The following is a 72,089-nucleotide window of genomic DNA, read 5'->3' as shown; positions in this document are numbered from 1 at the left end:
ATTCCACTCCTGGAAATTTACACTAAAGAACTAATAACTTACTTGTACAAATATTTGACTCTAAGGATGTTGTTTGCCAAATTATCTTTGCACAACATTTGAAACAATCTAGACCCTCCAAAATAGTGGATTGGGTAAATAAATCCTAGTAAATGTATTTGGAGAAATAATAAGCAACCATGAAAATGGTTTATAGAAAATAGGTATTAACACGGAAATAAAAATACAATGTATATTAAATGAGAAAGGCGGGGGGGGGGGCGCCTGGGTGGCTCAGTCGTTGGGCGTCTGCCTTCGGCTCGGGTCGTGATTCCGGGGTCCTGGGATCGAGCCCCGCATCACGCTCCCTGCTCTGCGGGAAGCCTGCTTCTCCCTCTCCCATTCCCCTTGCTTGTGTTCCCTCTCTCGCTGTGTCTCTCTCTCTGTCAAATAAATAAAAATCTTTAAAAAAAAAAAAAAAGAAAGGCGGGGTTGTAAAATAGTACATATGACATTATTTTTATAATCTTTCTCAGAAAAAATAAGTAGAAAAGTTTTATTAATAATTATTTTTAGGTTATAAAATTAAGAATGATTTTTATTGCCTTTTTGGCTTATTTTTTTAGTTTTTTTTCCCCCAGTTACTTATATATTCTCTGTCTATTAAGGAAAAGTTAGCATAAAAAAATAGAGCTTTCACCGGAAAAGGTGGGCAACATCATTAGTCATTAGGAAAATGCAAATCGAAACCACAGTGAAATACCACTTTACACCAGCTAGGATGGCTATTATCAAAAAGGTGGATCCTGTGAGGATGTGGAGAAATTGGAAGCCCTATACATTGCTGGTGCAGCCACTTTGGCACAAATGTTCACAGCAGCATTATTCATAATGGCCAAAAAGCAGAAACCACCCAAGTGTCCACCACCTGATGAATGGATCAACAAATGTGGTCTATCCATACGATGGGATGTTAGTAAGCCATAAAAAGGAATACTGACACACACTACAACATGGATGAATCTTGAAAACATGCTAAGTGAAAGAAATCAGATACAGAGGCCATATGTTATATGATTTCATTTATATAAAAGGTCCAGAATAGGCAAATCCATAGAGATAGAAAGTAGATTAGTGGTCGCCAGGGGCTGGGGGGAGTGACTGGTAATGGGGTACAGTGTTTCTTTTGGGTGGTGATGAAAATATTTTTGAATTAGATAGGGGTGATGGTTAGACAAATTGTGAATATACTAAAAGCTATTGAATTGTATTCTTACAAAAAAATAAACAAACCAAAAAAGTAGGGCTCACGGCCACTGCCCTGCCATTAACCCTTTTGTACAATGAAGAGTCACTGTCAAGGTCCCCCCAACATACATAAGACCAACACTCCTCGAGCCTTTCCTCTGTGTTTCAAAACAACAGGAAGTACAGCTTTGGCATTCATGCATTAACGATGACTTTTTATTTTTTTAATTTTTTTTTGTATTTTGATGCTTTGACATCTTGGAGCCTTGCTGACCCAGGAGGGATCATCCCTCCAGGACTAGCCAGTTCCTAGAGATGATAAACAACTTGCCTCTGAGTGCGCCTTCCATATTCAAACCAAACAATATAGAGCCCATACCCTGAACCGTGGTCTTTTTTGGGCTTTCACACTCAGGACCACTATTTCCCTGCCATAATCACCCCAGCGTCAGGTGCCAACCAAATAGGGACAGCCACTATACCATGGAGCTTAGCAAAATTATCTAAACCAGACAATCCTAAACATGCTTGCTCTGCCTAGCCTGTTCCTCCCTGAGGAAACTGTGATGAAGGCTCTTGCCCACATTTTCCCCTTGCTCATGCTTCCTGACTGACCCTCTTGCCCTTTCCTCAGCTGTGGCCAGGGGTGTGTGGGACTTGCCTCAGGTCAGGCTGCAGTGGAGGTGGGTAGATAGATGAGGTCCTGGCCCAGGAGTGGAGGACAGCAGCCGTTAGGTCTCCTCATGGTTCTGCTTGAGGTGGATTAGCTGAAAGGTATGAAGTTTAAGCCTTTTTCTGTTCCTGTTCTAAATAAACACTTTTGAACAAAAAAAAAAAAAAAAAGGGCGCCTGGGTGGCTCAGTCGTTAAGCGTCTGCCTTCAGCTCAGGTCACGATCCCAGGGTCCAGGTTTCCCATGTGGCCCCCTGCAGGCTATGTCATACTTCCCATTCCTAGAGATCTGGGAGTAAAAAAACCTTCTCCCTCCACGATGGTCATTGGCACGTCTGTGCCTTACCAGACCTGATTAAAGCAGATCCTGGGTACCCTTAAAACAATATACATCCGGACAACTGTCAAACCCTGGCCCGACATATTGGCAGAAATCACAGGATGAACAAAGAAATCAGTGCTTCTATGAGGTAACCAGCAGAAGAGACAATATTGCTATTGTCAGAATCTCTCTCCAGGACTCCTGAATGTCTCTCCTGGACTGATTTTTCCAAAACCACTTTTCCCACACAGAGCCAACACCCATTTCTACCCTATTATGGGTTACCCGTGGGTACCCAGGTCTTAACATCCCCAGGGTCTCACCTGCCGTATAAACACATGTGATGTGGGTGTGTGTTTGTATGTGAGTGTTTGTAATTGCATTTTTGGCCCATCAGTCATGGAACTGATGGGTAGTAGGAACTGAGTGACTAGGGTTTGCTCTTCATTACAATGCCTAACTGACAACAATTAAGGTAATCTATTTTTTATCCCCCTCCTTCTCGAAGTCTGACTGGCCATCTCAGACGTAAAATGGGACCAACTTTTAGGGAATTAGAGACAATCCCATGATTTAGGTGTTAGTTACCACACATAGAACTAATCTCCCCTTCCCGCAGACAGCAAAAGGATTTGCATTTTTATTGAATACTGTTATGTAAATAAAAACCAAACGACTGAATTTGTGGAGCACAGAAGAGGTAGAAGTGCCCCCAGGGTCTTGAATAAGTAGGTGCAGGATTGTGCATCCCCAGGAGAGACAGGAGAGGAGACAATAGGCTCTGAGGGAGATGGCAGGACAAACTGGGGCTGAGAGAAAGCTATTTCAGGCTGTTTGTTGTCTGACTTCAGCTGACCACACTTGAGTAGCTTCGCATCTTGCCCATTTTCCCATTGTCTTTAGAGAATCATCCTGGCTTGACCAGACCCACCCAACAGGAATCTAACCCAACTAAACCAGATGCAACACCAAATTTGAACAAGTCTTTATTGCCTTTGACTGAGATCTTTCGTCTCAGACTCACCAAATGGCTCAGAATTGATGGAACCAGAAACAGTAATTACAAGTCTCAAAGAATACTTGGCTTTAGGTCACTGTCTACCTTTGGAGAATGAGATTCTTTATCTGTAAAATAGCTGTCATAAAATATAACAATAACTATTGTCATTGCCCTTATTTTATGATGTGAATATTAACAAGATAATGCATACAAAAACTTGACATGTACTGAAGGAAGGAAAGATAATGTCCCAGGCTCATGAGACCTTGTTAGGAATTTGAGATTCTATTTCATTTATTTTCCTTTAAAAGAAATGAAGAAGAAGGTACGATCTATTTCAAAGGATTAGTCTAGTCATATCACTTTCCTTCTAAATAACATTTCTCCTTCTGGTTGTATTTTGTTTCCACTGCTAATGCGCATTAGCTTCCAATTTCCCTTCAGCCACTCTCCAGAAGTGCAATATGGGTTCTTTGTCTTAGGGATATTTCATTTCCTCAATCATGTTAAATCAAACAAACCTCCCATACCAGCAAACAGAAAGGAGCAGCTCTGGGCCTCTGAACTAATTTGCGCTGGCAAAACTGATCGGGCCTCCTCCAGTGTCTTAATTAGGAGCCTTAATCCCTTTGATTTAAAACCAGAAGAAATACAGGACATGGTAGGAAACTCTGAGTATATTTATTTAATACAGACAAATAGGGTTTAGAAAGTTCACTTAATATACAGTGTCAAAAGAAATGTATGGCCCTTTCTTCCTAATAATTCTTCCAGGATAAAGTATGGCTCATGCTCAGATTGGAGCAATCAGTTTTCATGATCTTTTTCATTTAAAGAGACAGTTATTCCCAACCCATTCTATGTTTCCGGGGACTTTTGACTGGTTTGCTTTAATTTCTCCTGTGACATAAGGAAAGAGTGACTCAGAGAATATATGCAATATTGTTCACGTTGAATTTTTAAAAAATGTGATGAATGGGTGGTGGTAGAAGGAGGTTGAACATGGGAAAATGAAAACAGAATATCGATGATTATGAACAATCTCTGCAGACTTGCTGAACAGATGCTAGAATGCTTTGGGGATTCGGTATCAGGCGGGTTCTTCTTGAACCTTATCCAAGGTGGTTCTGTTCTTGAGGAGACAAAAGGACAATGTCAAGAGGCACTGGTGTGGCACTTAACAAGGGACGCAGATCAGCACCGGGTGGCGTCACCCATTGGTATGATCGGTGTGGGCTGCTCAGCAGCTTGCCTTTGACAGGACCACAGCATGTAGGTATTGATTAAAAACTAGGTAACTGTGTTGATGACTGATGTGAACCCCAGACACCTCCGAAAGGATCAGAAAGAGATCATGTGGCTGAGTGGGCCCAATGCCCCGTGGAGTCTTCAGGCATTCTCCTACGGAACAATGACTAGGTCCTCAGAAACTTTCAGCCTCTCAAGAGGAGCACTCATGATTTTGGATGCTTCTCAGCACTGATTCCAGGGGGCAGTTATTTACAACATCATGCATCGGATGCTCGAGAGAGGTCTCAACACCTTCAGTCTATTGTGGTGTCTTAGAATTCGTAAATAATGATCAGTGTAATTGGTGTGAGTTACCTGGGTTTGGGTTCACACAGGAAACAGTGATGTTATGTTCCCTTTCATGTAAAAAGACAAACTTTGTAGATCTAATTTTTCAAAAATTGGAATAGAACCAAATTTAGTCTGTGTTGAGTCTTAAAAAATTAGTTTGATCACTTTCAAGAGCACAGAATAAGTCTAAGTAGGCAAAATGTGAAAAAAAGTAACCACAGGTGTTTAAAATACTTTCTTTAATGTGTAAAACAATTAATTGACCTAGTATTTTTTATACTTAAAAGTCACTGTTATCTCTTTTATTTCATTTGTTTTTATAGTACCCCTGTGAAGTTGAAAAGTCATATTCCTATTTTACAGAAAAATAAAACAATACAAAGCCAGCTAAGAAAGAAAGCTAAGAAACCTGTCTAGAGAAATACAGAGGCAGGATTGGAGTATGATGTCTCTACTGTTAGACCCTAGAAGGATCTGGAATGAATAAATTGGCTGATGGTATGTGACCGGGCACTGATAAAGACTGACAGGCGATGCTGAAAAAAGTTCATCCCCTGAAATATCTTCAACGTCCCCCCGCCCCGAAATATTATTTACAACATCTAGTTGCACTATCCTCTAGGAAGAGATCTTCTTGAGAAATAATCCACATCCCACCCAAATTATCAGTAATTCCAAAATTAGTGAAATCTAAGCGATTTCAAATCAATAAGATTTGATTGTTACTTTTCCTCAGCACATAACCATCATCCACAATCTAAAGCCTGATACCGCATGATTATCCTATAAAGTGGGCGTTTCTTCTGGTGTCCCCAAAGTGCTGCTTGGCTGCCTCGGGTGGGTATAAATAGGAAAATAAAAAGCCCCATCTAACTGTGGCTAATGTCTCCCCTGGAGGGATGGGGAAGCCTTAGAGGGTTTAGATGCAGGTAAGTCCATTCCCCAGTCTCCCCAAAGATGCTATCGATTAATGTGTGGCAGCCCCCAATCGTGGGAAGAGATAAGCCGCATAAGCATATGAAACAATTACACATCAGCACACCGAGCCATCAGCAGAAAAACCGCAAGCGCAGCTGAATAATTATGGCTTGGGCTATTGATTGGGATCATGGAAGAGTTTCCAAATGCTTTTAATTTGCCAAACAGAGGGAAGTGAGCTGCAGTGAGGTTGCTTCCAGTAACAGCATTTCTCCCTCTGCTAATTAAGGGGAGAGCTTAACAAGGTGGAGAGGATTGTTTTAAAATCCTGCCAAGTAAAATCTATGGCCATTTGAAAGGTGGTGAATGGCAGATGAAGGGCTCTTTGTAAGAAATGCTTAACACAATTGGCCTGGGATGGGCTTGGGTTCCGTAGGAGACCCCAGTCTGGTCTGGGACCCACGACTTCCACCGGCCAGAGGGTTCATGCCATGATCCTCTGAGAGAAGCTGGTCTACGGCTGAGGCGGCAGCTAGAGGCCAAGCAGGGCTGAGGTCTGCTCTTTGGGGGTCATGCACACTTGCCACCCTCCTGTGGCCTCAGTACATATCTTTACTTCCACCCTTGGGTTTGCAGAAGCAGGCCTCCTGACGAGGAGGGAGCCCAATGCAGGGCTCGATCCCAGCATCCTGGGATCATGACCCAAGCCGAAGGCAGACGCCCAATGACTGAGCCACCCAGGCGCCCCACATTCAACCACTTTTTAATCACACCACAATAAAATTCATATTGACAATATGTGTCTTCACTCTTGTTTTAAGTGCATGTCATGTGACCCTATGGGCTTAAATTGACCAGTTATTTTTAGACCCCCAGTACTAATGAAGTCTTAAGATTTGTACAAACTCATCTCAGAGGTTATAACATACTAAGCCCCCAAGACAACTCCACCCATTTGTACCCACCAAGAATAGTTCTTGATCTTCAAAACTGTCAGATATTTTGTAAGATGAAGTGCTCATCATAAAAAGAATAAAAAATGAGTTGGAGTTGTTTAGCCTAGAGAAAAAAAAAAGACTATGGATGACTTCATTACAATCTTCTAGGATTGTGGGAGAGTGAAGAGTCACTCAGACTTGGGTCACAAACAAGTTGTGTGGCCATGGGCAAGTTACTTGATCTCTCTGTGCTTCAGTTTCCTCTCTGTAAAATGAATAAAATAATGCTTTTCTGGCAGAGCCATGGTACGCTTACACAGAGATACTGTATGTCATGTGCTTAGCACAGTTCCTGGCACAGACTGGTTATTCAACAAAGTTTAGTTTCTGTCTCACCTGCTACATGATCTACATATAAAAAGAAAACCACTTCTTATTTTTAGAGTCTTTGCGGCTTAGAACCAAACCATCTTTGTCCTCGTCCCTCAAATGCTAAATAAAAAAAATGGATTTTAATTCAAGTAATACTGATTTTGTTTGAAGAAAGCTCATTTTTGGCCGTGGAGATAATAAAACTCAGAACAAGTTATCTGGGGGCACTGTGAACTCCGTCCTTTGGGAGCTTCAGAGCAGAGTGGGCAGCATGGGACAGACAGCCTTGACCTCACCACCCACCCCCCACCAGCCATCAAGTCTTGGCTGATGCGAGCAACACGCTGCAGTTCTGGGAGGCGTGGGAGGCGTTGGACTCCCTGTTTATCCTCGGAACACTCTAATCCCACCTCCTGTCTTTGGGAATATTCCCAAGTTCTGCCTCCAGAAGTCAGTTTCCTGGAGCTAAACTTCGTGGGTGGAAGTAAGTCTTAGGGTAAAACCCAATGGGCAAGAAATGTATTATTTCTGTATACTTAAAAAAATCAATTTAAACCCACTTCTGAACTTCTCAGTGGGCCTCATGAGAAACTTAGTTTCAGTCATTTAGGGGCCGCTCTCCAGGGTTGTGCCAGAGCTCTGGGGTCTCAACCTGGCACAAAAGCCTGGGAAAACTCTGGTCCTGCTGGGACCTCCAGGTGCATTAGGGACCCCTGTGCTTAACAATCCCGGCCCTGACCTCCTACAGTGCCTTTGACCCACAGGTGTCTGTCACCCCTTCTAAAGAATCAGCAGCCTGAGGACAGGACCTATGTCCTTATCACCGTCTCTCTGGAACTGGCACATTTTCCAGTATGAGCAGAGGCATGATGAACACGTGTTAATGAAAAAACAAATGTTTCCTTGATATCATGAAGTCCATTGGATGATATTTTTTCTCCCCCACGACTGATGAGGGAAAGGATGGCAATTTTGCCTCTACTTCCTCATTGCTTACAGGCCCTAATAAATGTTCCTTGAGTAAACGATTGAATGGTGCTGCTTTCATTGTGCATGCATTGTGCGGGTTTGTCTGTCTTGGCGCCATGTGGTCTCCGAGGGCAGGGTTCAGAATCGGTCATTGTGGCAGAGGCTGCCAATTTTCCGCGCATCTGTTTTCTCCTTCATAGAGCCTCCGAGTTCTAGCTGGGCACATGGCTGCCTGAATAATAATGTTTTCCCCCTTTCCTGACAGGCGACTGTGTTCCGGCTGCAGAGACACCAGCTCCGAGCCTGGCCCAGCTCTGCCCTTCCCGTTCCTTCCTCCCCCCGGGCTGGAGTGCAGACGGGACGGCAAGCCGTCTTCACTCAGAGAGTGAGGGGAACACCCTAGGAGCAGTGGAACCACAGGAGGGAGGAGGCTGGGACCCCAACACTGGCCCCAGACTGCTGGGGGTGAGAGAAGTAACTTCTGTTTTGTTCAAGCCACTGTACTTTGTGAGAGCAGTTGAACCTTTATCCCCACGAATACCCTCAGCTTGGTACCCTCGCTGGCTGTGGCCCAGTGGCTGGCAGGAGCAGGCCACCCTCCGAGGGAGGGCCTTCCGGTGCTTTTGGTCTCTGGGTTTTCATCCCGCCCCGTGCAGCTCCCAGGGGAGGTCACCCAAAGGCCAGGAGGCAGGACTCCTTCGCTCCTTCTTTGCAGCCCAGCCTGAGTCAGCAGATGTTTTCAGTTTAATGAGATGAGTCTAACGACAGTGCCTCCCTGCGAGGAGTGGACCTGTCCTCCCTGGAGAAGTATGGAAGGTCCTGGCACTTCCATCCTTGCTGAGCTTAGAGGTCAAGGCTAACAGAAGTCTCAGAAAGGGGCAGGGAGGTGATGGACCTACAGAACATGCATTTGCCGCTCCAGAACCAAGTCTGAACTTCAGTGAAAGGGGAGAAAACACCACCTGGGTTGGCTTCACGCTGGCAGGTGCCGCCAAAAATGCCCCCTTTACATCCACTGGGTTTGCCCGGTCAAGCCTCCCAGGAGCCCTAGAAAGTGCTGGGTGCTTAACCTCTATGATTCTCACCAGCTCTCTCAGGTATGGAATGGTCCATGGGCCCACTGCAGCCCAGGTTTGTCAGGTGGCATGAACTGTGGCTCATTCTGTCGCTTCTCCCACTGTGGGTTCCTTTGGGAAGCTGGGGACTCTACTCCTTGGACCCTTGTCCCATAGACCCCTGCCCTCTAGATGCCTGCTCCTCAGCCTCTGCCCAATCATTGTGAATGTCTGCTCCTCAAACCCCTGCTCCATGGACCCCTGCCCATTCCTTAGCCACATTGCATTAACTCAGTCCATGATTCTCCCTGGGGTTCTGGGTCCTTCTGAACTCGGGTGTCTAGGACCGAGAAAGCACCATTACTCTAAACATTTTTATTTTGTATTTTGGGGGATATGGGTGGTAAGCATCCATTTCTCATTCATGACAGTCAGTAGGGTCTTGGAGGTTGAATTTCTTAGTTTGTCTAACATTTGTTGAGTGCTTACTATGGGTCAGGTACTTTGCTAAGCACTTATATGTAGATTCACTTACAGGGAATTCTCTCTGCAATCTTATGACGCTGGTGCTATTATGAGCCCCGTGTTACAAATGAAGAAGCCAGGGCTTAGGGAGGCTCAGTAACTCACTGTGGTAATCCGGCTCACAACAGATAAATCCCAGAGCCAGGAGTCACACCCAGGGAAGCGGGCCCAGACACCTGCTCTTCCAGCTAGTTCAGCTGTGTTCCCGGTATTCTAAAGCATATGGTCTGGAACACAAATGCAAATTACCTTTAATGAGGGGAGAAAAAGGGCAAGACCTGATGAGCAGTATCAAGGGTCAGACACCCTGGTCGAGAGTAAAGCCGGATACATAGAGAGCACGAGGGTCAGAGGTCATGTTCTGAGATGACCAAGAACAGGCGAGACTGGGGGGGCACGAAGTGGGTGGGGCAGGCTGGTGCAGGGTGTAGGCTGAGATTGAGACCGAAGGCCGGGAGCTCCCTGCTACTGGCTGTTGGCCACTTGGGTCAGGGAGACGCCACCTGGCTTGCAGGTGCTGGTAGGGGCTTGGGATGGGGAGCAGTAAGTCTGGTGTTAGCAGCTCTCCCTTACAGTGAAGTTAGCTGCTTCCCACAGCTCCTGTCCTTGCAAACCTGTCCTGTAGGCTCTGGAAAGAAGCAGGAGAAGGTCCTGGAATATATATATATATGTATATCCCTGACCCAGGTGGTCCACAGCCAGTAGCAGTGTGTGTCCACACACACACACACACACACACACACACACACACACACACACACACACGCATCTCCCGCAGCAAGGAGGGAGGAGACCCAAGGGGTGGGCCATAACTTCTCTGACATAAAGCTTTCCCTCTCCAGCCTTGTCTTTCTACAGCTCCCTCCCGGCTGCACGGCTGAACAGTGAGGAGCAGTCCTTGCCAAACCAGCCATCCTCTGCCACGAACCTCCTCCATTTATTTTCAGATTTTATGTGCTTTAAAATAGCCTTGCTGGTAGGTGCCCAAACTCAGCTGACCCGAAAAATGCTTACCAGGCTGAAAAACCTGAAGGACACCGGCTTCTCTGACCAGACTCAGTGCTGCCCTCCGGCCTCTCCCAAAATACATCTCTAGGTGCACAGACCCCCAAAACTTTCCCCAATAACCCCAATTCCAGTGAACACGCCACAGAAAGCTGGTAGGAAGGAAGAGTCCTAATGGCCTGGCAGGAAAGAAAACTCCACTTTCATCCTCCAGATGCTGACATGGACCAGGTGCTCCTGGGTCGGATTCACAATGAATTTGGATTCACACTGCAATTCGGAGACAGTACGAGATGAGAATCAGGAGGGAGGCAGGAGGGCAGCCTGGCGTCCATTTTCGTGGCCTCTCTGCTCCGTTCCTTTTCCCCACTGGGCCCTCGGAAGCTTCAAGGGCCCAGGGGAGGCTGGGTCAGGGTGTTTACCCCAGCGGAGGTGTCGCTGCCCGTGCCACCACCTGGGCTGGCTACTTTAACAGTGCATGTGACCAACAAGCTGTACAGGGGTTTCAGACACTGTGCTGTGTGCCTCGCTAAATAAAACATGGTCTCCACCTTCAAGGAGAGGCAAGAAAACACAAGGTGCCCTGGGTGCACACAGTAGGGGAACCAAAAACCTTTGGAGGTTGGGGAAGGCTCTCTGGAGAAAGTGGCCTTGAGGCTGGGGCTGGGAGGAAGACCAGGGGCTAGGAGTCAAGTAGCAGCACGATGAGTCAGGGAAGGATGTTCCATGCAGAGGGAAGGGCACGTGCAGAGTTCCCAGAGGTGAGCCAGAGCCAGCTGTGAGTGTGAGACCACAGTCCCTTCAGCATGAGCAGAGTGGAAAATGCCAGGGCGCGGCGGGCGCCCACAGGCCGGGAAGCGCGGTGGGCCTGGATGCTGGCGAGCCTCTGTGCGGGGCTTACAGAGTTTGGGTGTCATGGGGGCAAGGTTTGTTTGGGTTACTGCTGTATCCCCTGCAGCTAGATGGGTGACCAGCACAGAGTAGATGCTCATCTGCATTTGTGGCTGAGTAAGTGGTGAGCATGGAGAGATTTAAGCAGGGACAAGATCTGACGAGTTCTGCATTTTGGAATCACCACCAGGCTGCAGGGTGGAGAAAGGATTCCAGGGCAGTGCGGCTGAGGCGGGCGGTGGGGAAATGACAAGGGCCCTCATTACACATGGCAGTGGCGGTGGAGGCGAGGGGATGGTAAAATCCATAGGACTTGATGATAGGGCCGTGGGCAGGGGTGGGAAGAAGGAGCCCAGATGAAGGCATCAGTTGCAACATCCTCAGAGATGAGCCCTGGGCAAGGTACGGACCACAGCCCCGAGGTAGGGCAGCCCCCTCGGGCCATGGGAGTCTGGGCTTCATTGTGATGTTCGGTCCTCTCAGCTGCAAAATGGAGATACCGCTCAACGCCTTGCAGGGAGAGAGATCTGAGATATGCAAAGCACAGAGCACAGTGCCTGACATGCAGTGGAGCTCAGTGTAAAGCCTCTGGCTCACTTGAGCTGACTTTGAAGGACCATGGGAGATGGGGTCAGGGGAGGACATCCAGGTGGTGGGACGGGAGAGCACAAGATGTCTGTAGGAAAGCACGAGAAGCCGTGAGTCATTCAGCTTGACTGAAGTTTGGGCAAGTGTGCGAGAGCCGGAGGTTGCAATGGCAGGGAGTGAACAAGGAGGGTCTGAGATGCCCTCCGCTTCTCCCCACGCGCGGTGCTTCCCTGGTGCAGCCTCCTCTGTGTCGCCCATCCCCCGCCTCCTGCCTTTTGCCTTGCAGTCCAGTCTCCACACCGCCGTGGGGGTTTGCGCACAGCGCGGACCTCACTCAGCAGCAACGGAAGGTTTGGGGCAGGGGAATGACCAGGAGGGCACTGTGCGTTAGGTGCGTGGCCCATACAGATATGGGGTGAGGGTCGCACTGCAGCCTAAGCAGTGTATCCACCTCGTCTAGGCAGGCCACCCGGACTCTCCACCACCCACAAAGACAGCCCAAGCTCACGTGCATGTTTCGTGAGGCTCACATCCGCTGCTGCCCCCCCCCCCCCCGTCTGCCCCCGGTCGGCCTCACACCAACCTCCAAGCCCCACAGTGTGTGGACACCAAGCTTCCCCTCCTTTCCTCCAGAGTACCCCGAATGACAGAGGCAAAGACATGAAAACCCCAGGATCCATGTCTGTAGCAGAAGACCAGCTCCCACACGCATACTATTTCCTTGAGGGCTAATGCTTCATTTAAAAAATTCACACCAATTTTGCCTTCTATTGCATAACTTTCATGCTTATTTTAATTTTAAAAATGCCTTTAATCTCTATTTAGTAGCTTATCTTACCCAAATACTCAAGCAAAATGAACACCCTTGGAAGATACACCATATATATTCTGCGGCTTTGAGCGCGCCTTGACCCACAGCAGTGGGCTCCTGAGCATGGGGGTATCACGTTTGGGAGGCACTGCCTTATACTTCAGCTGTATCCTTGTGCTCACGCTTTTTTCCTACTTGGGGTGCCTCCCCTTTTAGTAGAACAAACATAGCCTTCATTTGCATTTCCATATACTTTGTGATATCTCCATCATCGTGTGAATCTCCTCATGTTAGGAAGTAGTTCTAGTATATGTGCTGCCAAAGCGAGCGCGTAGGAAGTAGTTCTGACGGTCGGTTTGCCTGCCCTACCAGCGCTGTGACTGCAAAAGCCAAAAAGGAAGTTGGTCCCGTTCTTGTAGTCCCCTTTGAGGCTAGTGCACTGACTGGCCACAGGGGGCGCTCTGTTCAACAAGGACGGAGCAGCCCTGCAGGCCTGTGAATGGCGGGTGAAGCCGGATGCCAAGGGCGGCGGGATTCCCTGGGACCACTGCGGGCCTTCTGCAGGGTCACAGGATGGCTTGAGGGACGCGCCCCCGTCCGCTTTCACCGCGCCCCGCCGAGTGTGTTTACACAAGGCAGCTGGGTCTTCCTATAATCCTAGTTAAACGTGCCTTTGCTGCCAGATAGCCGCCCAAAGCCGGACGCTCCGAACGAGGAGGCATCTTTAAAGGGCCTTAGAGCAGTACGTGATTGAGATGTTGTCCCCATTGCGGAGGCCACCTGGGGCTTTCTGGCAATTTCACAGCCTCCAGACCACCCCAGTCAGTCCGCACCCCTCCATGATCAGCCCAGGGACCCCCCACCCCCCCCACCCCAGGTCTGGCCTCCTTTGCCCTTTCTCACAGGAGTTTCCCAAATCTGGGATCTCAAGGCCTCCGGAGAGCCCCCTCCCGGCCCCTCAAACCGAGGAAGCCTGTGGCAGGCAGTGGCAGATAAAGATTCTGCCACGTCGTCAAGGTCTGGGTTTTGACCTTGATGGGATTTATTGACTCGGCTAACCAAACATGGATTTCTAGACTAAAGGATTTTTCTGAGGGGCAGTGCAATCCAAACCCTCTACCTCCTGCCCCTGACTGTTTATAAAGCACCAGCTCCAGTTTCTGACGGCTCCCACCCGGGCGCTGGGCTTGGCGGTCCTTTCTGTTCCTTCTGTCCCTTCTAGTCACCTGTCTGGGCAGCTGCAGGAGACAACGAGCAGACTCCCTGCCTACAAGCAGGCCCCGGCGACTCAGGAGTACAGAAGAGCTGTTGTAGCCAGAGCCAATAAATTCTAGGAATTCTTGTGCGGAAAAGAAGAACTTCATCAATGTTTGCTTTAAGGAATAAAGACCAAACTTCTCCGGAAAAACAAAATGTGATTTTCAAATGATCAAAGCTGGCTTTAGTAATCACAGAAGGAACTAAATGCCCTGAAGCTGTTCACTGGGTGCCTACTGGTCTCTTTGCTGGCTTCAGTCCCAGGTCACGTTCATTACCGATGCCTGCATTCTCCTCCTTCCAGGCTGACCCCAGAGACTTGCCTCTGTCCCCATCTCCAACCTTTCCCGTTGCATCCGCCACTGTATTATCATCCATCTATGGTAAGGTGGGGAGAATCGCAGCAAACAATGAAGCCTCCTTCCAAGACATATGCCATATCTTGCTCCAACCATTAAAATAGGCTTCTAGCCCACCTCCCTGGCGCTAATTTTGTTCCCTCTTCATCCTCCACACAGCTGCTTCTCCCAATGTCTAAAATGTAAAATTGACACTGCCCGATGCTGGCTGCTCCAAGTGTCCTTGTCCCATGCAAGGTCTCCAGGACACAGCCCTGCCTCTTCCTGCTGCAGTTAAATCCACCACCAAAAAGTACGGCATGACCAGCTCTTCCTCCAGAAACCCAGGTTCCTAACACCATGCCTGTCTCAATGCTTCCCTCCGACTGGGTCTTCCAGAAGAGCTAAGATCTGAGTCAAAAGTAAATAAAGGAGAAGAGAAAGGAGAAAATCTACTAAGAAGGGATGTGCAATGAGACGTAATGGAAGGCGAGAAAAATTTTCTTTCCCTTCTCGACTTCCCAAGCTGCCCCGTGTTGGATGGCGCCAGCAGAGGCAGCAGAATTAGGAATGCTGGTGAAATGGGCTGCTGCTTCTTTTTTTGGCTTGAAAATGTTTTTATGGAAGTATAAAATACCTTCAGAAACATGCATAAATCACAAGTGTACAGCTCAAAAGGATGCTCATAAGCTGAACACACTTAGCAAGCAGCCCCTGGATGAAGAGACAGAACTTGACCAGTCCCCCGGACTGTTCCTCATAGTCAGCACACTTGCAAGGGTCACCATATTGGCTTCTGTCTCCCGACAGTAGTTTTGCCCATTTTTGAACTTTAATGTAAACCTACATTTTGTGTTCAGCTTCTTCTGCTAAACATTAGGCTGATAAGACTTAACCATGTCCTGATATTTATTCATTCTCATGCTGTATAACATTCAATTATGTGAATATACTTTTTTTTCAAGATTTATTTATTTTAGAGAGAGAACACAAGCAGGGGAGAAGCAGAGAGAGAGAGAGAAAGAGAGAGAGAGAGAGAGAGAAATCCTCAAGCAGACTCCTTGTTGAGTGGGGAGCCCAAGGTGGGGCTTGATCCCAGGACCCTGAAATAATGACCTGAGCTGTAACCAAGAGTCGGACACTTAACCAACCAACTGAGCCACCCAGGCGACCCAGCAAATATACTTCTTTATCTAGTCTACTTTTGATGGGCATTTGGGTCATTTCCAGTTTGGGGCTATTATAAAATGCTGTTATGAGAATTCTAGTTCATGTCTTTTGGTGAACACAGGAATGCATTTATGGTGGGTATATACCCCCAAGTGATGATGCTGGGCCATGGGAATTGGATATGCCCAACTTTGGCAGGAGCTATCAAGTGGTTTTCCAGTGTGTATGATTTGAACCGGTTAATAGAGCGTGAGACTTCTGGGAGCTCCACATCGCCTGGTGTGGTCAGTCACCCTCATTTTGACCATTCTAATAGGTGGGTGGCATCTCAAGTGGTTTTAGCCAGCATTTCCTTGAAACTACTGATGTTGAGTGCCTATTCATATGCTTTTTGGTCATTTAGATATTCTGTTTTGTGAAGCGACTGTTCAGGCATTCTGCCTGTTTTTCCATGAGTTGTCTGTCTGTTTCTTATGGATTTAAAGAAACTGTGTCTTTTTAAGTAATCACATATTCACCACCTTCTCCCTCTTAAATCCATTTGGAGTAATTTAGTTTAGCGAGCCTTAATTGCGTGCAGTTGGCGTGACTGAATTAGGTGCATGGGATCAAAGAGGAGTGATGTCCAAAGCTCACTCTTTGTCCTCAAGTTTGAGGCCTTGGCTTCTTCCTCTCACTCCCCTTGACTGCCCCATCCACACCGAAGCTTGGCCTGGTTGGGTGGGAGTTAGGCTGAATTTCTGAAGTTGAGTAGTTAACTTTTCTGCACATTTCCATAAAAGAAACAGGAGGAGAGGATCAAGTAATTTGAGGCAGATGAGGGATTAATGACTGCACCCGACTTCGCAGATCTGCTAGGAGCCACACTGCAGAGGGGTCTGGCTGTGGCCCCCCGTGCGAGGAGTGGACAGAATAGTCAGGGGCAACACATTGATATTGATGCTGCCTTACTTCGTGCCTTCCAGTAATTGCCAGTACTTCGTTTGGTTTGAAAAATGTGACCTTTCCGCATGACACCTGCTTCAGAACTCCATTGCCATGTCTTAACCCATGGCTTCCATTTCTATAGACTCCTAGAAAACACAGATATGTAACAGCCATAGCATCTCTAACTGCTGGGCAGAAAGTCTTTAATACTTTATGGATTCACTCAGGCCTTGTGTTGATCTCGTTTTGTGACCTGATACCGTTCTGGACGATGATGTGCTGTGTTCAGCAGGCCTGGGTTCTGACCAGCACCTGACCTAGTTGCTGTGTGACCTTAGGTAAGTTGCTTGATATCTCTGAGACTTTTTCTCCCTCTGTTCATCTGCCAAATGGGGATCCTATTCTCTGCCATGCCTACCTTGCCAGGTTTCTGAAAAATTAACATAAGGTGATATATATGAGAAAGCATTTTGAAAAATTTTAAGTTCTGTATAAAGGTTAAGTACTACCTACCACACACCAGATTGTGTTCCCACAGAGCAATCCATGTCTCGGGTCTTTTTCTAATCACCAATTTCCGTTTTGCTTGTTTTAGCTGGTCCTCAGACCTGTGAGTCACCCTTGGTTTGGAGTTCTTCTATGTAAAGGGTACCTCTTTGGTCTAGATAAACTCTTGTACTTTGGCATTTCACCACATGGCTACTTCCTCCGTGAACTTTTCCTTCCTTTGTTTCTTTCCAGGGTCTAGCAGACCTTTTGTCACCTGAACAGGATAGGATCCATGCAGGCCGGCTCCAAGCCACATCAAGGGATTTTAATTTCCTCATGGCTTTGTTAGCATTTCACATTGTTACAGGTCAAAACACAAGGTTATTTACTAGGAAAGAGAAATGTCACTAATATTAATTATGGGAGCCCCATGATTTCCCTCCAGGTATTCAGAACAACACATAGCACCCATCATCCTGGTGAGCATAGCATGGGTCCTGACCTCCCTGGGCTCCTGAGTGCAGTGGGTTTGACTGAGGTCTTTCGGGAGGACAACCATTCCAGGCTTGGAAATGCCAACACATGTTAGGTTTGTTCAAGGAGCCTCTTCCTACTGGTTGCCATTTTGTTCAAGGAAATTCTGAAAGGTTCAAAATCTATTTCCTAACCAATAAGGGAGGGGAATGAAGATATGTATTCATTCATTTGAAAGTCACCCATGTGTCTTCGTACTCCTTTGACGGTGAGCTCCTGCTGTGCAAATACTAATGGGAGAGAATGTATGTAGTGGTTTATGTTTTATCTTCCCATCTGCTTCCTCTTTCTATCACCATAAATATAACAAAGAGCTGGGGTAGAGGAGGCCATGATAAGGGAGGGAACCACAGTTCTAAAGGGAAAAAGATGCTTTTGGTAATTGTCAGAAATAGGACTTTTTGAAATCTCCCTTCTTCCAGCTTCTGTGGCACCTTGTATTCCTCCTTTTCTGTCTCCTCTTCTTCTGAGCATTGGCGTGCCTCTTGGATCTGTCCCAGGCCCCTTCCTCTTTTCACCAAGAAGGTCTCAGCTATTCCCGAAGCTACAAATGCCTCCTATGGGCCACCCCTTCCATGGCCAGCCCGGACCTCTCTTCTGAGCTACAGGCGAGTGTATCCACCCACACACTTGATATGTCCACTTGGAAGAATCAAAGCGTCTCCCACTTTGCCAACGGTGGAGATGTCTACTTTCATTCCATGCCTGCATCTCCTCCACATTTCCTCACCTGGGCAAAACGGGAAACCCAGGATGCTGTCTTGGCGCTCCCCTCCCGCTTGCCCCCACTACCTCCACCCCTTGCCCTCCCGTCTCCAAGCCCTGCAGGTCTCACCCTCTTTCCAGAGCCCTGATGGGGCCTCCTCACGGACCTTCCCCTCTCTGCCTCCTGCCCCACCACTCCACAGGAAGAAACGGCCAGTGGGAGCTTTTAAACAGGAGAATTAGCCCATGCTCCCTCCCCGTCTGAAAGCCTGTGGGCCTCCCCAAGGCGCTCTAAATGAACGCAAGCTGCTCACAGGCCTCACAAAGCAAAGCCTGGCCTCCCCCCCGCCCCCCCCACCACCCCCGCCACTCTCCATCTTCCATGCGCCCTCACTCCACCTCAGCCCCTCTGGCCTCTCTCAGGTGCCCACACAGGGTCCTTACTCAGGCACTTCCCTCAGCCTGGAATCTGCTTCCTTCCTATCTCAGACCAAATGTCACTTCCCCAACGTGCTTTACTTTGCCTCCCCATTTCTTCATTTCCCTTGTTATTCTTATCTTACCAATTTATAATTATTAATTTATTATATGTGAATTGCTATAATGTCTGCCCCCTCTATAAGCCCCACGAAGACAGGGAGCATGCCCCCCAATTTTTATGCCTGTAGCAGGAATTTGATAAACAAACATTTGTTTAATTAATGTCCAAACTACACAAAATCAGCTATTTGAAGTGCAAAACATACACATTATATCTGTTCTTTGAGCGCGTAAAGATTGTCATTGAAGAAACCAGGACTGCCCTTAGACCTGGGATAGCAGTGCATAGGGCCTGCGCTTTAGGGGCTCCGCTCTGGCCTCCCTCCAGCTGTGGCCCTTCCTGGGGGGTAAGGAGTCCACAGGGTCAATGGGACAGTCCCAGGCAGAGCTCCTGCCTCAGCCAGCATGGCCAGATTTAACAAATAAAAATACATGATGCACAGTTAAATTTGAATTTCAAATAAACAACCACTTATTATTTTTTTTTTTAGTGTAAGTATGTCCCTTGCAATATTTGAGACATACTTACACTAAAAAAAAAAAAAAAAAAAAAAAAAAAATCACTGTTTATCTGGAATTCAAGTTTGGCTAGATGTCCTGTATTTTACTGGCAACCCTTGCCCTAGCTTCTAGACTAAGTGTCCATAAACTATGGCCTGTGGACCAAATCCAGCTTGCTGCCAATTTTTGTAAATTAAGTTTTGTTGGAGTACAACTACCCCATTCATTTGTGAATTGCCTATGACTGCTTTCGATATAGAGTGGCAAAATGGAATAGTTTTGACAGAGACCATATTGCTCATAAATGGCTCAAATGTTTACTCTTTAACCCTTTAAAGAAAAGTAAATTGACCTCTGTTCTAGACCATGCTTTGGGTACCTAGTACCGCGCAAGTGCCTACCCAACACTCCTGAGCCTACTTCCAGAGCAAACAGAGGTCTGGCCTCCGAGGGTGAGGGACACAGGGTGTGGATGGAGTGTGCAGGATGGAGCCGACCCTCCACGGAGGGAGGCTGGATGCTGACCTTCCCCGAAACTCACTATTCCTGCCCAGAACTCTGAGGATCTCAGAATTCTAAATTTGCACCTGGCCTTCCGTTTCATTAGGAAGATATGTTTTTCAAGATAGGTAGCATATTTTATTTACTTTGTGTATTACATTGATTTAACTTTTAAACAATTAAACATGTGGCACGCAGACCTCCCTTTGTGCCCTTGATCTGGGCTCCTCAAATGTCAAGTCTTGTTTTAAACAATCAAGGCACAGAAATGTCATCAATACTGCCATCTTGTGGCGAGATCTACTATTACCATTTCCAAGCTGCCCAAACTCCCTAAACACTGTGGTCATCCACAGGTTCATAAGCCTAGCAGCTCTGCCTATGACAACAAGCACAGTTCAAAATCATACCACTGAACCACTGGGAGGTTCTAAAATGCTTTATGAGACATTAAAGAGATACTAAATTATATTCAGCATCGTTTTCTTCAAAATTAGTAATTTTGGGTGGCCCACAATAATTTCTCATACTTGTATAGTGCTTTACAGTTTATAAAGCATGTTCACACACGGCTTCATAGCTGAACCTCACAGCCACGCTTTGGGTCCCATTGAAAATGGAAACTCTTAATGTCCGTGACTTGCCCCAGCCTGTCCAGCCAGTCAAGGGCTGGTCTCATCATATTAGAGACATCTCGTTCTTTTTTTTTTTAATGGGGGTTAGGCAGAAAATCAATTTCCTTAACCATGAAAAGAACAGAGAGGTTCCATTTCAGCAAACTGGAACCTTGGGGACGACTTTTTCTTAATGCTCCTAGGCCTAGATAAGGGAGAAGTGGTTTCTGAAAATGTATTCTAATCCTTCAATAGCGGAGATTTGTGACAAAATTTTTTTATTATTATTCACAACAAAGTCTATTTAGCAAGAGTTGACTCTCCGATATTTCTATTATTTCTCAAACACTTCCTTTTCTGCTCTGTAAGCAGCAGGCCATAGGAGATGCCACAAAGATGTGGCCTTGATTCTGGGCCTGAGGGGTTAACCTTCACGGATGCCTTCGCGGGGTGGGGGTGGGGGGAGTCTGAGCTGCTTGGAGGACTTTTAATTCCAATCTGTCAGAGATTAACATCTTGTCCAGAGATAGCTGTGAAGACAGTTTTCTCCCAACAACCCAGTGGTGAACTAGGGATTTTACCATGATTGGGTCTGACACACACAGTTGAATTTCACATTACAGCTGGAAAGACATGGAGGAAATTCAGGCAACAAGACAAGGAGCTGGAAGCAGCACTTTTGTTAAATTATACTTTTCTCAGAGATCAATAGATGCTTCAAAGCATTCCACTGAGGGGGGTGTTTGTGTGTCTTTGACAAAACAGTTGTGCTTCTCGCCTCTGGGAGAGCCAATCTGAACCACCCAAGAGATGCTTTTCCAACTTTTTGATCATGCGTGATATGATTTGTGGGAAAAATAGTTTACTTTGCCTTTCATCATGAACTTCTGGGTTATGCAATGAGCTGGGGGACCACGTTTATCAGTTCCAGCCTTGCCTACAGAGCCCCAGATTTATTCATTTATTCATGCATACATTCAACAAATGTTTATTGAATCCCATGTATGCTGTGGACATTCCACTGGCTATCAAATTAGTAAGACTTGACCATGGATGGTCACATGGCATTCACAGGTTCGTGTTGCTGGGGATTCATGTTGTAGGGGGCCCAGGAAAGGCTTTCCAGGGGAGATGCTTGAGTCAGGTTTTGAAGGACCAGGGCCAGTTAGCCAGACAGCTGGGGACGAAGGAAGGGAACCCAGGCTGGCTGACACCAAAGCCCATACTCCAAGCTGCAGGCTTGGGCCCAGGGCCCCCTGGGAACTATTCTGACAGACAACATCTCAAGAAGGGACTTCACCAAGAGAAGCTCTGTCCTGAGAGCCGCCACCCCTCGGACAGTACTAAGACTGTCGCTTATACAAGTGGCAGAGGGAGGTGTCTGGGGCGGGAAAACGGAAAGGGACTTGGGAAACCCAAGGGACCCCAGGAGAGTCTGGCATGTCCTGCTGGTCCTGACCAGCAGGGGGCAGTGCACAGCTCTTTGAGGAGGTAGACTACACCCTTTGGGAAGGGCCTAAAGGTAAAGTGAGCCAAACTCCCTCCCCAGGAAGGAAGGTTACACTCCCTGTTATTGTCTTCACAGTGCTTATTACTTTCTGAAATGTTACTGCTCATTTGTTTACATATTCATTATTAGATTTCTCTCCCTTTCCAGGACGTCAGCTTCACGAGCGAAGGCCTTGCCTGTCTTGTTCTCATGTATTGCAAGTGCCTACCTTAATGCCTGGTATGTGTAGATTTCTCAATAAATATTTTAAAAATAAGTTAATGAGCATGGGAATCTCTGTGGCATTGAGAAATGGGCACTGTGGGAAAGTGAAGACCTATACGTTGCCTTTTGCTCCTGAGAGAGTATCTTGATGTGTGGTCTGTTCCAGTTTTGCAAGATGTGCCGCTAGGAGCATAGGGGACCACAGGAGAGCTTCCTTGTTGACAAAATAGACACCCTTTGTGTACTCTGGGCTGAGTGTTGCCGGGATCAAGGTAAGCTGTCAATGCCTGGCCAGGAGGCCAAGGTTAAGGACCAGTGGGTGGGGAAGAGTGGACTGGGTAGTGAGCCTGCATCTGCAGCAACAGAGAGATTGGAAGGCACGGTGGTAGCATGAGATGCCTAGCCCACGAAGGCCATGCTGACCCCACCGGGCAGTCTGAGGTCCAAAACAGAGCAGAATGACGAACAAGAAGGTATGGAAGTCAGAGCGGGGATGTGGGAAGTGTGGAGCCACTTCCTGGGGATGTGGTCTGGGCCTGAGAAACATTTGAAGGTCAAGCTCTCCCTTGCAGGCTTGTCCGTGTCTGACTCCAGAGGTAGTGTTCTGATTCTGACTCTTACTGTTACTCTGGGACTTGCTTCAAGCTTTAACCTAATGGTCTCTCTCACTTAGGGGCACCCCTCTTGTTAGCTAGATTTTTTAATAAAAATCTAAGAAAAGAATGAAAAAACTAGTTAGATTGCCATTAAAAAGAATACTGGTCTAGCCAGTCAGTGATCTATATTGGCCACTCAATATATACTTGGAGTGTGCTGGAAACTTGAGGTGTTGAGAACAAAATGCTGATAGCTTTTTAAAGGGGCTTCAGAGAAGTAGGAAGGGGACACAGACCACAGGTGCTGCCCTTTGAGAGTTGAGCGGTTTGGGTCACATCTGTGGCTTGCTGTGGGAAATGCTTCCAGTGACCAGGGCCACAGAGGCCAAGTGGCAATTTTTATTTTTTTATTATTTTTTTAAAATTTTATTTTATTTAAATTCAACTAATTAACATATAGTGTATTATTAGTTTCAGAGATAGAGTTCAGTGATTCATCAGTTGCATATAACACCCAGTGCTCATTACATCACATGCCCTCCTTAATGTCCATCACCCAGTTACCCCATCCCCCCACCCACCTCCCCTCCAGCCACCCGCAGTTTGTTTCCTGTGGTTAAGAGACTCCTATAGTTTGTCTCCCTCTCTGGTTTCTTCTTACTTTATTTTTCCCTCCCTTCCCCTATGATCCACTGTTTTGTGTCTTCAAGTCCACATATGAGTGAAATCATATGATAATTGTCTTTCTCTGATTGACTTATTTCACTTAGCATAATATCCTTTAGTTCCATCCATGTCGTTGCAAATGGCAAGATTTTGTTTTTTGATGGCTGCATAATATTCCATTGTAGGCATACACCACATCTTCTTTATCCATTCATCTGTCAATGGACATCTGAGCTCTTTCCATAGTTTGGCTGTTGTGGACATTGCTGCTATAAACATTGGGGTGCAGGTAAAGTGGCAATTTTTAAATTTTAAATGTACTCACCTCAAAGTGATATTAGAGTATGTGTCAGGATCTTCTCCACCTACTCTACATAATTAAAGGCCCTATTCTGTCTACGGAGGGTGACTGACCATCCCGGTTGGCCCAGGAAATGATGGTGTTCCCAGAATGTGAGATCTTTAGTTTTAAAACTGGGGAAGTCCCAAGCAAACCAGGCCAAGTTGGTCACCCTGTTACCTGCACGGCCAGGGACAGTTTATCTTTCCTTCTCTCTCAGCAATATTACTGATCTTTGTTCCCCAACCCTTCGGTCTCCTTTTTCCTTCACTCGCATTCAGACCTTTGTCTCTACTTCCCGGGCCTGCCTGATCTTTCCAGGCGTCTCAGGCACCACGGTTTGACACTGTCCAGGATGGCTGATGGTGAATGAAATGCGCCTGCCAGGGGCTTCCTTGCGGCTGAGGACCTTGCCCCTACAGTAGTTTGGGAACTGTCAAAACCACTGCCAGCTCAGATGAGGCAAGAAAAGGCTGTTATATGAGGTGAGGCAGGAGCAGGGAATGGAGTCTCTAAGTGTGCAATGCTTAAGTCCAAACCATCGCTCACAGTGTCAGGGTTCTGGTAAAGCAGGTTGTTAACTGAGGCATGAGCGGGGCCAGGCAAATGGAATCCCCACAGAGGATGCTCGGGTTCGCAGATGTAACTGATGGGCCAGGGCTACCCATCTGCTGACTAAGCACACGAATGAAATGGCAGCACACATGTCTGTCCAGATAAATCTTCTCATTAAGATAAGCAAGTATTTAGGAAAGACATTCAAGGTGCCAGTTGCCAGAGAACATTACTAGCCTGTGCCACGGATGCCATACCCTGGAGGGGATGAGATCTGTTTTACCTTCCCCATCCCGGATGACAGAATCTCTTCCAGTAAAGCCTTTGACCTTGCCGAAGGGTTGGGGAATAATGGCTTTCCCCTTCTTACACATTAGAAATAAGAGAGAGGGAGGTGTGTCAAGAAGATGTTGGGCAGATCCGGCTGCCACTGTGGGTTTGTTCTGGCCAGCCTGGGTTGAAAGTGGTACTTCTGTTGATGAATCTGCTATCACCCCTTAATGAGACTGGTAAAGCTGCAAAATGGAATTCAGCCGGGTTGGGGTGGGTTTTGAAATCTACTTTACGGCTTCATTTAACAAATTACTCATGTTCAGAATACCCGCATAGTTCTAAAAGTACCTGAATGCCACAGGTCAGCTTGTCCTGCCATCTAAGAGTCCCTTCCCCTAAATTTCTGACTATGTGAATGAAAAGGAGTTGGAGGTTTTCATAAATTATAGTCTTGCTATAAATCCTGGCTGAATACACACACACACACACACACACACACACACGCATTCCTACCTTTAAGGTACTTCTAATTTAATGCCTCCTAGATCAAAGCCATCATGTTTGGTTGATCAAGTTTCTGTAGGTGAAAACTGTACTTTAAAATTATATAGGTTCTCTTCTCTAATAACAGAAACATTGCTTTGTTTATGGAAAATTACATAAAAAGAGAAATAATGAAGGGGACATCTGTTCTTTGCATCTGTCCTGTCTCTCCATAACATTCTAGAAAGCCTTTGCATCAATCACATGGGCCTGCCTGCTCTGCCTCAGGAGTGCCCTGAATCTCCCACCGCTTCAGACAGTGATTGGTCCAGGGCTGAGCACCTGATCCAAGCAGAGTCTATCAGAGCCCAGTTTTGGGTGCTGGGAGTAGGTGGAGTTCTCCCTTTCTCTGGGATTCCTGAGGTTTCCTCCAGTTATATTGCTGCTACTTGGGAGCCTGCATGAAGATGAAGAAAACAAGCAAATACGGCCAAGGGATTGTACCGATTGAATGGTGATACCCAAAAATGCATGTCCACCTGGAAGAACCTTATTTGGAAATAGACTCATTGCAGATGTAGTTCATTAAGATGAGGTCACACTGGATTAGAGTGGGCCTCAGTGACTGGTGTCCTTTCTAAAAGAAAAAAAAAGATGCAGAGACAAACACACAGGGAGTGTGCCATGTGCCATTAGAAGCAGGGTTGGAGTGATGCATCTGTGAGGCCAAGGACTCCTGGCAGGAACCAGCAGCTGGAAGAGACAAGGAAGCATCCTCCTCTAGAGCCTTCAGAGAGAGCATGGTTCTGCTGGCACCTTGATTTTAGACTGCTAGCCTCTAAAACTGTGAGAGAAAACATTTCCGGGGTTTTGTGTGTTTTCGTGTGTTTTTGATTGTGGTAAAATATACATAATGCAAATCTTGCCATTCTGTTCTTAAGTGACAGTATGAATATTCACAATGTTGTACGAAATGTCTGTTGTTTTAAGCCACCACGTTTGTGGAGCTTTATTAGAGCCTCCACAGGAAACAAATACAGCGATATAGAGAGAAAAAGAGTCCTGATGATATTGTTTGAATCCCTGGATCCAGCCATGCCTGAATTCCCCTGGACTCACTGATCTGAGGCTGTAAATGTCATTTATCTGCTTCAGTTATTTTTTTGATTGGATTTTGTCACTTCAATTAAAGGAATCCTGACAAATACAAATGGAGTAGGTTAGTGGCAAATGTTTTTATCATTCCACAAATGAAGGTCCTGACACTTCAAGAGAAACTGCCTCATTGAGTTATTCTAGACCTTTTACTCGTCCACTTAGCTCAGGATTCCAGTTCTCTTGTTATGTTAGTATCCATATCCACTTGGGTATTAGCAAATAATAAAATATTTCAGAATACGAGCCAACTCCAAAGACAAAAATTAAGGAACAGCTTGCAAAATTACAGCCAGATTAGAAACCTCATTAAAATGCCAGGTAAGGGCAGGTAGAAGTGAGATGAGAATCAAAGAGTAAGGGAAGAGAGTGTGGTGTGTCTCAGAGAACTACCCAGAAAACTTCTCCATGCATACAGCTGTTCCAAGGCAGCTCTAGGTCTTACTTCTCAGGGATGAAATTGATGATGCATAGTAAACAATTAATTTCTGTTTAATACCAGCTAGTTAATAAAAAATATTTTCACATCCAGGACAATCCCAAGAAGAATGTACTTATAAATGGCACTGATATTTAGCCAACCAACCATGTCCACTGCAACATTTGAATTTAATGGGACTGGTTGCTTTATATTAATTAACTGCAGATTGATTGCTACCTGTATTTGTTGAGATTTCACACAGGTGATTATTGAATAATCGGAGAGCGGTTAAAACTTGTGCCATGATTTCTCTAAGAGCTAGATGATATTACACAGGAAATGAACAGCTATGCTAAAGAACAGTAAAATGGAGTAAAGAAAATGGGGTTTGGCTATATGGGGAGGCCTGGTGAAATCACTACCTGGAGCTAAGTCACAGCACTGGTGAATGGAGAGTGGCCAAAATGGGTTATATCTTGTCTTCATGGACACTGTGGGCTCTGAGGTCTGGGTGGAACAGGTGAGATCAGAAATAGGGTACTGACCAACTATTAGGCCACCACCCAACAAGACTGTCATTCATCCTGTGAGCCAAGAGTAGTGAATTGTCCAGCTTCCCACCTAGATTTGATGGAACATGGTGTGAATACAGCCAAGGTCACAGACTCAAGATGGGATATGGAGGAAGGAGTAGGTCCAAGACCAGGCTCCACAAATGAAAAGCCGAGTGACATTGGGGCCATCTCTCATCTTCATTATTCCCCAGATATAAAATGCGGACGAATAATGGGTTCTCATAAGGCCAAGATATTACAGTGTATGCGATATGCTTTGTGGATCCTAAAGCCCTAAGCCCCAGAAGACTGTTCAGCTTGTTCTTAATGGCCAGGTGGGATGGCTCCAAGCCACAGACACAGACTGCCTGTCTAGGCCTGGCCTGCCTCCTGCACGTTCAGTGCCTTCAAGATGCCTCTAGAGGGAAAGCTTCTGTAGCAGGGTCAACAGCAAATTGAGATTTGTCAAAACTGTTCCGTTCTGAAGTTTCCTGTGTGATTTGACCCCTTTTCATCACCAGCTTGGCTTCGCCCACAAGGTTTGGTTCTGTCCTCCCCTGACTCTAAGCTGGGCCCTTCTGGTTTCTGATCCACCTTGCCCCTGATTTCAGGTTTCTGGCTCTCTCCTCAGAATGGATGACACAGCCCTAATTCAGTTCTGCTCCTTGGATGAGGACCAAGTCCAACACTCAGTCCCCCACTGATAACCCAGAAGGGCCCTGGGTTCTGTTTCTGCCAAGTCCCATCCCAAAGTTTGGACAGACCAGAACACATGGAAGGCTCAACCTGAACTCCTCCCTATTGCTGGAGAGGGAGCTCCATGTTGGTCCCCTTGCTGAGAGTGATCCCAAAAGACTCCGGAAGAACAGGTGGTGGTGGGGAAGGGGATCGCAACATGGCGGGAGGTGGGGTGTAAGTGGGAGGCTCCCCAGGTCCTGCAGAGCCGCATGACTGCCCACACCTCCAGATATGAGTAACCTGCAGGACTGCAAATGTGGGAGGGTAACCCACATTTCCTGACCCAGATTCTGTAACCAAGAGTATCTGTTCACATGGCCAATTAAAGGCTCAGAAAATGACATCCATCCTCACACAGTGGTGGGTGTCTGCCTGAGCCCCTCACCCAAGGTCTCAGCTTTCTGAATCAGGTCACGTTGCCTGCGTCCTCATCTCCTCCCGATCCCTGGGACTCTGTTCCTCCACCCCTGGGGAAATGTGAATTTTCATCAGACAGGAAGGCTTGAGTCGTCAACTGTGAAATTGCTCCCTAAACACCTCCAATGCCTAGTCATATGCAGTATTTAATTTACTTTTAATATTACGGATTTTTTTTTTAAGTGCCACAAAGCTAAAACTCAGCTAAAGAAGAGTTTATGTCAATGCTCATTTGGAGTGCATTTTTTTAAAAATTACCTTGAGAATCTGAGCCATTCCTTTCCAGACAGCTGCGGGCTCCCCAGTTTGATGCTGAGTGGTTTGCTATAAATTAAAACAACATTATACTCTGCTTTTAGGTGATTCTCTAGGTATTTGATGTTTGTATTCACTTGTGGATTTTAAGATCCTTACAAGGAAGGGGAAGAGAACTCATTTTAGGAACACGTATGAGCTGGCTGCCGCCCTTTGTTAATCCTGATCACAACCCGCAGAGGGGCTTTTATTGTCCCCATTTCCAGATAAGTGAGGTTCATAAAGCCAAAGAAATTTCCCCTGGTGAGAGGGGGGACCCAGACTCAACCCAGTGCTGTTTGACTCTTGCCTTTATTTCTTTGGCTTGAGACTTCGTGCTTAAAACACATTATTCTTACTAAATGTTGGTGAAATGAGTAACCGCAAGATTTTCCCATTCTTTGGCAGTTCTGTGCAGCACCCTATAAACATCCCCATTCACAGAGATTTGAGCAGCAAGATTCTGTAGGTGGGGCAGGTTTGCCTGGGCTCTTAATGGGGACTCTGGGGTACAGCAGGATCCCAAAGCTTGGTAAATCCTCAAGGAAAGAGTCCACGATTTTCAATTCAACTTGCCATCTTCGAAATCTCTAGTGATTATGGATCCTGTGTAGTAACTGGGGAATTCTCTTCTAACTGAATTAAAAAGAGGAAAAAGCACCCTGTGATCATGAGTTATGTTTGATAATTGAACTTGACCGTTGTCTGTTTCTTACTTGGAAGTTTCACAGGAGCTGTTACTTGGGTAGAGGGGAGCCAGAGGCCTCATCTGAATCTTGAAGAAATTAACAAGCCCCACAACTGGGCAGCGAGATTGAATCAGGGCCAAGGGGAGGCTGAGGACCCAGCCCAGTCTATACTCTGGGCCATGCTTTCCTGTCACGGATCTGTTAAGGCTAGAATTGCTACTACTGTGTAGTTTTAATTCATGTTTGTGTTTGTACAACATGTCAGCAGTGAACAAAATGTTCACTTGACCCGGATCCTCCCCCTCCAAAGTATATATTATAAGCAAAATATATGGATTAATCAGTCCATCTGAATTCATACATCTTCATTGGTTTAGACATGGGGCATTGTGCTAGAGGCCGAGTGGGAGAGCAGGAAAGAGAAGTGTAGCAGGCAGGGTTCGCCCGCAGGTGGCCCAGAGTACCAGTGGGAGATAAGAAGTGGTCTCCACGAACAAACGCCAGACCTGCAAATGTCCATATCTGCACACCAACACCGACCCTCAGCATCACTGGACCCTACAGCCCACTGGGCATATTTTTGGAGAATATGGGAGCAGGAAGTGGAAGAAAATTTAGTTGAGACACATGGAAAAAGCTTAGGGAAGCTGGGACTGGGCAACCTTCACTATTTCTCACCGGGCTATGTCTCAGCCCTGGGGCTGCTGCCCCATCCTCCACCCATGTCTCTGGCTGCACCTGGACTGGAGTCATCTCAGTCTTTCTCTGCCCAAAGGCCCCCACCATCTATAGAATAAAGTCCGAGGCCCATAGTGTGCCTTGAAGGCTCTCTGTGATTGTCCCTCACCCACGGCAGCTTATCTCAGCTCTCCCAGTCTCTTCGGCACCTCCCTTCCCCGTCATTCAGACTGTGCAGGCAGCAGAGCCGACCTCGCTCTCTCTCACGCGCCCGCCCGCTGCTGCTGGAACTCCTCCCCTTCTGATCTTACCCCCAGGGTGAGTGCTAAATCACTCTCCCCATAAAGCCTTCCTGTCCACCACCAGAGGGAGAACTCTCTCCTCTGCACCCGCTACTTGCCATACTGTGCTATCATCATCAAGCTGCCTTCTTGGCAGGGTAAGCTTCTTGAAGAGAGGGCCTGGCCATTGTCTTATTTCCAGTGCTTATTCCAGAGCCCAGCCCATAGCAAGTGCTCAGTAAGTGCTTGCTGAGTTGAATATGATGGTTTAAAAATAGGATTTGTAGGCTAGCTTAGGCAATGACAGCATTAATAACTTTTTCCCTATGAAAAGAGAATATTCCAGTGAACTTTCAGAACTCATTTAAAAGTTGTAAGAATGAAAAAAATACATGACTAGGATGGATGGCCACCCTAAAACTTCAGAGAAAAGATAAATTACCATGACCGAAGGTTATCAGAAAGGGCTTTGTAAGGCAGTGGGAATTCACTTACCATTTATTGAGTGCCTATTGTGTACCAGAGTTTATGCCAGGTGTTTTGTTTAAAATATGAATTAAAAAAATGGTTCCTGAAGAAGACTCCACAGTCTGGTGGACCAAAGAGATAGTGCGGAGACAGGTCATTAAGTGCAATGTGATAAGTACTCCAACAGTCGCTATTTAAGTTTGGGGAGTTGACATAAAACATGGAAAAGCCATTGGAATTGAGGAGTTGTACTTCTGGTTTGGGACAAATTCAAACTACTCTGGTTAAAATTTCTTTCCTTTGGTTCCTTGGGATTAGCGATCATTTCAAGCCCTGGATGATATTCATTAACTGGGGCCACCGTTATCGCTCATAACTAATATGTAAGATCTGTGTAATTTTGATATTCATCTGATCTGTGTGTGCTGACATGAAGGAGAATCCACCCAGCCTCTATGCAGGAATATCTAATACAGCTCAGGTTCCTCTAGGCTCTCAAGGGCAGGTGCACAAGCTCAGAAGATGCCAAGAGCGCACCCAGAGAAGACAGAACAAGAAAGGTCCTTGAGCCCATCTGTTTCCATTTGGTATTGTTTCTTCCCCACTCACTCCCTGCAACAAACTCATGCAATGAATACACTCTCCCACCCCAAACTTCCTTATCTATTTGCCAAATCTGGGCTAAAGAATTCAAACTTAACCCTGTCGGTGTGGAAAGTCCCAGAAAGTCTTTGAGCAAGGATCTGACATGATAAAAGTGGTCTTCTGGGAAGACTATTGGTGCGTAGTTGGGAAACTCTCCTAGGAGTCTAGTCCGTCACAGTGGTGAGAAGCTAGACTCAAGTAATGGTAGCCGGGTAGAGATGGTATTCATTCTTGGTTTGTATTACATCCTTGACTAGTAACCCACGGGCTGCCTTTTGGACTTTATAAATTAGACTGGGCTCTCTTTAAGTTAATTACCTCTCCTCCTATTATAATTGCTCATTTATTTGTCTCTGTCACGTCAAGCACTGGTCTTTCTTGTTTATTACTGGCTCCCGAGATCCTACGATTCATACCAAAGATGTTCAGTACCTATTTGTTGGTAGATCCCTGACTATATAGGATTGTGAAGAGAGTCCTGGAAAATGTCCCTTTTGGAAATCACAACTAAACTGAAAGAGAGACCTAAATTTACAGATGCTCAAAGCCCATCATGCCCCCATTTTCATCAGCAAGCTTTAAGCTAGGCTCTCATTAAACCAAAAAGCAAAGGACAAGTCAGGCAAATTTGGCTTTTGCTGTTTTAATTTTCTCTTCAGTAATTTTAGCCTCATGGCCATTTGTACATCACAAAGTTTGACAACTCGTCTCCCTGCCTGTTTTGGATGTTAATTATATCTTTGTTTCTAATGACTTCACAGTTCCCATGAGGGCATTTGGCAGGGTTCTGGCAAGGGGTCCAAGGAACAGGCTGGCAATCAGTGTGATCACCATACTTCATTTCCTGCTTGGACTCTCAAACAGTTCACCAGTTCCCCAAATATATGAAGTCTCCTTGCCAGAAAAAAATGAAAGAAAAGAAAAAGAAAAAAGAAAACCCTTGACCCACGTTGGCGTTATAACCAAGTCCCTTGAGTGATCTAAGAAAGCAGCCATTTTTTAAATACTAGCCTGATCAATTAATTTTTCTTAAGACACGACTTCAAGACTTGCCACCCCAAGGCTGTGGAAGCGGACGTTGGAGGAATCACGTGCTGCCTGATAGTAACAGTCAACAGTTACTGGTTCCTTGCTCTGCGCCTGCTGATTTGCAAGCCTTCTACCCACTCAATCGTGAAAAAAAAAAAACACTTGGAATTAGGTACTATTATTACCCTCCTTTCACAATTGAGAAAACAGAGCCTTGAAAAGATTAAATAATTTGTCTAGAAGTGTCCTAGCTTATAAGAGGTGGCTCTGGTGTTTGAATGTAAGTAGTTGACTCGAAGAAACCCCTCCCTCTTACATATTTGGGAGTCGCCCCAGGGCCACATATTTAATTGGTCAAAATGTGCAAACTTCCCTGGCTGAGGTTCATTTTTACTTAATTAACTGCTGGAAACACCCACCGTCAGAAATAGTCTCATTTATTCAAACATAGGCAGATAAGGACTCTTTCATGCATCTCCTGGCTGGGCTGCTTGGGCACCCTCTAAATGAGCCTGGTGGGGGAGCAGAAGCATGACCTCCTCCACAGTAGCAATTGCCCCAGAGGGTAAGCTCCTGGGCGTGGGCCTCAATCCAAGCACCGATTACCTGGCCCCTGGGTTTCAGAAACTAAAATTTTAGCTGTGAAGGTCCACCTTTAATCTGTTAGACACTCTCTGCTTTATCCCATGGATCGGACAGGTCACTGCCCTGCAAAAAGCCTTCAGTGGCTCCCTGCTGCTCATTAAAATGCCCATATCCTTTTTTTTTTCTTTTTTTTTTTGGAATGCCATATAACACATGCTAGAAATTTCCTGAGACATACATGCCCAGGTTATAAAATAATTACAAAGCAACCATCCATGTCAATCTGTGCCATGAAGCAATAGAACATTGTGTCTAGGAGACAACTATTAACAGCTGCTGACATCACAGAAAGAGATCATCAGACTTTATGACCCTCCGGATGGAAGTGCCCAACCACACCGAAAAAGGAGTCTTCCCATAAACACGGAACCCAAATGTGAGCAAGCTCTATATTGAATTGTCAATTTATACAAAATACAGGGGGCAGAGGAACAAGAAATGTTCTAGAGAGACAGTCAGCAAAATCCCGACTTAGGGAAACTCTGGAGGACAAATGGTGTAGTTTCTTCAACACCAAAGTACAAGGAAAAAAAGAGAGGAGGAGAGTACTTACAGGACCTGTCAACCTTGTTTGTGTCCTGGTTTGAACAAAACAGCCATAAAAAACTTTGAGACAATGGAGGACTGATTGCATACTTAATGACATGAAGGAAATTGTTTTAAGTATAATTGTATTGTGCTTATATTAAACTAGAGTCTTTATTTATTGGAGTGCATTCCTATAAAATGTTATGCTTTCTGGGGTTTGAGTGGAAGTGATCCCATGGGGGTTATAGTGGGAAATGGGTAGGGTTTTCTGTGAGACCGTGTGTGGAGGTTTGAGGCGGGGTGACATGCACAGGGTGGTCTATTATACTATTCTCTCTACTTTTGTATGTTTGAAAACATCTATAATAAAAAGGAAGTTCTTGAAGGGGCACTTCAAATGCCTCACAAACCAACGGTAATCTTTCTCCTCTCCGTTCATTCCCAGACTCTTTGTTCTGGAAGCACAGCAAGGCATCTCCACATTTGTTTCTCAGTGCCCTTGCATCTCCTCCTTCCCCACTGCTTGTCAGTACCTTGGGACAAAATCTTTGTGTTCCCTCCTGGTGCCCAGCAAAGTGCCTGGCCGGCAGGTGTTCAATAAACATTTACTGAATTAAATGGAAAAAGACTCCAGAATGCATCAAAAATATCCCTAACAAAACCACCAGCTGCCCACACCTCCAACCAGCCATAGAGGGGGAACCTCTGAGTCAGGGATGATCTCAGTAACGCGCTTGCCCCCCACCCCCTCTTAGGCAGCCACTAGGTCCGGATTCCCTTCCGGGGGGGGGGCTCCCCGCCGCAGACAGCAGCACCCTCAGTAAGGTTTCCTTCCACCTTTGTCCTCTCTGGCTTTTCTCTCTGCCTGCCGGAAACCAGTGAGAAAGTTCTACGTGTTTGAGTAAGATCAGGATGTGTTAATGCCTAGCAGTAAGCATTAATGCCCCAGGAGACTGGAGATAATTGTGACCAAATTGTCCTAGAACAATGCTGAGTGCTGGCAATTGCCTGGGACCAACTTTTGCTTCCCATGCCTGGAGTACCCCCCTCCACTCCCCCCAGCAGAAGGGATGCTCTGCAGGCATCAGTGCATTCCAGGAATCCCACTCCCTGTCACCATCGCTAGCTCACCATCATTTCTTTCTCCTTTCATTAGGATTATCAGTTACCATCACGGGCCACTCTTTCTCAGTGTCATTATATGCCATTATATTTATAACAACTGAGTATCATACAATTAAAATAGGCATTTCTGGGGGGGAGAAAACCATCTGAGAATCACAGTGAAACAGCCACTGACTTAAGTTTGAAGTTGGTGTTTTTAATTTTTTTTAAAAGACTTATTTATTGGGGCGCCGGGTGGCTCAGTCATTAAGCTTCTGCCTTTGGCTTGGGTCATGATGCCAGGGTCCTGGGATCAAGCCCCGCATCAGGCTCCCTGCTCAGCGGGAAGCCTGCTTCTCCCTCTCCCACTCCCCCTGCTTGTGTTCCCTCTCTCGCTGCTGTGTTTAAAAAAAAAGATTTATTTGAGAGAGAGGGAGAGAGCAAGCGAGCAGGGGGGAGGGGCAAAAGGAGAGAGAGAGAGAGAGAGAATCCCAAGCAGACGCCCCCCTTCTGAGCATGGAGCCCAATGCGGGGCTCGATCCCACAACCCTGAGATCAAAACCCGAGCCGAAATCAGGAGTCAGAAGGTCAACCAACTGAGCCACCCAGGTGCCCCAGAAGTTGGTGTTTTTTAGAAGCCAACCTGCAATTTGGGGACAGGGTCACAGAAAACACGCCTCTGTCTATTGGAGGGGGTTACTACATTTCATCACTATATTTGAAAAGAGGGTACAACAATTGAAAATGGTACTGAAAAGAGACATGGAAAATAGGGGACTGGCTTCTCACCCTAGGATTCCAAGGGTAGTTTGTGCTGGAGAAAGACGAGACCCAATTAGGAAGGCTGATTTCTAACCATGGTCTGTGCTTCACCATCAACTCAGAAGATTAAAGAAAAAGAAGAAATAGGCCTCATCAAGAGAGATTTCAATTAGAATAAAACTGTGCCCATGATCACAAGCCAGAACAGGCTTTCAAAAGAGGTAATTGAGTCCATTGGCTCATATCTTTAGAAACAGAACGATTCCGTTTCTCCTACATGATCTAAGAACAGGTGCACTCAGGGACATTTGGTGAAACTGGGAGCCTTCCGACTCTGACTCCCACCTTCCTGAATGCTGTCTCTTGCCTAGAGTTCTACATCAGGCAATGGGGCGCTTTTGGACTCCCCCTATTGCCCCACCGCAGGAAGGCTCGTGGACTTACTCGCACAGGAGCGGGTGTGATTTAGCAGCACTTGCCGGGTTCACAGATACCGGCCCAAACCTGAGCCTTGTGACTGCCAGATCCGGCCGAGAGACAGAGCAATGGGCTCACGGCGTCTGGAGCTCACGGCTTTAGTCTTTCACTGTCGAAGGGGTCATGGGCCATTTCAACTTTTCACATTCCGGGTGCCATTGAACTCAGGGTTACCCAAGGCAGGTCCACAGCCTCTCTCCCCACCTGGTTTATGTAAAGAATTTGGGGTTGAAAATGGCCTTATAAATGACCCTTTTATTTTGCAGATAAACACATGGGCTTGGAGAATTGACCTGCGCGAGGCCACGTGCTGGCCGACTCCTTCCACTGCCCAAGATCCTCTCTCTCCTCTGTCACCGTAGACATGGGAGGGAAGATCCACTCTTAGGAAGAGCAGCGCTCAGCTCAGTTCCAGCCACAGGCAAAAGATGGATGAGTTTTGCAAGATGCGAGGTTATTCTTTTTTTCCATCCCCTGAGCTTAAAAGAGTGAAAGGGGTAGACTGGCACTACTGGGACGAGGGACAGAGATCTGCACTTCTGGGAAAGCCCCATGGCAAGTTTCTCCTTGCCCATCGATCCTTCCATTTAACATTTTGCCTATAAGGACCCACTACGTGATGAACGCTATCCTCAGAGGTGCGATAGACAAAGATATTAACCAGATCTCTGGTTTCAGGTAGCTCACAAACAGGAGGGTCATAGGGTCATGTGATACAAACATGTAGACACCTAGGCCCTCAAACAGACCTGACTCTGTGCCTGGGACTACTGGCAAGTCAGAGCCTGAAACCAACCACCTGGGCACAGCTCCCAGCCAAGTGCAACCATTCTGGACCATGAATGATGCATCTATTCCTACCTCTTTCATTAGCTCTTTTTCTCCTTCTCAGAATATTAAGACTGGAATGAACATTGGAGATCATCAAGCCCAATAACTATCTTAGTTACACAGATGAGTAAACCAAGAGAGGATAGCAGAGGTGCTAAATGAATGCCCCTGGGGAGCAGTCCAGCCTCCCTAGGCATGGCCCATGAGCTGAGCAGTTCCTTTCCCACTTCTTCTGTTTCAACATCCGGAGCCAAGCCCCAGTGCAAAGCTGGTTTTCAGGCAGAAACCTGCTAAATGTGGACACACTGAATTATTCATATTTGGGCTCATAAATAATGTACTGGGTGTTAATATCAAATGTATAAATGTATCCATAACCCAAGGGGTGATTAGTCACTGTTTTATCTTGCCCAGAGGTAACAGATTACCTGGCCTGGTGTCGCTGACTAGCTTCTGTCCTTGGGGATGGCTCCCCTGCAGAGCACTATGCCCTTCCCATCTCTATTAGTCTGATGAGAAATAGCAGATGTCTATGCCAGGACACAGTACTACAGAGCCCCGGTGTACTTTCAGCCCCTAGCTCTTGACCCTGGCTGCTTTGGTTAGCATCCAGTGGAGGTGTGTGAGGCCTCCCATGCACCAAGGCAGAAAGCAACTACTTGACACTAAGACTCAGTGTCTTGTAATAATAACACACCCTAAATCCTCAGGCCTCCTTCCCTCTGCCTCACAGTGGTAGAGAATCTACCTAGATGGCTTCATTTTAGGTGGACAATTTATAGCAAATGCATTCTCCTCAGCCATCTTTTGGTTCACATTTTACTACTGTGTAAAGATAATCAGGAAAGTGTAGGTCCTTATTTGAAGGTTAGGCACTGAATTGCATTAGGGGTGATTTGGGGAAATGGTAGTCTCTAAAAGATTGTTCCAGGACTAACTTCCTTCAAAGGAAAGAACCAGAATGGAAGATACTGGTCCAAGAGATGGCAAAAGTAACCTAGGTTTCAACTTTGGTCCAAGCCAGGAGAAGAGAAGAAGGGACAAAGGGGGAAAGAAGGAGGGAAGAAGAAGTTACTATCTCTGAGGTAAAAAGAGAGAGAGAGAGAGAGACAGGAAGAGGAATCACACCAGCCTTGAGGTCTTTAAGACTAGACCTTTGTGTCACACTAATGAACACCTCACTGGTCACCAAAGCTCTTGCAGGTCCCTGTAGCCCAGGCCAAACACAGTACAAGGGTCTTGTTTCTCACTTTTGTCTCTGAGGCTCAAAGTCAGATCTCAATCCTCAAAATTTTATCCCTAGAGGCAAGAAGCAACAGTGCCCTTCTCCACTGGAAATGGAGTGAGGGAGCCCTTGAGCTCCTCCTAGGGGCCAGAATGAGCCTTAAGCCTGTGGAGGAGACTGGGGTGTTCACCAGGGTTCTGCCCACCACCGGCATTTTGTCCCTGGTGCTTGGTCCTGGGGACAGGAGCACCCACACTGATCAGGAGGTCCCCTGCTGGTCCCTGGTCCCTGGAGAGGGCCACTGGGGGGCAGAAGGGCCTCTCCACCGGGCATCCTGCTAAGCGTTGGCTCTGGGCCTCAGCGGGGCTCAGCGGGCAAACTGGTGCACGTGCGTGGCAGCCTCAGCGGCACCCACTCTTAACGGCGGTGTGAAAACAATAGCATTGTGTCATTATTACAGGGGGCACTGACAGGTTGATGCAAAAGCTCATTTCCGACAAGACTGAGAATGAAAATGGCTCAGAAGGGAATGGGGAAGTGTCCAGGGAGTCATAACTGTTATGCTATCAAAGAGCTTCGACAGTGGATAACTGCTGTGATTTCATCAGCCCAAGCCCAATTAACCCCTGCAGAGCTGTCTACTGACGACGCTCGGTGTGGGATATGCTCATGAATGTGAGAAATGCTCATGAACGTGCATGTCATGGGGCCACACAATCTGATAGGTGAGGCCCCTGTCGTCATCTGGTACCCACCAGAGACCCCCTCCCAAGGACCAGGGTGGGGGAGGAGTCAGCCAGACTGTCTGGTGTCACCCAGTCTGGGTAAGAGGCGATGAAGGAAGAGGGCTTTGGACGGACGGAGCCCAGGACACCTTCCTGGGAAACTGCACCTTCCATGGCCCCTGCTGCTTAGGAGTCTGCCTTCTACCAAGTGGCTCTGTTCCCTTCCTCTTAGGAAGAAATCAGCAGGCCCAGAAGAAGCCACCAACCTAAGCGCAGCCTCTACCCAGGCTGCTCAGACTGAGGCCCAGCAGGTAAAAAGGCCCAGAGCCCATCAGATTCCCTCCTCGTGTTACCTCAAACGAAAAGATGTCAGAGCCTGGGCTGTAGGCGGATGGAGCCAAGGTCATGAGGTTGGAAAAGGCCATGATGGGCCAACGCAGGGCAGAGGGGAGAAGGAGCAGAAACCACGCGCTCACAGAGGGGGCAGCTAGAGAGAAGAAAAAAACAAAACCAAACAACGGAGCAGAGAGACGCTGGGAAGAGATGGGCAGCCGTGGGGGGAGAGGAGAGCGCCGCTGCTCCCCACATCTCACCTGCCTTGGATCCCATCACTTCTCACAGGTACACATCCAGCGTCTCTCCAGGTGAAACTGTGCAGTGACCACGTCCACCTCCCCTTTGCTCCAGATGATATGAACGAACCTCTGTCTCTGGCAACCAAAAATGCTTCCGTGGAAGAAAGTGGCCTAGGGAGGAAAGAGCCACCTTTCAAATAAAGCCATAAAAAACCACATTCAGACAACAAGATGTCGCCCCTGGTCATGAGCTGGAGAAGCTGAAGTTGACCAGAGCAGGGTCCAGAAGAGGCAAGGGGCGCCCAGGACAAAACATTCCAAACAATGTGTGCTGATTGCCCACTTTTTCCCCCTTTCCAATCCATTACAAACTGATTTTCCAATTCGTAAAATGCAGTGACAATGTGGTGGCAATGTCAGATTGCTGTAAAAACTAGCGCCTTCACTCAGGGACCTCGCACCGCTGGTCACACATGCGCAGAACCAGGTAATCCTGGTCTGAGAGATTGTCGCAGTAGAGCCGAGGGGTCTAAGGCTTCTCGTTACGGGCTGTCAGCTACAGCTGGTGGCCGAATAGAGTTGGCGCCAAGAGGTGGCTCTCACTGGGGGTGGTGTTGCTCCCTGCCCCTGCCAGAGGTGCGCAAAAAGGGATTGTCCTGCCCTAATGCCAGAAGCATCCCCGTTGACAAACATTGGTTTGTGCTTCCAGATCAGGACGAATGCCATCCTCTGTCAGAGATGCCGCGGCAACCCCCCCGTCCCCCGACAGACGGCCTGTTCGCCAGCATCTCTGCCCAAGAGCACTAGGGATCCTGGGCCCAGGACAGGGCTGACGGGAGGGTGTTGGAGGGGGTGGAGCAGAGCTCTGCGCTCAGAGCCGAGTGGAGACAGAAGCACCCAGGGACAGATAACGTAACCTTTCACAAACTGCAGTGGCTTAAGAATTGTCAGTTCAGACAGAACTGCCTACATCCGTTTAATTAGATTTTAATTTCTCTTTACACGTTTGGTTTTCAAAGATTCTAAGAAGTAATTATTTCCAGTATCAATTGACGAGGAGGAACAATCCCCAACTTAGAATAAGCAGCTCATGGAGGACTCTGTCATCCCTGTGCAAACACCAGTGACTTCCAAAAGCTGCAGAGCTGCCTCACAGAGGCCCCGGGGCCCCAGGGCTGGGGGTTGGGGGAGGCAGACACCTGCTTGGGAGAGGGCATGATGGGGCCATGTGGGAGGAGGGGGAGAACTCTCCTGCCTCTGTCGCTTCAGAGTCTGAGGATAATGAAAGAGGGGACAGAAAGTCCAGCGGTCCCAGGCATGATGGGCCAGTGAGCGTAGAGATAGAAGCAGCAGGACCTTATTGTTTGGTGTTTGGTGTTTGGTGAAAAACTGTCTATGCCTGGATGAAAGTGAGATCCTCTCCGCTCTGAATTGTCTTACGGAAAAGACTTCATTACCTTCTAATGGAACCCTTACAAAGTGCCTCACATTAGAGGATACGTCCTTCGGATACCGTATTTGGAACCCCAAACACGGAAGAAACCACCCCAACCAATATCAGTGAGTCACCTCTGGTGGACTCAGTGGAGAAACAGGAGACAAAGAAATGTAACGGAGGGGTGCCCGGGTGGCTCAGATGGTTAAGCATCTGCCTTCGGCTCAGGTCATGATCCCAGGGTCCTGGGATCGAGCCCCGAATGGGGCTCCCTGCTCAGCGGGGAGCCTGCTTCCCCCCTTTCCTCTGCTCTCCCTCTGCTCATATTCTCTCTCTCTGTATCTCTGTGTCTCGAATGAATAAATAAAAAAATCTTTAAAAAAATTAAAAAAAAGAAATGTAATGGAGCTTAAGCTCCATTAAATTGCTGAGTGGATAATCTCACAATTTCAGCTCCATTATTATTTAGCTGTTATTTATTAGTCCTAGCTCCATTTATTATTGCTGAGTGGGTAACCTTAAAATTCCAAGTGTGGTCATCATTGTAAATAAGCTTTTTTTGAGCCTCACTTTAAGGGACAATGTGGCAAGGGGCTGGTAGGTTATAAATAACAAGAATATGCTCACAGGCAGGAATAATATTTGCAATATCTAAAAACTGCTCAGAACAAAGTGTAGATCAATCAGAATGAAGCAAAGGGTAAGCCTCGCCTACCAGCAGACGGCCGGCCCTGCCCACAACACACAAAGACGACCAACTGCCTTGATGTTATGCAAATGTATTTTTTGTGGCATGGGATAAAATTTCCAGCAACCACATGATACCAGCATTGAAAAACCAGTGTATTTAGATCAGTGAAGAGCCGTGCAGGTGATATGGGCCAGGGACCTGGGCAAATGGCCCCGAATGAGGCTTCGGGGATGTGAAGACAAGAATGTGCTGGATGCGTGTGAGAAGTCAAACTGAGAAGTCTTGTGGAAGATGAGAATGGAAAAAGCAATGTTTCTAAACTAATTTGCTACTCTGCATAATGCATGATTTTAAATGTATATGTGTGACTAAAGAATTAAATATGAGTAGTTGTTTTGATTATATTATTTATATTTCTAAAAGCTCCTATATCCAAGTTGGTCAAAACTCAGTGGGATTCCTTTCAGCTGTGTATTTGGGCCTTTTCTTATATGTTGGCACATACGGTGTTTGACGACTGGATGGCCAAGACAGAGTGAATGCATTTTATGTGGATGCCCAAACCACCCTAAATCTAAAGCATTAGAATCCACGGGGGGAGCTACTTTATCTATAGACACTTACAGGTTCCACTCTGGAACAAGGAAATCGGAAGTTCTGGAGGTGGTGCTCAGCTTCTGGTACTTTGGAAAGCTTGAACACTGATTCTAACGTACTCTAAAAGGTTACTTCACATATCCGCGACAGCATCCTTTTGGAGGGGGGCATTCAGTGAAGGTTAGTGGTTAAAAGCAAGGGATATGGATGAATTCAAATCCTGGCTTTTTCACTAACTAGCTGTATGACCTGATAAAATTACCATACTTTTCTGTGCCTCAGGTTTCTCATATGTAAAATGAAAATTAAAAAAAGAAGACCATCGGCGAGCAGTTTTTATGAAGATTAATGAGTTAATATAGAAATAGTGCATAGAACCATGCCTGGCACAAAATAGGAGCTCAACCCATGCTAGCCTATAGGACCCCCAAGGTCGAGTAGAGCAGATGGGTCTCCTACTGCCCACCTGCCCTCCCAGCCATGGCATCTGTACACTCTGCCCTACCACAGTTCATCATTTAGCATGGCACTTTTTAAGTAGAAGAGACAATGAATGGGAAACTGGAGTGGATGTGGAGAACTGGGGGTATGGCTTCAACACAATGCCACATAGCTATCCTCACACCCCTGGGCAGTGACTGGAATGGGGAAGGCCAGATGGCATCTGGGGGAAAGAGAGCAGCCAAGACAGCCACTTTAACCTCAACACACAGTGAGGCTCGTTTCTTCAGAGCATCTAAGCCCCGCACCCTTCACTACTTCCTGAGTGGCCATTCCTGCTGTCATCCATTCTCTGGTCAGGGATTGTGGCACCATTTCTATGTTTAGAGAGGCTTATGCAGCAGCCCCATGCTTGAGGGGTGACCTTTCAAGGCTCTTGCTGTGAAACATGGCTCCTTTGAGACTCCAGGGACACTGGTTTACGTGTAGGGGTGGCTTATTAGACGGAATCATGCATGTCAAAAGATGGGTGTGTCCTGGGGGCTCTGCTCACTATAGCACAGTGAGAGGCAGGCTAGATAGCACTGTGGTTGGGAGCAGGCATTGGGAAGCCAATCTGCTTGGATTCAGTTCCATTACTAACTAACTGTGATCTTGGGCAAGATGCTTAACCGTTTTGTGCTCAGTTTCCCCATCAGAAAAAGGGGTTTTGTGAGGACTAAATGAATTAACAAATATGGAACATTTAGAACAATGTCTGGCACATAGTAAATGATATATGAATATTGATTGCTGTTTTTATAATTTTATGCTGTGAAGATGTCAGTCTCTTATTGGACACACATTTTGTTTTTAATTTCATTTTCCTTTCCTTTCAGATCCCACTAAATCTCAAAGAACAGGTCACTGTGGCATCTCTAATCCATGTCAAGTTCTTCTTCTGTGTTTTAATGAAGAGCTTTTAGAAATATCATTGTATGCCAGGGAGTTGTCACTCCTAGCACATTACCAAGTCAATAAAGTTGGAATGAAACGCACACCATCCATTTCTGGCACATTCTTCATATATCCGGGGATTTAATCTGCCATAATAGGTAGGACATAGTCCAGCTGTGGGGACAAGACAAAGATACAAATGGTACAAATACGATCAAGAGAGGTACAAACCATGTAATGGGAGACCAAAGAGAGAAAGGATCCCACCTGGTGGAAGGGCCATGTGAAGGGGGTAATGTTCAAGATAGCCCTTCGAGAATGATGGGTAAGATTTTATCAGGTGGGGTTGGAAGAGTGGGAAAGAAAGCAATCCAGACTTATTAGGTAGCGAGAATAACATATGCAGAAGTCTGAAGATGGAGAAGTACCAGAAGTCAACTCAATTTGATTGATGTGTAAGGTGCAATGGGGAGGAGTTGGAAGATAAGGTAGATCAGGGCTTTGTCATAAAAGACCTTTGATGTAGGGGTGAGTAATTTATACTTAATTTGTCAGTCAGTGGGGAGACAGTGAGAGTTTGGTTAAAAAAATGTTTAATCACAGCTGTGCTTGAGAAAAAGGAATTATTCTCATAAGATGACTCAGAAGGGAGAGAGGCGAGAGGTAGAGAGACTGGAGAGGAGGTTGCCAGACTATTTCAGATGAGAATTAATGTGGGTTTAAACAAGTGTGGTTGTGAAGGAACAAGATAATGGAAGCATCCAAAGGACATGATAATGGATTGATCCTTAGGGGAAAAGGAACAATCAAAGAGAAGCCGAGGTCACCAGCCTGGGAAAATAGAAGACTGATGGAGTGATTAACCAAAATAGTAAACCAAGTGGAGGAACAGTCTGGGGAGGCTGGTGAATTAGGGTTGAGGTGCCGGATAGAGAGGTAGGTAAATGGAGCTGGAGGACAGGAAATTAAGACCCAGTAGTTCACTAGTCCCATAGCTGTGCTGCTTTCTCCCATATCTGTAGCGTCTAACTCTATGCTTAACACAGAGTAGGTGCTCAATAAGTGAATGACCCCAACTGGAGAGTGATCTCCATGAGAGTGCGAGCCAAAACCTAAAGAGAGTCTTATCACAGAATGAGCAAAATGCAAAGGGAAAACTACCGAGAACCTGCATGCACATCTAGGGACACCAAGGAGAGAGGAGAAAAGAGCAGAGCAGTGAAGAAGTAAGGTTAATGATGGGTTAAGGCAATCAGGGTGAGGGAGAGTTTTGAGACAGAGAAGAGGTAAGTGGAACAGGTTGAAAATGCAAGAGGAGGGCTGTGCCTGGTTCCAAGCAGCCAGGATAAAGCAGCACAAGGTAGGTGGCTTAAAACACAGATTCATTCTCTCACAGGTCTGGAAGCTAGAAGTCCAAAATCAAGGTGTTGGCAAGGTCATGCACCCTCTGAAGCTCTAGGAGTGGATTCTCCTCTGCCTCTTCCCAGCTTCTGCTGGCCCCAGGCATTCCTTGGCTGGTACAGCATAACTCAAATCTCTTCACATGAGTGACTTCTCCCTGTGTGTCTCTGTGTCTTCACATGTTCCCTTATATGGCCACAGTCAAATTGGATTAAAGGCCCACCCTACTCCATTATGACCTCATCTTAACTGATGATGTCTGCATGTTAGGTCACATTCTGAGATACTGGAGGTGAGGACTTCAATATGTCTTTTACAAGGACATAATTCAACCCATAGCAAGGACGGAGAGAGACTAGTGTGTTTGGCAGTAGGAGGTGGCTGGCAGGATTTGTGAGGATGCTATTTGGCCCAAAAAGTGGGGAAGGAGACCAGATGGCACTGAGTAAAGGGGGTGGAGGGAAGGAGAACAGCATGGCAATAAGTGGAAAGTGAGATGGAGGCGTGAGGGGGCATTTGTCCAGGTCTATTCTATGTGTGATCTTTCCTTTTCTGCAGGTAATGGTTGTGCGCTCCACAAAATGTTTTGCTTTCACACCACTAGCATTCATTCCATGATTCAGTGAGCATGTGCTGCCTGGTGGGGCTGTGGGTCTTGACATCAGAGCCTCTTTACTCACAATTCTAATGGCCAAGATTGGTTCCCATTTTGGTTCAAGCAACTTCTCTTCTTGTCTAACCAGATCACCTGGTTGTTTACACAGGTTTGTATCATTAGGGTTCCTTTATCACTGGAGCCCAGGCCCTGAAATGGGGACAAGAGCATCTGTCTGACATGGTCCCACTTTTAGGTGACATGAGGACTGGGAGGTAAGGCCTTGTGAGAACATAACAACCAGAATGTACCAGCGCATGAGTTAAACACAAATGATTAGCAAGTACGAGTCTGAAGATCTCTTAATGAATTCAAGATTAGCAATTGAAAATTATGACCCACTCCAGACAACAATGAGGCCAGATTGATCACACGCTCCTCTCCAGAGTTTCAGGAACTTTTCGTATCCACCGGTTCTCTGCAAATCCACAGACACCATCTGAGCCTCACCCACCTTCCCCAGTGTAGGTGGTGGTAGCCAGATTTCTTGGTGATCTACTGGACTAAAGTCCCTAGGGAACTCCATAAACTGCTCATTTTAGTTCATAAATACCCAACTTTGTCTTCTTGACAATCTTTAATTGCATGCTTGTTGTGTTATTAAGAACTAGCTCGTATTCATACATAATAATGCACCTGGTACAGTGACTGACACATAACTTGGTCAACAAATGATTCTTATTCATATTATCAAACTGATAGGAATTCAGGAAGGCTGGATGGGAAATAAAATTGCATGGTCAGCCCTAAGATGAGCTCAGAGCCTCCTCTGACCACTAAGATTTTCTTATAGGGTTAAGCTCGTTGTTTGTGGCTCCTGTATTCCTCTAGAATGGGTGATACTTCTTAATAGACATCTGATAAGCCCACCCCATAAGTTAGACATAGCTTAACCCTCAGGCTTTGGACCCAGCTGGGCCTCCAAAAGATTGAGGATCTTCCACATGTTGGAGATAGGGATAGGGCAGGGGGAAGTGGGGAAAGGAGAGCACAGGAGTCTCTAGCTTCCACAAATACTACTCAATGGCCCAGCATTTGAGAATTTCCCCCCTGCTTTATAAAAGTGGCTTCCCCAAGAGAAGCTACACATGGAATCATCTAGATGAGTTGGGTGTTGCCTATTGAGACATTTATTTTTCTAGAGAGCCAATCAGTAAGGCAAAGTGGAGGTTACCCCCTGAAAAAATGTTCCCTAGTGTATCTTTGGAAAACACAGAGATGGCTGAACTCTCAGCCTAAAGAAAAACTGAACTGCTACCTGGAAACCATTCCATTTTTCTTCCTTTCCTCCCCACATCTCCTGGGCCCTTTAATGCTTTGCAAAGTCAAATTTGTTCAGATTATGAAGGCAGTAACCTGCAAGATTTACTCCAAGGCTTGGAGGAGGACTCCTGCATAATCTATGACCAAGCTGTGGTAGCCGTAGGCTGCAGGTGGGTCTGCTCCAACCCTCTTTTCTTTCTCCTTCAAACTAGACTCATTTTGCAAGGAGGAACCCCAAGAAATTCACCAGGCTTAATAGCACTCAGAACCTGTGGAAGAAACCAAGATTCTTCAGCTTAATTGGGAGCGTGGAGAATACAACTTGACTGCTGAGTTTGAGTGAGTTGACCAGGCAGCAAACCAGTAGTAGGCACATGATTATTGGGTGCAAATGCCTTCTCTCCCTTCAGCTGTGTTTAGTTTGCAACTAGCATCTGTTTTGCTGCATCAGAAAGAGCAATTTAAGCAACTTATTTTTGTCCTCTTTTGGCCCAGTGTACTAGGTGAAGTAGAATATGAGAATCATGAAATGAGGGTCCATTTTCAGTCCTTATATGGCCTGGTAGCTACACATAGGCTCCTCTTCCCACCGCCTATTATGTCTCAAATAAACTATATGAGCATTTCCTGTTGCACTGTCAGAGGTGATTTTGTCCTGTTGGTGATAAGCTTTTTGGGGCCATTCACATGCTAGGGTATTTGTGAGCTCTGAGCCATTTCTGGAAGATTGCAGCCCCTTCTTAGAGGTATTGTCTGTTGCCTTTGGAAAATCTCTATGTCAGAGTAGCTGGGCCATATACGATGGGAGCCTATGACCTTGACCTAGAGTCTTAAACCCACCACAGCAGAGATATGCTCTTCCACATTGCCACGCCCCTTTGAGTTGGACAGAGCTAACTAGTCACTTGGTTGTGAGTGGAAGTGTTATATGTCACATATTTATAAGCAAGCTAGGGCTTGACCCTCAGTTTTCTCTTATGCTTCCTGCAAAGGCCTTAGAGGCCTTGTCTTTTAGATGATACAACTAAATTCCATATGCATGTAATTTCCTTGTAATGTATAGCCTGATGTAAACCATGGGGTGGGGTAGTTAAGATATCTGGGAAGTTTGGATTCTGAATATATCTCACTAGCTCTTTGTTCTCACTAGTCAGCATTCCATTCCTGGTGTGTGTGGTGTATGAACATGTGTGTGTGTGTGTGTGTGTGTGTGTGTGTGTGTGTGTGTGTGTGTGTGTTGTATATATAGAGGCATCACTTACCCAGAGTCCTAATGCATGGTAGCAAAAATCAAATTTTGAATGAAATCTGAGGGGGGGATACCAGCTCAAGTCGGACTATATCCAAAGCAAATAATCAAATCGTGAACATATAAAATAAAAATTGGAGGCAGTGAGAGAACCAGATGAAGACTGAAAACTCAGGGAGAAAGGGTCAGAACAAGTAAGATAAATGGAGGTTTAGAGTTTTCCTAGAACCATGGTCAATGTTCCCAGCTCACGTTTTATGTGCTTGTAGCATGTGATTTTATAGGCGGTTCAAATTCATGGAAGTGGCCCAGCTGATAGACCCTGACTAATAAGCTGAGATTAGAAATACTGACTTGACTCCCCACCATCTCCATCTCTATCCCCCATCAGCTGTATCAACTTCTAGCCTTGAACTTCTCTTTGTCAAATTGACCCAGCTTTTCTGAAGTTGTTTTGTTGTTGTTGTTTTGCTTGAATATGTCATTACCAGGTATTACCATGGATGATGAGAGTATACTCCTAGATCTACTCTCTGTTACCCGCAGACTCAGGTAGATGCCTACTCAAACTTTGGTTCAGATGTGGAGACTCAGATGTGGAGACTGACAATGGCCCCTGCGCACACAAAGAGGGTATGAAATGGTTTGGATTATGTAACTGAGGTCTTCGAGGAGGGCAGGGCAGGCCAGGCCACTCAGGCAGCAGTGGGGTGGGGGAAGGGAGATGCCTGAGAAAGAACACAAAGCATCCAGCACAGAGATTTTTTTTTGTGGTGGGGAGTAGAGCCGGAGTGAGAGTTCCTGTATAGGCACCGGCTTGCTGAGTGTGAATCCCTTGCCCCCACCAAAAGAGGGAGCACCCAGGCTTTCTTATCAGCTGCTGTGGGCACAAGAGGAAGAGGGAGCGGTGAGGCTTAAAAGCTGTCAGCAGTCAGAATTCAACAGCTGGGGTCAGACTCCTCATTCCTTTGCCATAACAATGATCTCTCCATTGGTATGAGATAGCAGCCCAGCTTCTGCCTGGTATAAAGTATGACTCATACTTGATACGCTCCCTTCCCAGCGCCTCAGTGCTCCCCAGCAAGTCTTGCCCCGATCTGGTCTTCTCCCCAGGTTCAACTCTGGCCTTATCTTTCTCTGCCCCCCAGTCTGGGTTTTGCCCTACCTTCACTCCTAATGCTTCACCAGCTTGGCTTCCTACATGCTCATCTTACTCTGGGGACAGTAGTTAATTGGAGGAAAGCCCTTCCTGTTAATTACAGATAGTAGTGATTAGAAGGAAGCAAGATTTTATTTTTTGAGGATTAAAAAAAGAAACCCAGAAAATAGAAAAGTAGAAAAGGAATGAGGGATGCAGAGGGCAAAGTAAGTGGCTCTATGAACAGAGACAGAATTAAACTGCATCCTTTTGATCTAATGGCTCTGGGTGATTAAAGATATCTGCTGTACCAGAAGAATTCTGTTTCCCTTAGGCCATTCTATCTGGTGCCTTCATGATGAGGCCTGCAGGAAGATGGGGGAGTACAAGCCAGTGGATGTCAAATTTTGACCAACTATTTAGGTCTTTTATCCCTATGACTCAGATTTGGTTGCTTGTCTAAAGGAAGCTGGTTGATGGCCAGGAGTTTTTGTTCCTAGCAGAAATAAGCTTGCAAAGCTCCCCCCTATTGTAGGCTTTAATTGGCCTTCTCTTTTGTGTACATGTGTGAAGACATTCTTCTGCCTTCTTTGTAAATACTTTTCTTTTCTCTAGAGCAGAAAAATGGCCTCAGCCTTTTAATGGATTTTACATGCAGAGAAGAGAAAGAAAATGATTTTGCAAGACTCTCTCCTCCGTTGACTTGCAACACAAAGAAACATCCACCTCAGCCCAAGCATCTTAAGAGCTAAAATTGGCTGCTTCATCAAATGGAGGAGAGATGAGGGGAAAGAAGTGGGGGGAGACGTTCAAGTCATTTGGTCCCTAGCTGACTTTCTCATTTTAAGACTTTCTCTTTTCTTCATACTTGTCATTTTCCTGTGGCCATTTCTACTTCTGTGGGATTTACTTGTTTTTTCATGTACTCTTTAGTTGTTGAGCTGAGTTCACCTGTTTTCAGGTCTTATGTTCTTATTTGGATTCCGATAAACTGGTAAGGAAAGTTTAGGAAATAACGCCCCCCCCCCCCACTGTCATAATTACAAAATGTCATGGTGCTCTTAAAAGACAAACACATGCACACAGTTATTTAAAACTTGACTCTGGCTGAAAATATCTTTCTGGGCATCAGGTGATAGCCACAAGGATAGCAGGCATGAGCAAGATAGGTAGTCTTAGAAGTCAGAGGGGGCTTTGGCATTAAAACGGTATTAACAATGGAGTTCTGGCCAGAGGACACAGGAATACATGAAGCCTGCCCACATTAATTATCTCTCCCTGCAGGTGAGGTGTGCAAGGGAAATATAAGCACGGGACAATGGTTGGTCAAGGCGATACTTCACGACAGCTGGGGCTATTACTCTAGGACCTGGGGCCAACTTGAGGGAACTAGATTAAGTCCTGGGGTACCTCATTTGTCCTAGGCTAGAGAATTAAGTGACTTTGTTGTTTAATCACAAACATCCATCAGCACCAGAGAAAATGGAACCAGAGAAAGAGCAAGGAAAAGTCAAATCAATGCCCAGGAGTCTGGTCAATCAGATCCATGGTTCCCCTCCAGGGAGTAAAGAAAAGATGTTGAAAGTGGTCCCAGATGCCTTCATCAGGAAGACCAGGAAAGAAGCATCTTGAAGGCTTGGTGTCTCTCATAGGCAAAAATTTGTCACTCTTTTTTTTTTTTTTTTTTTTTTTAAGAGAGGGAGAGAGGTAGGGGAGGGCAGAGAGGGAGAGAGAGAGAATCTCAAGCAGGCTCCATGCCTAGTGTGGAGCCAGATGTGGGTCTCGATCTCACAACCCTGAGATCATGATCCGAGCCAAAATCAAGAGTTGGATGCTTAACCAACGGAGCCACCCAGGTGCCCCTATCACTCTTTATAGCAAAGCCCTCACCCCTCTTTGTCCCTCTCTGCCTCCTCCTTCAATCTATCTCTAAAGTTTGGCTTCATATCTAATACCTAACCCAAGCCCTCTCACCTTTTAGGATAATTCACTGTATTAATTTCTTCCAGACCCTCCCTTCATTTCAGAGAGTGTTTTTTCAAGAAACCTCCCCAAATCTGCCAGGAGGTATCTGTTTTCTCCTTCTCCCCACATTTACACATCCCTTCAGGATCTGCATATGTGAAGCCATATTCACTACTGGCCACTCTCATTTTCTGTTTCATACCATAACCCCCTCACTGTGCATGTGGGGAGGAATGGCATCTTTTCTGTTTTTTTGCAATCCTCTCTGCATTGCTCATGTACTAGTCGTTTGTCACAATGCTTATTTTTCACCCCTGGACATGTCAGCTGCAAGCCCTGCTTATGTTTTCTTCATTCTAGGAAACAGAATGAAGGAGCACCCCCTAATAGAGTCTTGTGGCAAGGACAAAGGAACCATGCAGTGGTTCTTGAAACTTCTGCTTGGATGAGGCACATAGCATGTTTCAAGTGCTCACGTTCTATTGGCCAAAAAAGTCATATGGCCAATCCCTGTGTCAATGGCATGGGAAACTATAATCCCTTTATAGGGACAGGAGAATGAATAATTGGGAACAGTGATACTTCCTGTCTCAGTTCTTGAGTAGGGTTGAGTGTCAGGTGCCTTTTGAATGACAACCTTCTGGTAAATTCAGTAATTGGCACCAATACAACATTGGTTATTTTTCATTGGAAGATTTGTCTAAAGCTCACCTCTTATAGTTGAAGATATGTATTTTGTTATGAGATTCTCTAAAATACATGATGTTTCCCAGTCCTCTTAAACCAATGCTCCTACACATAATGCAGCTTTTTTCTCAAAAGATTTGGGGTTGTAATTATGACCATCAACTTGGACTTTATTACAATGTAGTGATACTCCTTGGGACTGTTAGGAAGTATCGGGCTACGTGCCTCTGCTTAAAGAGTCCCAGGCCACTCTGCTTTTGGAGCTCAAGGCTCCATCTTATTAAAGTTTTTCTGTCTCTTCCCATGACATTGGGCTCTCAGCTGTTATACCTTGATAAAGAGAGAAATCTTCCTCTAGCCCTTGTTACTCAGTAACATCAGCATCACCAGGGAACTTACTAGAAATTCAGAATTGGGGCCTCACCCCAGGCCTTCTCAATCAGACTCTGCATCTTAGTAACCTCCCCGAGTGCTACATATGCACACTGACCCTGGGGAAGCAGCCCAGGGGTTCTCAACCTTGGCTGCATATCGGTATCACCTGGGGAGCATTATAGGTACTGATGTCAGGGCCCCGGCCACAGTGCCTGGATGTAATTGGTCTAGGGTGTGGTGAGGGCACTGGAGGGTTAGAAGCTCCCCAGATTCTAATGTGCAGCCAGGGCTGAGAACCACTGCTGTCTGGAAGACTTTCTCCTAGCTGCCTGAACCTACTGGTTCAGTGATCAGAGAAGCAAATGTATTTGCCTCCATGCAACTGCATTACTGACCACTATTAGCCCCAACAAGGGCTGGAGGAGCCTGACCATACAGAAATAATAATAGAAGCCCAGTTATTAAGGAGCCGCTACAGGGCAGGAACATTATCTCTAATCCTTACCGCATACTGTCACCCTGATTTAAATTTAAGAAACTGAGCCTCAAAAAGGGTGAGCAACTTCCCAGTCACACAAATGGTAGAAGTGGGTTTTGAATTAATCTGTTTTCAAAGCCAGAACCTTTTTATCCCAAACCCAGGGAACTTTTGCTCCCAACCTGTGTGAGCTATAATGGGTGGACCTTGGAACACCTACGTTGGCTCCTCAGAGGCCCTTATCACTGCCTTCCAAAGTCTGGGTTGGGGTCTGGTTGCACAAGGCTACCAGGTGAGAGATCACTCAGATAAGTGACCTGTATGTGACTCCTAATAGTTCCTTAAAGTGTGCCAATTCACAGAGGGGTAAACGGATCACCAGGAGGACAGTTACATGTTTCTAACAAAGAACATAATAGAAATTGATCAGTGCAGAGGAAGCCCAGGAGAGGGAAGAATCATGCCTGGATGGAAGCATGCTTCTCCATTGTCAACTTCTTAATAGTAGTGCGGAGCCAAGTGCACTGGGAACATTATCTCATGGGATTTTCACCACAATCTTATTGAATGTGATATTAATTTTGCCCATTTTATACATGTGGAAATGGAGGCTGGAAGGTAAATTTACCTACTATTAGACAGCTAATGGAGAGCAGAGCTAGCATGCAAATCCAGACTCAAAGCCCGTGCTATTTCATCTACATTTCATGACTTCTTAATTTCTTAAGTGCAGCATTCTGCCAACTGTGTCCCATCTGGGTCACTACTGGCCGTGCGCCAGGTTTGGGACAAATTGCTCAACATCACTTGACATGGGATAAGGGATAGTTTTTTGTTTTGTTTTGTGTTTTGTTTTTTGTTTTGTAGGAAAGGGAAGAGCTTCAGATAAACAGCAGAAGAGAAAGAACAGGCTTCTGTCAGTCATCAATCCACCAGAGATGCGCTGGTGCCAGGCGGATCTGCCTTTTCACAGATCAAGGGTGAGCAATGACCGTGTTAACTGGGAAGCAGACGGGCGGTGCGGTGCCAGGCAGCTTGGGGTTGGATCGCGGCTGTTTACAGATGTTCTCTTTGCATCCGATTGCTCAGGACTGGAAAACTTGCGGTTTCTGGGCTATCACAGACCCCCCTTCTGAGGCAGAGAAGCCCCTGGTGCTGTGGGAAGCTGAGCTTAGGGTCAGGCCTACACCTGGAGAGAAGCAACACCCACCCCAGCATAGTCAGCTTTTTGTCTGGGTTACCCGGAAGGAGCTCCCAGCGCCAATTTTGGAGAGGACACCTTTGAAAATCCCTACAGTCTGGGTCATAAATAGTGAGGTGGGCAGGCAGCACTGGATCTGTCCTGCAATCAGCGGAGCTAACTGGTTGTGAGGAAAGCAGGGGAGGAAGACGACATGTCTCTGAAGCATAGCTAGTGTTCTGCCCCCTTCTCATTTGGAGCCTCCCACTTCAGCCATCTATCCGACTGGCTGGTGGTGGTGGCAAGGGGCAAGTCAGGCAAAAAGTAAGCTGATCCCACACTGGAGAAGTTGAGGGGGGATGTCACATCTGCTGGGGGTGAGGGGTTTGAAACTGGTAAAATCTTTTAAACATCACTGCCTCGTATTTTTGCTCCGTCTAAATTTCAGTGCCAGTGACAAACCACGAGACTCCGGGAAACAAACTGAGGGTTACAGAACAGAGGGAGGTGTGTGTGGTGGGGGGCGGGGGTGGTAACCGGCTGATGGGCATTAAGGAGGGCACGTGATGTGATGAGCACTGGGTGTTATACACAACTAATGAATTATTGAACACTACATCAAAAACGAATGATGTACTATATGTTGGCTAATAGAATTTAAATTTAAAAAATTCTGTATTTAAAAAAAAAAACATGAGAAAAAAGAATAGGTATGCTCCTCTGTGGGGCGCGCGTGTATCTCATATGGTCCCCTTGTCCTTGCCCTCTAAGCCACACTGCCACAGACTTATCTTTCTAAAACACATCTATTTGTGTCACTCTTTTGCTGACAAACTATGACTCCATCCCCATTCCCTACAAGATGAAGTCTAAATCCCTTAATATGACGCATGATGCTTTTTATATGCTGTCCTAGCCCCGGTTCTCGCGTCAGTCCCTTTCACTGTACCAGGCTGGTTCTGAGCTCCCAGAGCAGTCACTCAACTTCTGTTCTTTTCTGCCTCATAATTTTTATTTAAATGTGTTTCTTCTATTGGTCATAAGTTCTTGAGGGCATGGACTATGCTAGATACATAGTGGGTATTTGATTAAGCTTCAGTGATTTGTTGAGCCTATATCACACCCCAAGTTCCAAAGCTATAAGGAATTTTTTTCCTTTTGTTTTGTTTTGTTTTGTTTTGTTTGATATCAACAGTTTCTGCTGAGACAGTCCCTAATGCTTCACTTCCTACTTTCCCTTTTCATATCTCCCCACCCTTTCCTTTAGCTACTAAACATTCTTCTCACCTCTCACTATGCTTCTCTTGCTTCCTGGCCACCAGACAGCAATTCTCTTCCTAGAGAGAATGTCAGGAAGACAAAGCAGGGCCCATCCCCGGGGAAGAGGGGTTCTGCATCATCTGTCTGCTCATTTGCAGCCAAACCTAAATATAAACCAGGCTGTCGAGGAGGAGGCTGGAAGCCACTTGTGTGGAATCATAGCCAGAGACAGCACCCTAGAGAGAGGAGTAAGAGACATAGGGGTCAAGCCCAGAGGTCCCAAGGCCAGGCCTGAGCATGAAGGTTGCTCCTGACATTGTGCACATAGGAGAAGAGAAGGCCACTACGAGGTCACCAAAGGACACACCTGGAAATGGGTGAGGGAGATGTTTGTGGTGAGGGAACACACAGTAAACCTGTTCCAGCCCAAGCACAGAATATGTACGCCAGGGACAAGAAGGAGGTATTTCTGGGTTGGGTTGGGCTAATGAATGGTGGGGAGCTGGCTGTAACTCTTAATGATGTAAGGACTCTGCTTTCAGCAGGTGTGATTCTTTGGGTTGCTTGAGACAAATTAAAACAAGACTCAAGCCCCATAATCTTGTGCAATCCTGGGAGTGATGTGAAGGGCATGGTACCTGCCATATCAAGGGAGCTAGGATATGGGAGTTTCCTGTCTAGCTTCAGAAAGGACATTCCGTGAACAAGGCTCACAGAAGAGTAAATTGCGCTGCAGTTCAGCTGTCTTCAGATGCAGCCTCCATGTTGTGTGACAGGGAATGGGGAATCTTATCAGGAAAGACGGGTATGTGTCAGCCTGCTGCTGAGACCCTCCTTCTGTTCTCAGAGATGTTTCCCCAGTGAGCTCGTGGCCGTCTTCAAAAGAACATCGTAGAATGTGCGCTTGGGGTGCCTGGGTGGCTCAGTTGGCTAAGCGTCTGACTCTTGATCTCAGCTCAGGTCTTGATCTCAGGGTCAGGAGTTCAAGCCCCATGTTGGGCTCTATACTGGGCATGGAGCCTACTTTAAAAACAACAATAACAACAAAAGAAGAATCTGGGCTTTACCAGACACCCTGGCTTGTGGGTTCTTCTCAAATATCCAGTGCTGCTGGGTTAGCTCATTAATGCCTAGAATTCATAGACTTGGAATACCAGCTGGGGAAAGACAAATGTTCTACCACAAGCGGTTATGCAGCTTGTCACTAGTAATTAAGAGATAAGGGAATTCAAGGTGTAAAAGGGCAGTAAACTTGCTTAATTCCCAGACCTCAAAAGCTTCAGTGGGGAGTGCAGAATACCCACTTTCCACTCGGTTCTGAATTTTATAAGTGGATAGATCTAAAAATCCACTCCATTCTGGACCCTAGAATCCCAACTCAACATCCCTCAGTGTCCACGAGCCCCAAAGCCTCCAGGGCACTGTCAGGTTTCAGTCTAATTCAGCACCCTGAGCTCAGCACCCTGAGCCCACTAGCTCACAAAGCAGCCAGACACAGAGATCTACATGGGCTTTTCCCAAGTTCTTTCCTCTTGCTGGAAGTTGTTCTTACTGAGACCCAGCTCTGTTCAGGAGCATGGTGCTGCCCTATTTCCATGGCTGCCCTAGGCTTCCTTACAGAGTTTTCCCCAGAGCTTCTGTTTCAGTTACCACCCCAAAACACAGTGGCTCAAAACAACTATTTCTTATTTGTCATAGTTCTGTGGATCAGTAACTTAGGTCGCGCTCAGTGGGGCAGTTCTTTTGTGGGAATTATCTGGGCTCACACATGTCACTATGGTCATTTGGCAACTCTGTGAGGACTCATGAAGGTAAAATTCCCCTTATTCACACGTCTGGGATTCAGTGCTGGTTATTGGCTGGCCTTGTTCTCTGTATGGTCACTTGCCCCTTAGCAGCCCAGCCTGGGATTTCTTATGTGGTGGCAGAAGCATTTCAACAAGGTGAAGTTGGAAGCTACGAGACCTCTTGGCGCTGAGCCTTTGGAATTACCACATCATTTCTGCAACGTTCTGAGGTCAAAGCAAGTTACAAGGCCAGCCGAGATTTCAGAGATGGGAAAATACACTCCAACTCTTGCAGAGAGGAGCTGCAAAATATCGTGCCCTTGTTTTCCAATTTCCCATAGCTCCCTACTGTACTTAGCATGAAGTTCAAATTTTCTACTGTTTATGGCCCTGCATAATCTAGGCCCTGCCTCTCTCTCTAAATTGACCTACTACCAATCTCTCCTTAACTCGCTGCAAACAGTTCTCCCTTTAGGGCTTTCATATGTAGTGTTTCCTCTGCCTGGGATGCTCCTCTCTCAGATCTTTGTGAGGCTGAATTCTATTTTGTTTTTAAGTCTGAATGTCAGTTCCTCAAGGAGGCCTCCTCTGAGTATTTCTCCCAGTTACTTCCTACCACATTACCCTGTCTTATCCTCATGTGGCCCTTAGCACTATCAGAAACCATTCATTTATTCATTCCCTATCTTCTCACTAGAATTTAAACACCATGAGAGCATAGCCATTGATTCTCCAGTTCACCTCTGTATCCCCAGTGCCTACAACAGTGCCTGATAGCATGTAGGTGCTTAATGTTTGTTGAAGAAATTAACCATGCAGTGAAAATCTGCTTTGAAGATCTGTATCAGCTTAGAAGACAGGACAAAAGAGGGGCAAAAAAATGAATCTCCATTCTCAAAGTTGAGATTAAAAAAAAAAGTGGGTTCTTTTCCCGTAATTAGCACACATTGCCACCAAGTGGCAGTAGATGTCTTAATCATTTTGGGCAATTTATTGGGCAATATTTTTCTTTAGATTCAAATGATGTTTGCCCATGTCCAAACTAACAGATTTATAGTAACTTATTTTCTACCTTTTAATTATTAATTATTTAGTACACTTTTTAATTTTATCTTAAAGATTTATTTATTATTTGGGAAAGAGAGAGAGAGCGAGCATATGCAAGCACGGGGGAGGGGCAGAGGGAGAGGGAGAGAGAATCCCAAGCAGACTCCCTGCCCAGCACGGAGCCCGACACCGTGCTCGATCCCATAACCCTGAGATCACCACCTGAGCTCAAATCATGCGGATGCTTAACCGACTGGGCCACACAGGAGCCCTTTAGTATACTTTTTTAAAATTGCTGACTTGAAACAATAGACAATAAAGCTGTTTATCCTTAGAGAACAAACACTTTTCTTAGAGAAGCACCTTTTTTCTGTTTTATTAGTTATTAATTATCATTAAATATAACTCTTCTCCCATAGCCACGTTCTGATTATTATGTTCTTTTTACTTTATTTACAAATTCCACCTTAGAGTCACTATGACTCAGGGCTGACGTGCGGAGCTGGACCTTCAGGCTAGATTTATATTGCAAAGCTTTACAGCTTCTCTCCACTCCTAGCTCTAACCTCATCGAAAGCCCGCCGATGACTTTGTTCCCCATGTGTTTCAACTCTCTTTTTCTCAATCCTAGCTCTTTTATTTCTCTTCCCTATATCAGAATTAGGAAGGGAGAGAAAAACACCTATTCCTTTATCCTGAACACATGATTCTGCCCCAGGTTCTTTCTAATACAAAGAAGGTAATTTCTACTTGTCCTTAACTAAGAGTCAAATATCTCCCTCTATTCAGTTTTCTCGTTGGGAGTTCTTTAAACTAGTGATTATGTACAATAGGACTTATCTTAGCGAAGCCAGAGCAATGGTTCCACAAGAGGCAGTTTATACAAAGTGTTTTTGTGATAAGAGTTCCTCAGAAACTCTTTTTCTATAGAAACAGCGCTCTTAAACAGAAAAATGAAGCAACATTTAGACAAAGCTCCTGATTGGGCATTTAAGCTCCTCTGAAGAAGGCCCGTCCCAAAGGGTGGACCTTGTGAATCAGCAGCAGGGCTCCGCTGTGAGTCACCTTAACATCTCGGGGACCATATCCTCTCCTCAGCTTACATTCCTTCACCAGGCCTGCTGGGGATCCCATAAATGCTTGCTGAGTGTTCTACAGGAATGATCCAGACCTGGGGCATTCTACAACAAAACTGCCTGATCCTACCTAAAGGGTGAATTTTTTCTTCTTTTGTCTTTTTCTTCTTTTGTCTTTTTTCTTCTCTTGTCTTTTTTTGCTAACAAAATCTGATCACCCTGAGGCTAAACGTCTTTTAGAATATATATGCAATCAACAGTCATTAAAACAATATTTGTGTGTAACAAATGTTCATTGAATGAATGAAGGAAAATGACCAGAGTTCATAGTGTTAATTTATATCAGCGTCTTCTGATATTTTTGTATTGCACGCCCCATTAGTTAAAAAGTAAACAACCCTCAAAACGTATATTATGTATTTATAAGTTATTCAAATGTACTACTGTACCAATGTTTTCTGTACATAAAAATATATACAAAAATATAAACTTTAAAAAGGATAAGATAAAAAATGCTTTTAAGTCATTATTTTATTATTGGTAAAATTTTATTCTCACTAAAATCTTTTACATATTATTAATATTCTTTGTGAGAACAATGCAGTTGAATATGCTGCTTTGTGTTTTAAAATCTTGGTTTAGAACTTTGTGATAAAATCATTCAGTGGTCTAGTTCTGAGTTTGGTTGGTTTTCTTACTTGGTTTTAATTGCTGTCAGAGTGAGAAAAGGTACTTCGTTGATCCAAATGGAAGGCTTGCACCATCAGCCCCTTATCAAATCATGGTACTCATTACTCAGTCATGCTCGCCAATTATACAAATGTTTTTGTGGAAACTCAGCTAATACCTTTCTATGTTCTCTGATCTCAACCTGATTTTCTTACAAATGATCAGAAGGGGCACTGAGGGAATAATAGCTATGTTTTTATATTTTTATAAAATAGGTTGAAGATTGTGTGATTGATTTTTAAATGCTAGAAAATCAGTTTCTTAATGTGAAGGGATGAAGGATTTCATAGGTGGTCCCTATGTCGTGTTCAACAACATCACATAATGATGAAAACATTGCTACCTCCATAGAACCAGCTACTTATGAAGGGCAGTTACTTTCTTTCCTTTTTTTTTTTAAAGATTTTATTTATTTATTTGAGACAGAGAGCAAGCACAAGCCGGGGGTGGAGGGGCAGAGGGAGAGGGAGAAGCAGGCTCCCCACTGAGCAGGTAGTGGATGCGGGGCTCAATCCCAGGACCCTGAGATCACGACCTGAGCCGAAGTCAGACGCTTAACCGACTGAGCCACCCAGGTGCCCCTGAAGGACAGTTACTTTCTCAGTCATTGTTAAATTGCCACTTTTACCTTGAGGAACAGATTAGGTGTATCTGTGTACTATGTACGTATGTAGTCTACCTGCTAGGTTGAAATCTAATGTTATTTGTCATTATTTAAAAGGTCAGATATTTGACAAAATTGTCGATCCTCCTGAATGACCGCTCTTAAGGACTTTGCCACAAGATAACCAGCAAAACTCTCCATGGTACAAATGGTTTGTGTCACTCCACATGTCATTACAAAATAAAGATTTTACTATATTGTAGATGATTTTATTTTTGTAAAATTAATCCCAACCCTAACATTCTCTATTTCTTTATGGTCTCACTTCTCAAAGTGTGGTTCATTGACCAACAGCATCAGCATCACCTGAGAGCATGTTAGAAATGGGGAATCTCAGGTACCTGCGTGGGATAAAATCTTAAAAAAAAAAAAGAAAGAAAGAAAGAAAGAAAAGAAATGGGGAATCTCAGGACAGTCCAGAGTGACTGAATCAAAATCTGCATTTTAACAAGACCTCAGGTGACTCACACACACATCCAGCTTTAAGAGTCCTGCCCTATGAAACTGTGGCTTCCACTCCTCTGCTGCAATACCTTGTTTAGGAAAAATGTATTAAAGAATTTCACACATGGCACAAATCTGTAGCCTGACAGGTGAATCTTTTTTCTCTCCAAATCAAAATTCTTTTTTCCACTTGTTCCTTTGGTGGTAACACTAAGTTTTCAAGAAGTCATTTTCTGTGGAGAATACATCTTCTTCCGCCTCTCTTTCCGTTAGTGACTCTCTCTCTCATACACACACACAATAGTTCTTACACAGTTATTGAAAAAGAACCTAGTAATACCATTAACTCAGACATCTGTACTTTCACCCCAAAGCATAACAAACCTCCCACTCAGTATAATTTGTTCTGTACACATTTCTTCTAACCTTCAACCATGTTTTCTATGCATCTGTTAATATTATTTGCTGGGGAAGGAATCCATTCTAGTTTGTGGCTGTATTCTCTTCCACATCTGTTTCAGTCATTTTTACCACAGATGGAAGGAGACAGAAAGAAGATGTATGATTTTCTGCTTCTAAGAAATCCTTAAACATGTTTCTTTACTGTTGTACATGGACATTTAAAAAAATACTGGCTTGGGTGTCACCCAACCTAAAATATTGCCAAGGCTATTGGGGAAGTTTGTGTAAGCGTTCTGACTGCTTAACTTTTGGGCATTCTACTACTCATAGTGCCTTCCTACTCACATGTGGCGTACATTCAAGTACAACACGCGCTTGGGGCAAATTAATGATAATTCATGAGAGTGGATGTAAATATGTATTTTAAAGACTCATCATTTCCATGTTTCTCATTTGGCTCCCTTCTCATCAGAAGTGATCAGATCACCACTGTTGCACCTTGCAGGGCAGCCGACCCGGAGCCCATTCACATGTGGGGCTAATGGTCAGCTGGGTCATTTCCGCATTGTCTGTCTGTGCATATCTTTCACCTGTTATTTCTTTGCAGGGAACTTTTAAAGCAAGGTGTTCATTTTCTGAGAGTTAGTTTAGTTAAAATCAGATACTATATTCCATCAATGCCCCAACAGGGTATATTTCACACTATGCTGAATCAAAGGAGAGGGGATGCCACAGGTAGACCCCTGATTTATGTCAGTGCAAGATCCACAGAGGACAACCATGTACGCCTTGACTAATTGTTTGTAAAACCCACAGCAGCACGCTTCAGTCCTGCTTCTAAAGTAGAGGGGAGGTATTTGTAGAATGGATCTGCCTGGAAATAGAAAGGAGGAAGACAGGCAGGTGACGGTCACTTGGGTTGGCTGAAGCAGATGGGGAGAGCTGCCTCATCACAGACTTGCCTTCCTGCCCCCTGGGCTACCCCTTTAGTTTGGCCCTGGGGGATCCGACTTTGTGGATCCAGATCATTTCTTGCCTATCCACGGATAACGTGGACGTAACCCACAGCTGTCTTGTTCTCCCTTTGGCAAACACTCCTGTCTCCCCACATACACTCTCTCACAGTTCAGTAGTCTTTTCTTGTAAGATTTGGAGAGAATATTTTTTCTTTTACCCAAAAGCCGATTCTACCTACTCCATTGAGGTGGTAGAGGGCTTTTCCCCTCTCTACAAAAGCAATAAAGCCGACTTTCCTGTCATTAAGTTTTATAAGGTTGTGCTGACCCCATCACGAAGGATTCTCCTCCAGACGGCTTTACTCATTAACCACAGCTGAGTGTTAACCTTTCCAGACATAAATACAGCAGCACCTTGGCCTGAACGGAAGAGGGAATGGCTAAGCCTTTAATTTGTCTTTTTCCCTTGGATACTTGCAAAGTTCTTTTTCTTTTTGTGTTTGACAAAATGTCAAAACTGTATTTCTCTTTATTTGTGTTAAGAAATTCTTCATCCAGCCCTGAACCCGTGCTCTCTGCCATTTCACTTTGCAGTGTGTGGCGGGGTGTGTGCGTGTGACTTGAAACGGGGCTCAGCCATGTGACGTGACTAATATCCACAGGGATATTAGTAGACGTGACAAACGGGCTGCCCATAGGCGGGGAGGGGGGGCGGGGGGATTGGTGCTTGCCCCCTTGCGCCTCTGCAATCACCGGGGCAAAGACAAGCTGTGCTAGCCCAGGGTCCCAGGATGGAGCTGAGGGTCAGGTAGAGCAGAGCCCAGGCACTCCAGTCGCCCCAGTTACCACAGACTCATCCCGATGAGCTGACAATGCCGAGAATCAGACAGGGGAGTCCCACCAAGATCAGTGAGTGGAGCCGCTTAGCTGGCCCCAAGTTGATTCCACACGTGGAAACATAGACACTTACTGGTGAATACCCCTGGGTTTCTACAGTTGCTGGTTGACTGGCACTGGGTCTATCCTCTTGTCTAAAGCCTGCCCCCCACCCCTTGCCTCTGCACTCCGGACCCAGGCAAGGCCCCTCATCAGGGGCCCCTCTCTAATCATCACCCCCGACTCCTACTTCATGAACCTCTTCTTCCTTATTGGCTCTTTCTCATCAGCATCAGAATCATCTCAAGTCTCTCCTGTCATTTGCTCCTTGTGTCTTATCACTCTCTTCCACTCACCACCTCACCGCTTGTCACGTCTACTAATAACCCGGTGGCCAAAGCACGTCACATGGCTGAGCCCTGTTTCAAGTCACATGCACACACCCCTCCACAGTTACAGTCTTGAAGGAGAAGGTCAGCCCTGCTCCCAGGTCCCACTTCCCATTCCCTCTGCAGTTGCTCTCCTGTCATATCACCAAAACTGCTTGCACCCAGGCCACCAGCGGTCTGCTAGTTGTTGAATCGTGGACCCCTGCCCTCCTCCCCTTTGCCCTTCTCTCCCTCCCCCTCCTCCTCCCCGCCCCTGCTGTCCCTCCTTGTCCTCCTACCCCTTCCTGTGCGTCCTCTTTCCTCCCCCGCCTCCCCCTCCTTTCCCTCCTCCTCCCAACCCCCCACCCTCCCTCTGGCTTCACGCTTTCCTAGGTCTTCTACTTCTCTGCTGCCCCTCCAGCTGCCTCCTGGGCTTCTCATCCTTATTCCAGCCTGCTGGGTTCCCGCAGGCTCTTTCCTCGGACCTCTCCTCTTTACCCTCTCCTTAGAATAAGCTCATCCCATTCTCACTGTCTCTGATACCAACAGTAGGCTGGTGACTCCCAAATGTGTAAGTCCTGCCAGTTCCCTGTACTGCGCTCCAGATACATATGTCTAAGGGTCCGTTGGATATCCCAGAGATAAATGCGAGATCTCTAAAATGTAATGCACCGTTGTCCCCCTTAGACTCTTTCCCCTGTGTTCACCATGTCAGCAACCAGTACCATCACTCCCACCAGTAACATAAGCATTAGCCTTAGCTTTTCTCCTCCTTCCTTTTCCCCCATTCAACTCATTCTCAAGTCCTGTTAATTCTACCTTCCTAACATATCTTCAGTCTGTTCGCTGCTCTCTCTTCCATGTCGGCCACCTTAGTGCAGGCCATTTTCATCCTCTGGCTTGATGACTTTTGCAGGCTCCCAACTTGCCTCTCGTCCTCATCTTTCCCGGCCCGAAGCTATTCCCATATTGCTACTGACACCATCCTTCCAAAACGAAAATTTGGTCCTCTCATTCCCCTGCTTTGAAGCTTTAATGATTTCCCATTGCCGGGAACCACAGAAGGCTCTTTGTGATCTGGATCCCTACTTACCTCTCCAGCGTAACCTCTTGACATTCCCTACCTCAACCTAGTGGAAGCCACTGAGGGCTACCAGCAGTTGCTCAAGGACAGCCTGTTTTCTCCCTCTTGCAGTTTTTGTACCTCTAGTTCTGCCTGCTTGGGACAGCCCAGGTCAGGTAGAAGCATCCCTGCATCCCCCACATGCACTGGCATATCACCCCCTGCCTTTTCTACCACCTACCCCCTCCCCTTGCACTCAGTGACCTCCTTCCTGGTCTATCATCCATATGCAAGTCCTTGAAGCAGGGAATGTGTCTCGTTCATTCCCGTATCCTCAGAACCCACCTCATCTGGGAACACAGTAAGTGCTCAATCCATGCTGGTTGACTGATTTGACTGAGGAAATAAACGATTAAATTAATACACACATGAACCATGGGTCTCTCCCCTGAAAGCGTCCGCACCTTGTAGACCAGAGCTGGAAGACCTTTTGACTCCTCAAAGATTTCCTCTTCTCGCCTACCATCTACAAATGGGTTTCGTCCTTATTCTATTGGTGCTATCTTTAGGTCCTATAAAAATACCTTCAATTCTTTTACTAGCTATCTCAGAGCAATATGCCTCTCAAGCTTTCCCTGTCTCTAATGGCTGCCATATGGGGGCATGAGACACTAATGCTCACTTCAATAAGCCGAAGTTATTGTTAAAACAAACTGAACTACCTTCAGCTCACTGCCCATTCTAAAGGGCCCACTAAAATAGATTCTGTGAAATAGGCTTTTAAAAATATCCTCCTTGAGGAGAAAATATCAACAGGGGAGGGCTGTCAGCTCAGAAAACACAGACCTATTTGGAGACCCAGCTTGTTTCACTTGACCACACAGGAGTGCAGCATCATGTGCACCTGTTTTCATCCACACTAATGGACCCAGGCTTCTCAAAGATTCTGAGAACAAGATGATGCCAGATTCAGCTGTGACTTGGGGGATGACCCAACTATGACATGCCCATAATCCATGTGTCTGTGACGATGGAGACGGCGCACAGAAGCCTTGAAGCACAAAATTTCTTGTTCATCTGTGCCATGGGTTCTCCATACTAATAAACCAGACTATCACAATTCTGCCTCTAAAAACTTTTCTTAGGACTTCATGAAATCTGTGGATTATACCAATTCATACACGTACACACATGCATACATTTTATAATATCTGTCGTCTAAGCCTTCTGTTTACTCTCTTCTAAGACTGTAAGCAGTAAATAGCTCCAGACCGAGCATTTTCCTGCTCAATGACAATTGGGGTCATATTGTGAATGGGGGGTCCTGGAATCACCATCAGGAAAGTACTTTAAGACTTGAAGCTGAGTTTCAAAATGGGGAAGTAAGTTTTGACTCTCTAACTCCTGTTGGTAGACATCCTTGGCAGTGGTCATTTGGCTAGGTGGTTTCCTTGAACTCTGATTGCTTGTGTCCCCTTGCAGGGTGAAATTGTCTTCAGAAGCCTGAAAACACACCCCAGACAGAGAATAAAGACAGGCAGGCCAAGGAAATGCATCAAGGAGAGCTGAAAGAGCAGTTGGAGGCTCAGAGCAAAGAGCCCCGGGCAAGGTACCAGGAGAAGAACCAGTGTGAGCTCTGAGTGGGGCCATGAGCTGTCAATTGCTTTTGAAGGTGCCTATATATATATATATATATATATATATATATATATACATATATATATATATCTCATGTCAATTCTATTTTTTTCTTTAAACAGAGAAATTAAATCTTTGTGGCGTCCATAGCATAAGGCAAAAGCTGTGGAAAAGCATATATAGTAGAGAGGAATGTTAAGAAGGGAAATTATAGGATATAGCAGAGGAGCAGAAATGAGTCTCAGAGAATGGGGCTATCCAAGGGTCAACCACAGTGTCCCAGCCTTGGGCCTAGCAGGCACATTCCCTCCCCAAACTGACACATGGTTTGTTGTCATAACCCATGCCAGACCTTCTGTTTTTGGACTGAAGAAGTAGAGTTCAGTGCGTGCAAAGTTCTAAATGAATGTTTTCTCTCCAGCCATGAAAATCCTAAGAACATAGAGAATGGCTCTCAATGGCTTCAGAAGTTAGTGGAGTATCCAAACTCTCATGACTATACACCCCGTCAGTTAAAAGATGTATATTTATTTATTAATAGATTGCAAGCCTGCACTACTATACTAATATAATGTGCACATGATAAAATATATACCAAAAATAGAAACTAAGCAATGTATGAGGTAAACATACAGAGCTTCTAACACCATACTTTTCTTTCCACGTGATAGGAGATTGCCGTTCATGCCTCCTGTTGTGGTGAGGGTGGGTCCCCGCCAACAGTGAAGAGCGTCAGCTACACCCACCCCAGCCTACAAAGAAGAAAAGGAAGATCAAGAGAGTGAGAGGCTGGCAAATTCTTCACAGAGGGGATTATATGTGGCGATGTGGACTTCCATTTCTGGAAATATAATGGACTAGAAATCCTGATAACCTTTCCATTCCAAAATAGGCAAGCAAACAACAACCATTTAAAATACTGAATAACATGTTGAAAAAATTCAGAACCCTTGGGGCAGTGGAGAAAGACTCAGGATGTGAAAATAAAGTGGCCACAGAAGATAGCAACTGCCCTCAAGTGTTTCTTGGCCTCCATCACCTATTCCAGTGTCTTCAGTTTTGTCGCCATGCTGGGAGAGGCAGGGATTTGGAATGGTAGGGATCCCCCACACACTACACGCTCAGCAGAAGGATAAAAGGGGAGGTGCAGGAGGGTGATTTCTGCTCACAAGGACACAAACAAGGAAACTTGTCTGAAGTTACTTTGGCCCTTGGAAGAAGAACAATCTCTCCCAAATAAATATCCCAATTTCCCCATTTCCATGCAGGTTTGGAGCTTGAATTCACACCATCTTCATATACCAAAAAGGACTGAAATTAATTACCGGGAAATTAGTTCAGAGCAGCCCAATGTTGAAAGCGTCCCTGGCAGATGGCAGAAGCAAATGTAAATTTTTTCTGGAGGATCATACTTCGGCCCCTGTCTCCTGCAATTCCCCCACAGATAAAGGCCTGAGAGACGGGGGCATGGAGGAGAGAGAAGGCCAACCACAGATCCAAGCAGGGATTCCGAGACAGATGGTATAGAAAGTGGGAAAAGCCAATATTCGAAGAGTAAAGGCTGAGGACTTTCCAGAGTTGGAATCACAGTAAATCCCAAGCAGGCTAATAAAGAAAAAAGTCCACACTCTGACACACTGTAGTAAAATTGCCTTCATACCAAAGGCAAAGAACAGGTCTTAAAATCAGGCAGAGAGGAAACTTAGATCATAGGAACAGCAACTGACAGCCATGAGCCTCCTCAACAGCAGCACAGAAGCCCAGAAGTAGAGGGATCCCAGCTCCAAAAAGCTGAGAATCAAAAGTGGTACACCCTGTATACGTGTCTTTGGAGAATACAGGAAAAGAAAACCTTTTTCAGACCAATGTCAAGAGAGTTCGCCACCAGGAGAACCTCCCTCGATAACCTCTTACTTTTGAGAGAGCCCTCCGCAGTTCTCACCGTGCTGGTTCTGAGACAGGCAGGAGGGTTGCCACGGAAGATGGTCCCCTCCCTTCCGTTCCCCTCACACTTCCTGTCTAGGCCCAGGCCTCACGTGGCCGGAGCTACCTGGAAGGGCTGGGTGCATTTCTTCTCTCCCTTCCCTTACCACCTTGCTGACATGACATGAAGGAGTCCCTGACAAGTTGTGCTTTTCCTTTCCTGACTGGGCTGTCTGCACCAGATGTTAGAAATCAGATCCTGCGCCAACGTCAGCGAGTCTCCGAGACGACACACTTCCTGGGCTCCCCACAAGGCAAGGCCAGAAAGGCCTACTCAGTTGATGCAAGAAAGAGAAGGCTCATGACCTTTGTTTTCCAGTCGGCCTGATGCTCACCCCCACCTACAGCAGTTCAGTGTGCTTGTCACCGGCAGTAGCTGGGTGACACTAACAGGTCAAGTGAGAGGGACACAGTGGAGAAAACACCAGGAGGCATAATTACAACGGAGCACTAATAACTCTGCCCGTCAGAAAGCCCCTTTCCTTGTGGCTCTGAGCACAGTTCATTAAGCAGAGCTGCCATCTGGAAAGGGGCAGGCAGAGCATGTGCCAGGGCGGCTCTGTCCTTGTCCTTGAGGCTGAGCACACAGACGCTGCTCCCTGCCCTCCTCACGGCCCAGCTGCCTAGATAGCTCGTGGACTCCACGTGCCACTTGAAGCTGCTCACAATGCCAGAGCTCCGGACTAGCCCTCGCACACCATCACGGGGGAGGAGTGCTGGTTCTGCAGTGAATTCACTCCAGGATGGAGTCCTTCAGCGCACCAGCGGCCTGCGGAGCTAGGATTGGCTGTTGCACCAGCGGCCTGCGGAGCTAGGATTGGCTGTTCTCGGGGAACTTGACCATCCTCGACGGCAACAGGGTAGGGGAAGGGTCCTGGCAGTGGTTCATGCGTGAGCCAGGAAGGCAGGCGACCTTCGAGTGTCTGAGTAATTTTATGATTTCCAGATAATACAAACATTCTGCTGTCCTGCACAGAGAAGAAATTTTGCTCAGGCAAAATTCCTGCCTCATTTGCTTCTTAGAACCAACTTGGTGAGACAGAGTTTATTGGTATTCCGACTTTACGGATGGAAGATGCTGAGGGGAAAGAGGAGAGGCCAGCACCCTGTGGCCGGGGAGCTCAGAGCCCTCATCCTCTCTACGCAAAGACAGAGCTTTCTCCAACAGAGATGGTGCTCCAAGCCTGAGATGTTATCCGAGTACAGGAGAAACCGTATTAGTATTTACTGAGCTCTGTCCTGTGTGCCAGGAACACTCGAAGGGTTTTACATGTGTTAACTCATTTAATCCTCACAGGCAGTAGGGGGTAGGCACTATCTTTATTATTCTACAAAATTGGAAAACTAAGGCCCCCAAGAGGTTAAGTTTCTTGCGCAAGGTCCTAGCGCTGATAACGTGGCTGGGATCAAACCCTCCAGAGCCTTTGTTCTTAATCCCTCTTGTGAGTGTCACATTCTTTCATCCTTCCTTCCTCCTTCCTTTGGCTCTTTCTTCCCCTTCTGTCCCTAAATATTAGGCCCTAGTAAGAACTGAAATGATAAATCAATATAAAGAAAATGTTTGTTGCTTTTTTTTTTCTTCCCCCATCACCAGTGCTGCTGCCTGGTAGGTTCTCAACCTGGAGTGTGTCTCTGGCTGGTTTTTCTGAGGAGGGAAGGGTCAGCATTATTAAGGCATCTGCATCTTCAACCCAGTCACTCTTGAAGCCAACGGCATGAGGGATCACAGGTGCTTTGTGGCCTGACTGGCCAGGACTGAACCCCGGGCTTGGCAGTGTCAACCAAAACTCCATCTCTGTGACCTAACCCAGGGCACAGTATCCCCGGGCTGGCATCCACACACACACCCGGGGCAGAGTCCCTGTTGGCTTCCCTGCAGCCTGGACCAGGTTCTGTCCTGGAACGGCTCGCAGAGCAAGCCTGCTTGTGCTTTCCTCACCACACCTCCCCAGAAAGCAGGTGTGCAAGTGGGCGAGCCAGCCGATGAGGTGGCTGTCCCCCTGATGTTAAGCACAAGGTTTATTAAACTGCAGAGCATCAGAGCTTCATTTGTGACTGGCCGGTCCTCAGCAGCCTGCTTTTGTCATTCGTGTCACCGACCGTATTTTGCTGCCACGGCTTTATTAGAATGTGGTGACACCTTGCAATCGCTCCTTTGTTTGGGCCCATTGACCAGCCCATATGTCTGAGGGGTCTCTGCCAGTAGATCTAGCGTATATTAATTAGCTCTGCTTGGGCTTCTGCAAACACTGCCAGCCTCGTCATGGGTGGAAAAGGTATCTCCGGGGACAAAGATACAGAGGAATGGACAGGCCCGGGTTTTTTGGCCCTGAGGTTTGTATAATCGTGAGGGCCCTCTTTAAGAAAAAGAATACAGCATTATGAATATGAAATTTCTGGGCCCTTGCAAGGGCCTGTGTGCGTGGTACGGGGGTGCCGGCAATTAAACATCATTAGCTTCATGGTAAGAGTGTCTCCCGTATCAGGTGGTTGACAGACAGACGGAAGCAAGCCTGCCGCATCTGTTGTGGCCGTTTGGGTAGATCTCTGCCGTGGCTCGTTTGGACGTCTGTCCACGAAAACTGGGCTTCCTCTTTAGCACTCAGCAAAGGAGAAGAATGCAGGAGGAAGAAAAAGACACAACTCCCAACATGACTTCAGTGGCTCCACCTAACAGAGCACAAGGCACAGGAACAGAGAGAGTGGAGAAAACAGAAATGTCCAGAGAGTGACACAATCACTCGCTGGACTCTCCACACTCATCAAGAAATGATTTGACACTATGTTGGAAGGGGGAAGAGGGGCTGAAGTAATGAACTAGAATATCTTTCACTCATCCCACTAGCAAGTCTTGTCTGTTGTCAGTAGGTAGAATCATCTCTATGTTGGCGATCTTCTATTTGTTCCCCACCTTCTCCCCCTTCTGTTGCTTCCAGCCACTGTCTGCCTGTCTCTATTTTGCTGTTTCCCCAAAAGCTACCTCTACAGGTGGCCTTTCCCAGGCTCCCTTCCAGCTGGCCCACAGTTGGTCCTGGCCATTGGGAAGCACCAGTGGGAGACCAGAAGGTGAGAGGAGAAAGAAAGACTGGGATCTTTCTTCCCTGTTCCTCCCTGCTTCAGTGTCACAGCTCTGGCAGGAGCTGAGCAACCATGCCTCCATGATTACAGTTCTAATGGGCTCTGGTCATAGGCCTAGGGGTGGCGAAGACTTCCCACTGTTAGTGTCTGGGTGCCTCAGCATAACAAAGGACTGTCAGCCTGTCCCATGAGGCCTCTTACGAAAGAAAGTCATGAAGAGAGGAGGAAAGAGAGAGGAACACACAGAAACAGGGAAACAGGCAGAGAGTAAGACAGAGAAAGAGAGAAACATACTTGAAATGATTAAATGAGAGCTTCTTTTCCTTTGCTAACCCCAGCTCGGCCATTCTCAGTCAGGATCTCTGAAAGATCTTTGAAACAGAGCCTAATGTAAAAGGCTGATGATTTATAAAAGCAGCAAGGACTCTTATGTGGAAATAAAGGGGAAGAAGATCACACATGGTCTTGAAGAGATCTGTTGTTTTGAAGTGGGAAGTTGTGCTAAGGGTGGCCTTTCAGCAGAAACATTTCTCTCAAGTCTTTAGAAACTGATGAAGGGTAAATAATAAAGCAAAGGCTCCATTTTCCTTTGGCTGCTGGTGGGTCAGAACCATCTGGGCTAGAAGAGCCTGCTGGAGAGCTGAGATCTTGACCACTGTAACCCCAATTAGTCATGGAGCTTGAACAAATTCCTAAATGCCATTTCCTTTCCTGTAAGATGGGATTGATGATGCCTATACTACTTCCCCAGGCATGCTTCATGAATGGAAGCGTGAACAAACATCACACTGAACAAGCGCAAAGCACCACACCAGGGCTAGTTCCTTTTATAAACTGATGATACTTGGTCCAAGAACAGAGATTATTTTAAGTATGGTGTTACAACCATATAGGTTTTCCAACATATTGG

The 72,089-nt window shown here is 46.1% G+C and overlaps 1 long non-coding RNA gene across 3 annotated transcripts; it reads left to right on the top strand.

The window, feature by feature from the left end:
* The first annotated feature begins 45,248 nt into the window (after positions 1–45,248).
* Positions 45,249–67,053, top strand: LOC113910507. Of its 3 annotated transcripts, none has more exons than XR_003516070.1 (5): positions 45,249–45,376; positions 46,949–47,075; positions 48,477–48,618; positions 53,496–53,608; positions 60,429–60,533. It is a non-coding gene; the product is annotated as an uncharacterized LOC113910507 (long non-coding RNA). The 3 variants fall into 3 exon arrangements; XR_003516069.2 differs by lacking the exons at positions 45,249–45,376; positions 60,429–60,533 and adding exons at positions 45,381–45,582; positions 66,790–67,053; XR_003516068.2 differs by lacking the exon at positions 45,249–45,376 and adding an exon at positions 45,381–45,582.
* The last annotated feature ends 5,036 nt before the right edge of the window (positions 67,054–72,089 follow it).

The sequence above is a fragment of the Zalophus californianus genome, chromosome 6, assembly GCF_009762305.2.
Source record: "Zalophus californianus isolate mZalCal1 chromosome 6, mZalCal1.pri.v2, whole genome shotgun sequence".
Classification (NCBI taxonomy): Eukaryota; Metazoa; Chordata; class Mammalia; order Carnivora; family Otariidae; genus Zalophus; species Zalophus californianus.
This window is presented reverse-complemented; position numbering and strand designations above follow the sequence as displayed.